General features: G+C 59.5%; 1 protein-coding gene across 1 annotated transcript; it reads right to left on the reverse strand.

Moving 5' to 3' along the window:
- Positions 1-7,526: 7,526 nt before the first annotated feature.
- Positions 7,527-59,692, reverse strand: ADAMTS14 (ADAM metallopeptidase with thrombospondin type 1 motif 14). The gene is made up of 22 exons (XM_055132363.1): positions 59,598-59,692; positions 57,002-57,408; positions 43,652-43,808; positions 39,772-39,962; positions 35,191-35,274; positions 34,499-34,646; positions 32,629-32,734; positions 31,067-31,210; positions 30,516-30,648; positions 28,877-28,990; positions 27,100-27,248; positions 26,228-26,403; positions 23,821-23,954; positions 22,811-22,934; positions 21,091-21,171; positions 18,937-19,100; positions 17,031-17,199; positions 16,474-16,606; positions 14,947-15,154; positions 13,572-13,701; positions 13,371-13,472; positions 7,527-9,170 (listed from the first exon to the last, which is right to left on the reverse strand). Exons 1-22 carry the CDS (start codon positions 59,665-59,667, stop codon positions 8,716-8,718), a joined length of 3,579 nt encoding a protein of 1,192 aa, XP_054988338.1. The 5' UTR covers positions 59,668-59,692; the 3' UTR covers positions 7,527-8,715.
- Between the last annotated feature and the right edge of the window lie 10,383 nt (positions 59,693-70,075).

Genomic DNA, 70,075 nt, shown 5'->3' on the forward strand with positions numbered 1-70,075 from the left:
CTCCACCTCTACCTTAATTTCTGTAGAAATACCCGTCTGGAGACCCTCCTAACTTCCCTTTTCTTTTGCTTTTTAATTGAATCACTGCGGGGGGGGGGGGGGCTGGAGCGATAGCACAGCGGTAGGGCATTCACCTTTTATGAGGCTGACCCAAGTTCAATTAGTCTACCCCTCTCGGAGAGCCCTGCAAGCTACCGAGAGTATTGCACCTGGCAAGCTACCCGTGGCATATTCGTTATGCCAAAAACAGTAACAATAAGTCCTACAAAGAGAGATGTTACTGGTTCCCGCTCGAACAAATCGATGAGCAACGGGATGACAGTGACAGTGACAGTGAATCACTGTGAGATAGTTACATGTTTAGGTTACAATCACACAATGATCACACACCCATCCATCTGACGTCTGTACCTATATGTTCACTGCAGCACTGTTCACAATAGCCCAAATCTGGAAACAACCCAAGTGCCCTAGAACAGATGACTGGTTAAAGAAACTAACTTCCCATTTGACCCACCCACTGCTACCACTGCAGGTGAAATGATATTTTGAAGTCTTTGAGAATGGAAGTCATAAAATTTTATTTCCTAACAAGAGATTCCCTTAAAATATGACTTTTATCAGAGTACATATTCCTGAATATCCCCCTCAGGCCTACCAAGAATTGACTCCTGTTTTCCTACCCAGTTGTGTTTTTTATCAGCCCAGAGCCCAAAATTCACACTCTCTGACTCCATGGAACATGTTCTCCAATTCTCCCCTTTCCTAGATGTCTGCCTCTCCTGTTCCCTTAGATAACCATGACCCATCCTCAAGGTCCCACCTTAGAGATCATGACCTCAGGGGGGCTCTGCAGATGTATTAGATTCCTCCAGTATTTTAGGCTATTTATTTTTTAAGTAGAAATTGTGTGCTCAGGGGTCACAGTGATGGTACAGCGGGCAGAGTGCTTGCCTCGAATGCAGCCCACCTGGGTTCAATCCTCGGCATCCCATATGGTCTCCAGACTCTACCAGGAGTGGTCCCTGAGCAGAACCAGAAATGAGGCCTGAGCACCACTGGATGTGATCCACTAATCAAACAAGCAAGAAGAAACTGTGTGCTCAGATTCTTACACCCCCACACGATCACTGGCCCTGCAGAGGCAGGAGGGACCCCATTGCTTGTCTCCTCTTGGTATTTAAAATTCCTCAATTTTGTTCTTGGTCGGACGGACTTGGTTATTTTCAGTTCTTTACATTTCGTAAAATGTTTATAACCAGTTGTTATGTTCCACTACCCCCCCATGGTTTATTAATTATAATTAAATTCACTCTGCAGAATAAAATTTCAAAAGACAGACACCTTCATAAAATCAAGTTAAAGTCCCTGAGTGTGCTATATCCCCTCATCAATTTAAAAATTCTTCCCAGGGATGTGGCTCAGGGGCTGAGCACTTGTCCTGCATGAATGAGGCCCTGATTTTGGGGGGCGGGGGTGTTGGGGTCTTGGGGGCCACATCCACAGTGCTCAGGGCTTACTCCTGGTGATTTAAACTAATTGGTAGGTTTAGCCCCAGCTTGGTTAAGATTCAGGCCTGGGCTTCATGAGGTTAGTTAGGTTTAGGGTTAGGGCTCGTGTTAAGAGTTAGGGACTGGGAGCTGGAGTGATAGCACAGCAGGTAGGGCGTTTGTCTGGCATGTGGCCCGATCCGGGTTCGATTCCCAGCATCCCATATGGTCCCCTGAGCACCACCAGGAGTTAATTCCTAGCACAGAGCCAGGAGCAACCCCTGTGCATCGCCGGGTGTGACCCAAAAAGAAAAAAAAAAAGAGTTAGGGACTGGGTTTATGTTTATGTTTGAAAGTGAGAGGTACAGGGCAAATGCTCATTGTTCAAATTAGATGATTTGTAGTTTTTCCTGGACCAACCTGATGACCACAGTGACTCAAAGAGGCTTTCTCATCATAAACACCCCTCGCATGCCCTGGCCCCCTCTTCTCAGAGTGGGGCAAGGCAAAAACACTTTCAACCCTTCTTTTCAGACAAGACAGGCTCGGGCTCCTCTAAACCCCAGACTTGAGGTTGTCTTGGACCCTCCCCCACCCCGCTGGACTCTGTGGGGCCCTACTGGTCAATGGGGGTTTCTCAGGATTCCAGCTGTGACCCAGTCCTGCTTTAAGAGGCAAAGCTTCTAGGAGAGGAAGAGACAGTGCGGCAGGGAGGGTTTGCCTTGCGTGTGGTAGCACCATCCATGGCCCCTGTACAACGTCGGGCATGATCCCTGAGCCCAGGCCGGGAGGGAGTTATGAACACTGCTGGGTTTGGCAAAAGCAAGGAACAACACTGGCCTTCTGGCTGAAATGTTCCTTGAACAAAGGTTCCTGGGGGTAGAACATTTTCAATCACAGACGCGGCCAACACCACTCCCCTCCTTGACCTCAGGTCACCGCCACTCGGAGCAGAATGTAAGGACACACCATCAAAGGCTTTGTGGGCAGGCAGGCAGGGACAGGGGGGTGGGGTGTGAGATGGGGCACATCCAGGTGCTATGTGCCAGGTCCCCAAGAGGCTGAGTGCTGGGTTAAAGCCCCACTCTGGCCGTGCCACCCTCCTGGCAAGGACTGCACTAGGACATGTGCCCCTCAGGCCCAGTTCCACCCCTTTCCCCATGAGGCTGTAGTTTGGGGCTTGGACCCACAGAACCTGCCAAGAAGTCCTGTAGGGATCCTGGGGTTCATGCCGGCATCTCCAGAAGTCCCCAAAGTGAGACTTTTTGTATGCGGTTCTAGGTCCAAATGATAGCTGGTCAAGTGGGTAATTCCCATCCCAGAGAGATGTCAGTAGCCTGAGCACATGCTTTACACACTGGGGCCCCGGGTTTGAGCACATGGGACACTGAGTGCCACCAGGAGTGACCCCTGAGAGAGGACGCCCTGCCTATCATGAGGGTGAACTCCAAACACAAAACTGAAAACACAGAAACAAGAATAAAAGGGCCATTCCCAAGCGGGAGTCCTGTGCAGAGGGCTGCAAATGGAGCTTGGACTTGAAGGTCGGGTGGCCCACCTGTGAGGCCCTGGAGGGCGTCTCTGTGCCTTCGCCTTGGGCCCCACGTATGGTAGGATTTGCAGGGTTTTTTTTGGTGGGGGGGCTTTTTGGGTCACAGGGGTTACTCCTGGCTCTGCACTCAGGAATTACTCCTGGCAGTGCTTGGGGGACCATATGAGATGCTGGGGATGGAACCTAGAACCTGGGTCTGCTGAGTGCAAGGCTAATGCCCTACCCGCTGTACTGTCGCTCAGGCCCCCCACTTATGTTAGGGACGGGCATGTCACACACTCACTGAAGGAAAGCAGGGATAGGTTGGTGAAGCCTGACTTGGGTGACGGGCCAAGGCGTGCCCCTTCCCCCCATGGCACCGCACCTCTATGTAATTTGGGTCTCCTGCACACAGACACATCCTTCTCCTCCCGCTGCTGCCTGGCAGCCATGCTCTACTTGGATCTTTCCAGAAAAGAACACTCACCCGCCTGTCGGAACAGCTCTGCTAACACACAAGGTTCCCCCCAGGTCAGCCCCCAAGTGTTCCAGCCTCAGCACCAAATTCCGGGTGGCCACTTGTCTAAGGTCACCCAGTGAATCGGTGGTGGAGCCCGTGTGGAGCCCCCAAGGCTCCAGATGTGTCCTCGGCTCTCTGTGGAGCTCACTGCAGTCCCAGGGCGAGGGGCTCCATCCTTTAGTGGCGTGAGCTATGTCCTGCCCATCGCCCACCCCACTCTTCCTGCTCTCACTCAGCCCAGCACAGCACTTCTGAGCTCCACCTTTGTCTTCCCTCTCTTCCGATTCAGAGAGAAAATGCACCACTATTATCCAATGTAGCACAGCAGTAGGGCGTTCACCTTTCACGCAGCCGACCTGTGTTCGATTCCTCCACCCCTCTCGGAGAGCCCAGTAAGCTACTGAGAGTATCGCGCCCACATGGCAGAGCCTGGCAAGCTACCCGTGGCGTATTCGATATGCCAAAAACAGTAACAATAAGTCTCACAATGAGAGCCGTTACTGGTGCCCGCTCGAGCAAATGGATGAGCAACGGGATGACAGTGACAGGAGAACTTATCCAACATAGCATTGGAAATTCGAGCCACGGAAATAAGAAAGGAAATAAAAAGTGTGCAAATTTTTTTTTTAAAGTAAAACTATCACTATTGCAGATGACATATTATAATATACTCCTAAATCCTCTACATAGAAAATCCTAAAGTCTACATTAAAAGATTATTCAAATAAACCAATATAGCATAAAATGACAGGCCATAAAAATAATACATAAAAATAGGGTGCATTTCTACATGCAAGCAACAAATTAGAAGAGAAATAAATAAAAAATATATAATTTACAATCAGATCACAAAGAACTGAGTATCAAGGAATGAACTTGATGAAAGAAGTGAAGATCTGTGGCCTCAAAATTTTAATCACTGTTGGGGCTGGAGTGATAGCACAGCGGGTAGGGCGTTTGCCTTGCACACGGTCAACCCAGGTTCGAATCCCAGCATCCCATATGGTCCCCTGAGCACCGCCAGGAGTAATTCTTGAGTGCAGAGCCAGGAGTAACCCCTGTGCATCGCCGGGTGTGACCCAAAAAAAAATTTTAATCACTGTTAAAAAATAGTAAAAGATTCAAGGATATGGGAAGATATCCCATTACCATTATTGAATTACCATTCAATAATTCAATGGTATTACTGGTTGACTTACCATTATTGAAATGTGTACCTTATTCAAAGCTTTATAGAGAGCCAATGCAGTCCCTATCAAATCCCGAAGGCATTCTTCAAGAAAAGAGAACAGATATTATCAAACTTTAAATAGAGAAAATCCTGGATCACCAAAGTTATCCTGAGATTAAAAAAAGAGTGGAGGCACCATTAAAAGTCAGAGTAACTAAAATAGTGCTGTGGTATAACCTGAATAGGCACACAGATTAATGAAATAGAACTGAGATCCCAGAATTAAGTGATGACACATGCAGACAGCTAATTTATGATAAAAGAACCAAGAACTAAAGTGAACAAAAAAGAATGCCTATTTAATAAATGGCTTTGGGAAAACCGGATATTCACATGCAAAATAATGAATCATCACTATCTTACACCATAAACAAAACTAAAAATGGCTAAACTTGGATATTAGATCTGAAACCATAAAATACTAAGGGCCAGAGGGACAGCACAGCCAGTAAGCCACTTGCCTTGAGTGCAGCCAACCTGGGCTAGATCCCCAGCACCCCTATGGTCCCCTGAGCCTGCCAGGAGTGATTCCCAAGTGCTGAGCCAGGAGTTACCCCTGAGCATTGCCAGGTGTGGCCCCAAAATAAACAAACAAAAAATGGATCAAACTAAAAATTTTCTGTTAGTAAGAAACATATATATATATATGTATATTTAAAAAGATATTCGATTTAAAGGGGAAACCATTCAAACCACTATACATCTGACAAAGTGACAATATCCAAGAAATTTTAGAAACTCACAAACTCACCAATAAGAAACCAAACCAGCCCATCAGAAAAATGAGAAGAAGAGCTGCAGAGATGATACTTAACCCAAGAGGACAGAGAGATGACCAACAGGCGCACACCAACAAATGCCCATTGCACTCGCTACTACAGGGATGCAACCACAACAAGAAGCTACCTCCCGGCGGCAAAAATGCCAACAGGCAAAAGTCAGAAATGACTGGGTGGGGAAGCCGGCCTCACATGCCGGGGGGGAAAGGCAGTTCAGATAGAGAAGGGACCACCAAGTAAAAGGTGCTTCAAGGGCCCGCTCGGGGTGGGAGATGCATTCTGAAAATAGACTAGAGACCGAACACGATGACTACTCAATACCCCTATTGCAAACCACAACACCCAAAATGAGAGAGAGAGCAAAAGGGAATGCCCTGCCACAGAAGCGGGGTGGGGTGGAGGGGATGAGGTGGTGAGGGGAAGCACCCTGGGATCATTGGTGGGCACTGGTGGAGGGATGGGTGCTGAGCATTGTATGACTGAAACGTAACCATGAAAGTTTGTAAGTCTGCACAGGGATCCATTACAAAAACTAAAAAAATAAAGATAAAAAAATGACTGGGTGAACACTTAGTGGCCAATGGTTCTTGCCTGCAGGACCCGGGTTCAATCCTCAGCACTGTGTGATCCCCAGGTACTGCTGGGGTTGTGCTGACGGCCCCCAGGAGGCCCAAGAAGCAATGCATTATTGAACTGTCCCATACCGGTTGGCTGAGTATCAGCCCCCAGACGCCCTAATCACTGCTTGAGAGACCCCCAAGTTATATGTATAAATATAATTATATGTATATATTATATATATAATTTTCAAAGGTAGAACCAAGTATCAGGGGACAAATAGGAAAAGGAACCCTCTTTCACTGTCGGTGGGAATATAAAATGGTTCAGCCTCTATTGAAATGAGCATGGAGGTTTCTCCAGAAAATTAAAAAACAGAACTACCCTAGGACCCAGCTTATGGCAATCCACTCCCAGGATTCTTCCCAAAGAACACAATGCGCTACATCCAAAACCTACAGGCTCACCAAGGGTCCCTCAGTGCTATTTCCCGAGCCAGTGCCATGCCCGGACAGATGCCTACTGTCACTGAGCAGACACAGAAAACGCGGGCTCTGTCTGCAAGGGAATATTACACAGCCATTGGAGAAGGCGAAACATGCCTTTTGTTTGTGACCAGGTATGACACTGGAGGGGGTCATGCTCAGTGAAATAAGTAACAGGAGAAAGACATTTAGCAAGTGGATCTCATGCAGACGTGAGGTACTGAGGGGCAAAAGCAAAGGGACACACGGGGCCAAATAGAAACGAAGCCTTGGATTCTGGCTGCACCCAGCACTGAGGGTTTCTGGGGAGGCGGTGGGGAGAAGAGGGACTGAAATAGGGGTGTCAGGGGGGCTTCCAATCAACTCTGGTGGGCGGGTACCGGTGCTCTGGTGCAGAGTGGCAGGGGACAGTTTGAAGAAGCGTGATACTAAACCACTAAACCATACGAGCCCCCAGCTGCCCCCAGCTGATGCCAGGCCACCTGGCCTTCCTTCAGCAAGACCCCTACGAGGGTCAGTCTAGCCAGAAATCCTCTTCCTCTTATGTGACCACCTCGAAACGGTCCATCCAGTCACCTCCCACCCCCAACCCCTGCTCATAGCTACTCCCCGACACCCACCTGCCATTTCCCTCAGACTAAGAGCCAGCACCAGCCCCCCTCCCAGAAGGGGCGCCTGCTCTGGTCTGCGCTGGGACTCTCCCTGCCCCAGCCACTCTGTGGCAAGCATCGTGGAGACCTCAGCATTGCCTCTTCACCAGGTGACAAGGCGTCTCCCTGAGTCCCCGCACCAGGAAAGTGTGAGTTTTCTAGTCTACACTTTGGTCTTTTCAGCCTCTGAAATAAATATTTTGCCATATGGCATATTTTCCTTGAGCCCCTATGCAAAATTAATGATACTATACAGAATTGTAAACCAAAAATCTCTTTTAAATTGTTTTTAAATAGGAAGGAAACCACAACACAATATTTTGGGGTTCAAAATAAAACACCAAGGACAATGTTAATAAATACGTAACAACATAAGGCACGAGAGTTGGTGGCCCTCCGTGGCGGGCTGGGCCAGCCTGTGGGAGCCCCCAGTGTGGAGCCAGCACCCAGAGGAGCAGGGCTTCAGTGAGACGGGCACCCAGGAGCAGCTCTGCACCCTCTCTTCCCTGGGTGGGGGGGCTGGCTCAGAACACCCCTCCACCCCGCCCCGAGGGAGGGAGAAACGGGAAAGCACCCCTCACCCAGCATAGTCTGGGAACCCACTGCAGGGCCCAGAGTGGGGAGTCTCGGAAACCCCCGTGGAGCCGGGCCACATCCTGAATGCTCCACATAGTGTCTAGGAAAGTTCCTTCCCAGGGCGGTCACTGAGACCCAAAGACACTGTCCCCGACCTCACAGGGCCTCAGTGTCTTACCCCCAGGCGGGGCCCCAAGGTCTAGTTCTTAATCAGGGGGCCTGTCCCAGCCCCAACCAGTGCCCCAAGCCTCTGGGTCGGCCACAGTCAGGTGGGAGGGGACCCCCACCTCCAGCGGGTGATCTTGAGCAGGGCTGAGCATTGGGGTGCAGTCTGAGAGCAGAGCAGCCCTCCGGGTCCCCTGCCCGGCCGGCCCCTATGGGTCAGCACCGGTGCCCAAAGTCACTCTTTCAGGCCTGGCCCGTGCTGGGGCCCTCCTGGCCGAGGCTGACACCCCTTCCCTGTGGTGTGCTGAGGCTGGAGGAGGGGTCCCAGGAGCACCACGTGGGACCTGTGACGGCTGAGACGGCAATGGCAGCCCCCTTGGGCCTGGACTGTGCCCCCAGCCAACCCAGCCCTCCACATCCTCTCCCCTCACTCAACCCGAGGGACCCTCAGCAGATTCCACAGCTCTGGTCAGGCTGCAGGGGGGAGGGAGGCGCGTCTGCAGAGCCTCCCTCTGAAGGCCAGATAGGCAGGAGCCCCCCAACAGCCTGGCTGCAGTGCTGGGCACCCCAACCTCCTCCCCCAAGGCCCACTCGGCAGGGGAAAGGGGTCGAAACCCCCAAGGGGCTGAGCAGGCAAATAGCCGGGAGGGAGGGTGGCAGGGGTTCCCACTGCGGGGTCTGGGGCAGCCACCCCACAGCGTAAACCTGACGTCGGGGGCGAGGGTGGGGCTCATGTCACCGGGGTGGTGGCGGGAAAGCTGGTACCCGGGTTCTCGGGGTCCTGGCCCTGGGAGGCGGGCAACGAGGACTCGGGGGTAGTCCAGAGCGGTGCCCTCGTGGGGCTGCAGGAAGTGCTCCCGGGCACAGCGGGGCCCGGCCTCTGGGTCGCGGGCGAGCTCAGGTCCAGGGCTCCTGGGAGAGGCGTGTGCGGGGGGTCGTCGGACCCCGCGGTCCCCTCGGTGCGCTCGGCGATGTCTGGCGGGGTCGTGGGTCCGGGCCGGGGGCTCCCAGCAGAGGAGAGGGCAGGCGGCGGGGTCCGGCTGGGGGTCGGGGGGCCGGGTTCGGGGTCCAGGGCCCGCCTGGCGCAGGTCTCACAGCACAGTCGGCGGTAGCCGGCGATGGAGCAGTAGCGGCCGAGCACGTCCACGCCGCAGAAGACTGACCGGTCCCCCACGCAGGGCTCGGCTGCACACACGACACACGGCGGCTGCGGGAGGGCGGCCAGCAGGGGGCGCTGCGCTCTCCTCCCACAGCGGACCCTGATGGACCGCGCACCCGGGAAGGCCCTTGCCAGCCGGGCTCCGGCTCCAACCTTCACGCCCCCGCCCCCACGCCCCCCGGGTCTCCGGCACAGAAGCCTGAGGGTCCTCCAAAGCCTCACACGGGGGCCTGCCTGCGGGAACGGCCTGGGCTTCACCAGCAGCCACCGCCCACTTCCTCCATCCCAAGAAAGCGGTTAGGAGGGGCTGGGCCCTGGGTGCTCAAATGTGCAAAGGAAGACCACCCCCGCGCCCCGCTCCAGCAGGAGGCCCCTCTCCTCCCCCACGCCGCCCAGGGCTGCAAGTGGCCCACGGGCACCGGCACACCAGTACCCCTCCCCACTCACTGCCTGGGGTGTCCTGGGCACACACAGACCATTAAAGACTCCCGCGGTCTGCCTGGACTCCGGGACTGGTGCACAGGCTTCGTATGCACGAGGCCCAGGCTAGATCCCCAGCACCATACTGTCCCCAGAGCACTGAGCAGGGAGAACCTCCCAAGCACCGCTGGAAGTTGCCCCCAAACAAACAGAGATTATATGTATGCTTCTGGGGTCACGCAGCTCTAGACACCCACAGAGGTTCTGTCACTCAAAGGCCATGAGGACTTGGGCAAGTCACTTAAATCCTCCAATCCTCAGTTTTCTGTAAAATGGAGCCGATGCTGGCATTTACCATTGAGTAAAGCACTGCCATTAAAAATAATATTTGGAGCCAGAGCGATAGCACAGCGGGTAGGGCGTTTGCCTTGCACGCGGCCGACCCAGGTTCGATCCCCGGCATCCCATATGGTCTCCCAAGCACTGCCAGGAGTAATTCCTGAGTGCAAATCCAGGAGTAACCCCTGAGTATCGCTGGGTGTGACCAAAAAGCAAAAAATAAATAAATAAATATAAAAATGAAAATAATATTTATGAAGTTCTCACCTTACTTAAAATCTCATCTAAAAATACTGTTCGTGTTCCCAGAATAACTCTGGGCAGGCCTTGCCAGACAGAGTAAAGGCAGAAACTTCGCTTTTTACTGACTGGGGCGGGGGGCACATCCGACTGCGTTGCACTCAGGGATCACTCCTGACGGGGCCCGGGGGACTGTGTGGGGTGCTGGGGATGGAACCCAGGTCAGACACATGCAATGCAAGCGCCCTATCTCTGTACTAATTCTCCATCCCCGCCTTTTACAGGTTTTGTAAGTAGGAAGGAGTGGGAAAGAGAGGAAGAGCAGCGGAGAGGGGGAAAGGCTTCACAGGGGACTAGGAGAAAGGGCGGGAAACCAGGCGAACCACCAGGTGGCGGCAGAACTCCAGGCTGACGATCAGACACACAGCGCCGGTGTCACAGCTGGTCCTCAGAGGAAGCTGGCCAGGCTATTTCATCTTTGAGCTGTGGGCTCAAAGAGGTCCAGCGATTGGCACGAGGTGCCTCAAGCAGTTACAGCTGATCTTTCCGTGACTCATCTTGCCAGTGCCTGGTCCTCAGGAAAGTGAGGAAGGCAAACGAAGACACTTGGGAAGAGGGCACAGAACAGCATGTCTGGCACCCAGCAGATGCTCAGGCAACACGTGGCCTCAGTTTGGGGCAGCACAGAAGGCATGTGCTCCAGCCCATTGAGCCACCTCCCCAGCCCTGGGTCAGGATGGACACATGGATAGACGGAAGGCATGTGCTCCAGCCCATTGAGCCATCTCCCCAGCCCTGGGTCAGGATGGACACATGGATAGACAAGGGGATGGACGCGTGGGTAATGGATGGATGGGTCAATGGTTGGATGATGGGTGTGTGATGGGTGGATGGATGGGTAAATGAGTGGCTGGATGAATGGTGGTGGGTAGATGGGTAGATGAGTGGATGGATGAATGATGGTGGATGAGTGGATGGATGAATGGTGGACAGATGGGTAGATGATTGGATGGATGAATGATGGATACATGGGGGATGAGTGGATGGATGAATGATGGATAGATGGGTGGATGAGTGGATGGATGAAAGATAGATGGGTGGATGAATGGATGAATGATGGGTGGGTGAGTGGATGAATGAATGATGGACAGATGAACGGCGGAAAGATAGATGCCCACATGGGAAGATGAAGTGGAAAGTTGGGAAGGATGGATGGGAGGCTGGGCAGGGGAATGGCTAATGAACAGAGGGTTGTGTGAGCAGGCAGACGAACAGATAGGCAGGCGGAGAGATGGAGGATCGTGGTCAGGCTCCTGATCAAGGGCAGAGAAGCTACTGTCTGTTGCTGGTGGCTTCGAGCAGGAGGGCATGGGTGAGCCCTAACTCACTCGGAAGCCTGGTGGAAACCATTCAGACCTACGGCTGCTTACCCAGTCACCTGGGACCAAATCAGACTCAGAATTCAAAACTCTGGGCATTGTGAAAGTGATATTTAGTATCACTTGTATCACTTGTCATCCCGTTGATCTTCGATTTGCTTGAGCGAGCACCAGTAACGTCTCCATTCGTCCCTGTCTTGTGCTAGTGTAGCCCAAGCAATGGTATCTGCTCGTTCCAAGGACACAAAAGAGCCTCAAACCGTTCATTCAGGGTTTTGAAGAAGAAGTCTGACCGTCTTGTTGGTGGGCAGCCACGCGGTCTTTTAACGTCCCGTAGAATCTAGTTGGTAACAGCTCTAGTCCAGTGGTCATCTCTGAATCACATTACGTGTCCGGCCCATCTGATTTTTGACACCTTGGCAAACGAGACAGCGTCTCTGATTCTTGATAGTCGATGGAGGTCAGAACTCTGGCTTCTTTCTCTCACTTGAGTGAAACATGATACTCCTAGCATAGCTCTTTCGATTCCTCTTTGGGATACCCGGGTAGGGCTCTCATCCTGTTCTCGCAGGACACAGGCAGAACACTAGATGAAAGGCAACCATGCCAGCAAGCCGGGGCCGTGACCTGAAAAAGATTCAGCACAATCCACCATATCCACACAGTGACCAAGCTCACTGAAGTTTCAAGAGAGTTCAAGATGCTGCTCTGTCTAACGTTCATCAACTTAAAGAAGGCCTTCGATTCTGTTGAGACTGAGGCGGTCATCAAAGCCCTGGCCAAACAGGGCGTTCAAAGTCAATACATCAAGATCCTCCGCAAGCTTTATTATGGATTCACCACCAGGATCTCACCATTCTACAAGGAAGTGATCATTGATGTAAAGAGAGGGGTTCGGCAGGGTGATACCATTTCACCGAAACTCTTCAGTGCCACCCTCGAGAACGTCATGCAACGACTGGAATGGGAAGGAATGGGAGTGAAGATAGACGGTCGACAACTACACCATCTCCGCTTTGTAGATGACATCGTTCTCATAACACCAAACATCAGCCAGGTGGCACGAATACTGGCCAACTTCGACCATGAGTATGGAAAGGTATGACTGCAGCTGAATCTCACCAAAACAATGTTCATGAAAAATGAAGTAGTCCCTGACGTTCCATTTGCTCCCAATGGAACGAGCATCTATGAATGCAGCAGCTATGTGTACCTGGATTGAGAACTCAACATGAGGAATGACTTGGCACCAGAACTGCGCAGGAGGAAGAGAGCAGCGTGGAACGCCTTCAAGAGCATCGAAGAAGTGGTTAAGAGGACGAAGAACCTCCAGCTCTGGGCACATCTTTTTTTTTTTGGGGGGGGGGTCACACCTGGCGATGCACAGGGGTTACTCCTGGCTCTGCACTCAGGAATTACCCCTGGCCGTGCTCAGGGGACCATATGGGATGCTGGGATTTGAACCCGGGTCGGCCGAGTGCAAGGCAAACGCCCTACCCGCTGTGCTATTTCTCCAGCCCCTGGGCACATCTTTTTGACTCCACTGTTCTTCCTGCACTAACACACGCCTCAGATATTTAGTGTACTCGTGTATAATATCCCCAGAAGCAACTGCAATATGACTAAAATGTTCATGGTGCTTCCACAGAGCAACAGGGATGTTCTCACAGCTCAGGTCAGATTCCACACAGACACCCGGGGGTTGCAGATAAGGTCATGGCGTGCCAGCATGGCACCGCCTCTGCAGGAGGAACCCAAGGGCTCGCAGTGGACTGTGAGCTGTGTCAGCTCAGGTCACGGCCCTGGCTTGTGACAACTGGCCAGTGACAGGTCGGGAAGATCACTTACCTGGTGGCATCTTGTCGGCAGGATGCAGGGCCCCAGATGGTGGCCCCTCTGGGCTCTCAAGCTCCCGGCTGTCAGCCTTCGCTGTGGCGTTCTGGACACTTCCTGTGAGTGGACAGAAGCAGCGCTCGGGTGGGGTTTCTAGAAGGTCAGGGGCAGGTCACGTGGGATCTCAGGCCCGTGCCCGCACCCCACGCCGCTCACCTGCACAGGGGGGCAGGCTGCAGATCTGGACGGTGCCTGGCCTGTCACCGTCACACTGCCCAACGCTGTTGGTGCTGGCCCGGCACACCACTTGCCGCTGCTGGATGCCCTGTCCGCAGGAGGCAGAGCACTGCCCGGGGAGCACCAGGTTGGCCATGGAGGGGGGGGCGGGAGGAGAGAGGAAGGACACGGATGCCAGGTGAAGTCAAGCGGCAGCTCAAGCTGTCTGGCGGACAAGCACAGACTCCGCTTCGCCCTCTAGTCAGGACCCCTCGCCCTCCCGCAGCTCAGGGGCCCACCCCTGGGCAGACTCCAGACCCTGCCCCACCTCGCGGGCGCGGGCATACAGCCACTCTCTGCTGACCCCTAACGTGCTGCGGGGGAGGGGCGGTGAGGCAACCACTGAGGACGTCCTGTCCCCAGGACGTAAGGAACCCAATTATGGGGGTCCACACAGACTGAAAAGGCACCCCAGGCCAGCCTGTCCTCAGCTTGGGGGGCTTGGAGACTCTATACAGCAGGGTCAGCTTCAGAGCAGCCCCCGAGGGGAGGGGTGGGGGCAGGGCGGCAGGAAATAGACAACAGACATTTTTCAAGCTTGTCCCACCAGTACACCACTATTGGGGGTGCTCCCAAACAGTGCTCCAGAGTGTGAGAACACTCCCATTGGTTCTCTGCCTGACTGTGAGGGTTGGGTAGCCCCGTGGTCAGACCCAGCAGTGCCGGTGGCCAGAGTAAGTGGCTCAGGCTGATTCCTTCCTGCTATGGAGGATTTTACCACAGGTACGGCCCATGAACGCAGGTCTCCCTAGAAGAGATTTGGGGGCCCAGTGCTCCTGTGGCTCATCTTTCTGGTGCAAATGTCACCTCCTCAGAGGAGCTCTCCCTGACCACCCCCAACCTAGATCATATCACCACTGACTCCCCATCTGGCATCGACTGTAGCCGCAAGTGCTTCTGCTACGGTTTACTTGTCTCTTATCTCCATCTCTCTGTTCCCCAACTCCCACGGACGGGAAGTTCGACCAGGACAAGAATCTGTCCTGGTCAATGGTGGCCGCGGGCATTTCCAGGACAGCAGTCAGGCCCTACTGACTGAATTCTAGAGCGTGCCATAGACGCTGACTTGTGACACAGGCCGAGCCGCCGGGCTCCTGGCTCTGCACGAAGGCTGAGGCAGAGGAGGGGAGACAGGCAGAGGCCTGGACCGGAGTCCCGGGCAGCGCACATGGACCCTGCCTGGCTGAGCTTAGAAACGCCAGGCACTCAGCCAGGCAAACTGGAAAGACCCCCCAGAAAGCCCCAAGTCCCTTGGACCCTCCTGCACCCAGACCCACTTCCTCTCTGCCCCTCCACGCCAAAGCAAAGCACTCACCTGCGACCAGGCTCCCAGGCGCCACTGCGGGGGGCAGGGCACGCGGAGGCAGGGCCGCCGGGCCTCTGGCCGCTCCCTGGGGCAGGCCTTGGCGGGCACGGCCTTGAGGGTCCCGTTGGAGAGGGGCAGCAGACACTGCACCCCCCGCGTCTGCACCCCCAGCTTGCCGCAGCTTCGGCTGCAGGGGCTCCACTCCCCCGTCACCCACCTGGAGACAGAGCAGATGTGGGGGTTGTGGAACCCGAGAGGCGCCCCAGAGGGTCACCCCACACACAGCCCTCCCCTTTCTCTCCTCTGAAGGCCAGGGCAAGCCAGGACCACTCTGAGCCTCCTCGACCCCCTCTGTCCCTCCAAATCCAACGCCTCATCACTGTGTGTGCATATGTGTGTGTGTGCATATGTGTATGTGTGTGTGCATATGTGTGTGTGCATGTGTGTGCATGGGCATGTGTGTGCATGTGTGTGTGAGTGCTGCATGTGTGTGCATGTGTGCACGTGTATATATGTATGCACACATACGTGTGTGCATGTATATGTGTGTATGTGTGTGCACACATGTGTTTGTGTGTGGTGTGTATGTGTGCATGTGTGCACATGTGTATGCACACACACGTGTGTGTGTGAGACACGTACATGCATATCAAGAAGAGGAGCTGTCCAGGTGCTTCACTGAACCACTGCCCGACTGGCCAAGGATCCTCAGGAGTGGCCCCAGGTTCCCTGAGTGCTGTTTGGGCCCCCAACCAATAAATAAAAATGAGCTCATGAGCCAAAAACCTCAAACTTCACCTGGGAAGTTTGCAGACAAGGAGACTGGCCAGAGCTCTGGGGAGATACACCGCACGGCAGGGAGGCGCTGGCCTTGCAGTCCCTGCACCCCGTATGGTCCCCCCACACACACTGCCAGGAGGGAATCCTGAGTGCAGAGCCAGGAGTAAGCCTGGCACCGCCAGGTGTGGCCCAAAACAAACAGTGAAAGGAGCCCAGCGGGGAGATCTGCCCTGGGCCCCAGGCCCGGGAGTGGCCCTCCACATGCTCTCTGGGCCAGGCAGGGCGGCGGGAGGGCTGAGGGGCTGGGGGCACAGCTGGGCACTGGGCGGCCTGGGCAGGCTCTCTCCTGGTCCCAGCGCCAGGCAGGGCAGTCGTCCTGCGGGAGCCCCTCAGGGGAGGGGTGTGCAGAGCAGGGCCGGCCTGCAGCTCTCCCCGCCCCGCCTGGGCTGAGCAGCTCAGCTCCCCACTGGCCACTGGGCACAGCCCTTCCTATGTCCTTCATCCCCTCCAACTGCCCCAGGCCAGAGAAGTCCGGTCCGGGGCTGGCCGGGCAGCACCGGGCTGCGCAGAGGACCGAGAGGAACATGGCACCCTGTGCTGGACCTGGGACAGAGCACTGAGCCTCCTCACCCCCGCGAACCCCACGGGAGAACACGGGGAGGAAGTCACAGAAGACGGGCTGGGAGAAGAGGGTGGAAACGACCCCGAATCCTCAGCAGGCAGGGCTGGGGCGGGCGGGGCCCACCGGATACTCACGAGGGCTGGGCACACGGGTGCTGGTTGCAGCGCCGGCGGATGGGCTCTGGCCGCTTCCTAATGTCACACAGAGGCCGCCGCACCATGTGGTGGTCTCGGCGACGCCGGCAGCCATATTTGGTGAACTGGACACCTGCGGGCAGGCAAGGGACCCTTTGCCTGATCCCAGAACCCTGTGCCTGATCCCGGGTCCATGTATCTGATCCTGGGCCCCTGGGCCCTGTCTTGGGGCCCCCATGTGCCTGATCTCTGCCACACTTCCCTCTGGAGAGGCAGCAGGGAGTTGCCTCGGACCCCCTGTGTCTCTGCACCCCTCCTGCCCCAGTCCAGTCTCCCCTGATCATCCTGCCACACTCGGCCTGGTGCAGCCCATCCAGTGACAACCATCTGCACAGCTGGTGACCCTTTACCTCCCCTAGAAGCACCTAATCCTGTGGCAAAGGCTTCCATCTCCCTGGATCCCTTTAGGGGAAACTGGGCACGAGTGGGGGCGGGGCATGCTGAGTCGAGACGATGCCCCCTGCAGCCCCCCGGCCACTACTCCGTCCCTCCGATACCTCCTCCGCAGGTCTTGGTGCAGGGGGCCCAGCTCTTGAGTGCCCACTCGTACGTGTCCGTCTCCTCCAGGAGCACGTTGTTGCCCCCAATAAGCGGCAGCAGGTCCTCGTGGATGACGTATTTGTAGGCCAGGCCACGGCGGGGGCCACCCTCGGTTGGGGGCAGCACCTGTGCACGGGGAGACGGAGGAGGTTGCGTGGGGCAGGGGGCAGAGCAAGGCTAGCGGGGACTGGGGGAGGGGGTCCCAGGAGGAGTGTGGGGTTGGACGCAGACCTGCAGGGGGACCAGGCCAGGGTGGCCTGGAAGGCCCCTGGGCACACACAGCGCATGCGTGCCCACCGGCCTTCCCTCCCCGCACAGGAGCTCCAAGGAGCCCGGGCGTTTCAGCTGCTGGCCCGGCCCTCACTGCACGTCTGTCTGGCCCGGAAAGGCCTGGAACCCCGACGTCGTCAGGAAAGTGGTGGCTGGGCTGCCCCTGTCTCCACACTGAGCTGGGCTTTTGTTTTGGAGGGGGACTCTCAAGCAGTGCTCAGGAGCGGGGTGGGGGAGGGGCATCAGGCTGCCAGCTCAGCTCCAGGGTCTGAGGAGATGCAGCAGCTTGGGCCCCGCGGTGCCGGGGGACACCGGAGACACCCGGAGCATATGGAACTGGACATGGAGCCCAGGAGAGCATATATGGTGCCTGGGGCTGAACCAGGGTGGCCACACGCAAAGCAAATGCCTTAGCTCCTGTCCGCGCCCCCCAGCCCCTCAGCTGCTCTCTGTCTCTCTCAGGCTCTGGGCACCATCTCAGAACTCAAGGTCACGAGGTTTATCTGTTTCCTTCCCAGGTTCTCTGATTTTAGCACTGGGTTAGGCGTCTGACCCATTCTGAGTTCATTTCTCTTTTTCTTTTCTTTTTTTTCTGATTTTTGGGTCACACCCAGCGATGCTCAGGGGTTACTCCTGGCTCTGCACTCAGGAATCACTGCTAGCAGTGCTTGGAAGGCCATATGGGATGCCGGGGATTGAACCTGGGTCGGCCGCCTGCAAGGCAAATGCCCTCCCCACTGTTCATTTCCATATGTGGTGCCAGGTGGAGTCACTTCACTCCTTTTACAGGAGCCCACCTGGGGGTCCCGACACCATTGGTTGAAGAGATCACCCTTTTCTTCAGGGACTGATCTTGGTACCTCCACTGAAAATCACTGTATCACTGTCATCCCGTTGCTCATCGATTTGCTCAAGCGGGCACCAGTAATGTCTCTATTGTGAGACTTGTTTTTACTTTTTTTTTTGCATATCGGATACACCACGGGTAGCTTGCCAGGCTCTGCCATGGGGGCGAGATACTCTCGGTAGCTTGCCGGGCTCTCCAAGAGGGGCGGAGGAATTGAACCTGGGTCAGCCGCCTGCCAGGCGAACGCCCTACGCGCTGTGCTATCGCTCCAGCCCACTGAAAATCAGTAGGCAGGAAATCCGTCGTGGGTGGGGAGAACGATGAACAGATAAACAGAGGGAGATAGAAAGCCCGGTTTGGGCTGAGCTGACATGCTGACAAGGGCAGCCTCAGACTCTGCCCTCTGCGCTGGCGAGGGCACCAAGAACAAAGCCTGCACCCGCCAGCGCCAAAGACACTGCAGCCCAGGAAATGCCCCCGCCACAGCCGGGTCAGCCACGCCTCAGGGTGCGAGGGAGCCGCTCCTGGGCAGGGCCACTCCGCATGCTGACCCGCAGGGCCTCCGCCCGCAGCTCTGGGCTGGCCTGGACCAGGAGCAGGCAGCGTGGTGTGTGGCCTGACAGGGCCTTCTTCTCTGTCCCTCGTCCTTCTCGACAGCCTGATCTGACCGAGACTCCCCGGGAGCCTGGAATTCGAGGAGCGCCAGCGCCCGTCTCAGCTGGGCACGCAGAGGGAGGGGGGCTCACCAGGACGGCAATGGCTTCCGGCAGGGGCCCGCTGGTCCTGAGGCTCTCCTGGCCGTCCCGCACCACGTACTCCCACTGTAGGCCCATGGCGATCTCGGTCCGGCCGGTGGCCTCCTTGCCCTTGGGGTTGAGGACGAAGCTTCCTGTCACCTGGTTCTTCACCGCTGGCCGGGGAGAGGGGGACACAGATTCTGTTCCCCTTCAGAAGCACCAGTCACACCTGTTCAGGCAGGCCAGGGCCGCGTAGGGGCCTCCCAGAGGCTAGTACAGATGCCCCCGACCCTGGCACACACCTACCCCCCACCCCCACTCTCACCCATCTGCACCCACAGCCTGCCCAGGAGGTGAGGAGTCTCTGGCCCAACCTCTGGAGAAGCTTCCAGAGCCCTCGGCCTCTGGGGGAGCAGGGACTGGACTCTGGAGACGGGAGTGGGGGACACCAATACCTGCGCTGGGGCGCCACGAGCAGGCCTGGGTCGGGAGGGACCCTATCAGCTCCCTCTTCTCCCCGTCCCTTCCTCCTCACCCTCGGCACAATTTCCCAGAGAGCTGACCCACGCCCCACCCACCCCCAACCTAGGCACTGGTGCAGAGGGACACAGGTGACAGAAGGCTGAGCTGGAGGAGACGGTTCGGTCCCCTGAGCAGCCTAGAAGTGACTCCTGAGCACCAAGCTTCGAGCAGCCCCTGAGCACCCCCAGGGTGGCTCCAGACCAATTCTCCATCTCCCGGGGGACTCAGAGCACACAGAGTCTGCAGCCCGCCCTGGCATGCAGCTTCCCCGCATGCCTAGGGCCAGTGCCACCGCCCAGAGCCCCCGTTAGGAAATAAGCAGGACTGCTGGCATGGGTGGATTCTCTGGGGAGTGAGTCCCGGGAGAACATGGACCATGTGGGGGTTGGTACTTGGATGACCCTAAAAGTACATGTGCATGCTTGGGGGACAGGGCTCTCCTGGCTTTGTGACCAAGGCCAAGCGCCGGTGCCAGCGGGCAGTAAGGACGTCTGCCATAGGCCGAGGCCCAGTGACGCTGCAGCCCCAGGCCCTGTGTAAGGGAAAAGTGTCCAGCCGGCTGCCATTCAGGCATGCCTGCAAGTGAGACCTCATCAGCCGTCCGCATACCACATGGTCGGCCTTGAAGGCGCACGACCTGGCAAGCTCGAGCTTATCCAAGAGCTTGTGTAGCCCTCACGCGCCAAAGCCAGAACGCTGACGTCAGCCCCAGAGACATCCGAGCCCGTCAGCAATCACTCCCCCAGCCTCAACAAGCCCCCTCTGGTCTCCCTCCTGAGTCCCGTGGGGTCTGTCTGTCCAGAGGGAGCCGCTCCTGTCCGACTGCCAGCCCGGTGAGTGAGAGCAGAGCACGGCCAGGGAGACTCGATGTCTCTCATTCCAGGAATTCCTTCATTTGAATTTTCATGGAGGGGGGGCACGCCCTCAAGTGCTCAGGGCTGACTCCTGGCTCTGCTTTCAGGGATCACCCCTGGAAAGGCCCAGGGGACACTCTGGGGTGCCAAGGATTAAACCCCAGTGAGGACAGCTGTGCGTGAGGCCAGTCCCTACTATCTCTCCCGCCCAACTTCATTTGAATCTTATTGATTTTACCCGCGTGCATAAATTCTGAGCTTGCCTTTCTTGGTTTATAGTCATGTCGTGATTTTAAGTATATAGGGTTGGCGACTAGTTTAGCAACTGCAGATTCAAGCATTGTCGGGGGGATGATTTGAAGGGGTCGTGGGGCAGACAGCCCTGGGACCTCACTGTCCCCCACCGGGTGATGGTCTGCACCTGACCAGGAGCCTGGTCAGCCCCCTGGGCATTAGAGAGGCCTGAAAGGATCTTGCGACGGGGGCTTGTCCACTCTGACAATCCCCAGGACCACGTGACTGACCCCCTGGGACCTGCTGCCCCATGCCCTCCGCGGATGCCCAACCCAGACCAGCAGTCGAAAGGTGCAGTTGTGACCGCGTTAAACAGAACACCTGGGGCAGCATCAGCGGCTTCCACCCTACAGGGACCTGCCCCGAGCACTGGAATCCAAAGGCTTCTCTGCCCTTTCTCCAGGCTGTGAAGTTCCCATGGGGAGATCCCATCCTCAGGTCCTCCCAGCCCCCCAGTCAGGGCAGGCGGGGGGACGCCCCCCTCTGCACTCACCAATATGGTGGGGGGGCTTCTCCAGAAGCTCCACCTGGATGTGCCTGGCGCCCGCCGGGATCTGCACCAGCTGGGAGGCTCCTGCCACAGAAGGACCACGGAAAAACCGTGAGCCTGATGAGCTGGCAGCCACGGCATAACCCCCGGCCCGCTGGGGCTCCAATGAGAAGCACTCACTGGGAGAGCCCGAGTCCTGGGTGCCCCTCCTGTCATCTCCCACTTTCTTAGTAAGGAGATTTTTTTCCTACATTTTTTAGATTTTGGGGGAACACCCAGCAATACTCAGGGCCTACTCCTGGCTTTGCATGCAGGAATTGCTCCTGGCCACGCTCAGAGGACCGTATGGGATGCCGGGGATAGAACATGGGTCAGCCACACGCAAGGCAAACACCCTGCCCACATACTATGTTTCAGTCCCAATCTCCCATGTTTTGGTGTGTGTGGGGGCACACCCAGTGATGCTCAGGGCTTGCTCCTGGCTCTGCACTCAGGAATTACTCCTGGGTATTGGATGCTGGGGGTCAAACCCAGGTGGGCAGCGTGCAAGGCAAACTCCCCACCCACTGTGCTACTGCTCAACCCCAACCTCCCACTTTCTTGACCCTTCTCCTATCTCCAGATTTCCTCTCTGCCCCTTTCTTCTCACACCTGAGGCTACTGCCAGACTTTAGGTGAAACAGGCTAACAAAGATTCAGCCTGGTACCCCAGGGCCCTTCACAAGAGAGGGGAGGCAGAGTCGTAACCAATCTGAAGGAAGAGTGGATCTAATTCACACTAAGGCGTAAAGGACTGATATGTGGTTCTTCTCAACAGCTGGCCTGACCACAGAGGAGGCGACAAGAACACTCAAAAGGTACCAGGAATTCAAAGCAGGAAAGAGAAAGGAGGAGGAAAAGGAGGAAGGAGGAGGAGGAAGAGGAAGGGGGAGGAGGAAGAGGAGGAGGAGGAGGAGGAAGAAGGAGAAGGAGAAGGAGGAGAAGAAGAAGGAGGAGGAGGAGGAGGAGCAGGAGGAGGAGGAGGAGCAGGAGAAGAAGGAGAAGGAGGAGGAGGAGGAGGAGCAGGAGGAGGAGGAGGAGCAGGAGAAGAAGGAGAAGGAGGAGGAGGAGGAGGAGGAGGAGGAGAAGAAGAAGAAGAAGAAGAAGAAGAAGAAGAAGAAGAAGAAGAAGAAGAAGAAGAAGAAGAAGAAGAAGAAGAAGAAGAAGAAGAGGAAGAAGAAGAAGAAGAAGAGGAAGAAGAGGAAGAAGAGGAAGAAGAAGAAGAAGAAGAAGAGGAAGAAGAGGAAGAAGAGGAAGAAGAGGAAGAAGAGGAAGAAGAGGAAGAAGAGGAAGAAGAAGAAGAAGAAGAAGAAGAAGAAGAAGAAGAAGAAGAAGAAGAAGAAGAAGAAGAAGAAGAAGAAAAGAAGGAAGAAGAGGGAGAGGAAGAGGAGGAGAAAGAGGAGGAGGAGGAGGAGGAGGAGGAGGAGGAGGAGGAGGAGGAGAGGAAAAAAGAAGGGAAAGTCACGTTCCATCAAACCCACTGGCCCCGTCACTCCTGCCGAGGGCCCGGGCGGTGGCACGGCCTCCAGTCCCTGGCAGGAAAGTGCTGGGGCTCCCGGGTGCTGTCTGTGTGCAGAGGCCCCGCCAGGGCGAGGGGGACGCAAGGGGGGGCGCTCGGGAAAGCAGGGGAGGCTTCTCCCGGCCCTGACCCGGCTCCACGCAGACGCCAAGCGCGGCCACTCACCTGCCTGCTTGGACGCCTTGCCCAGCGTCCCCTTCACACTCCTGCAGTGGGAGTTGTCGCCGCCACAGACCCCGCACTTGTCGTCTGCCTTCATGGACCCCACCTCCTTGTCACAGCCGACAGGCTAGGGCAGAGGACAGGTCAGCAGGAGGTGGCCCCAGGCCTTGCCCCCATCCCGGCTCCCTCCAGGTCCCCAGCCCCCCACGCTGGCACTGGCACGGGGGAGGACTGAGAGCTGGCCCACCGCTCGCCCCGAGAATGGGGTGTGTGCGACCTTTGCACACCTCAAGGTCACAGGGGATGCCTGAGGGGTGTCACAGGGCAGGGGAGGGGAGGCTGGCTGCCCAGGCAGGCAGAGGCATCCCCCTGAGCCACCTACCACACTCCCCTCGGGCACAGACGCTGTCGGGTCCCCCTGAGCCACCTACCACACTCCCCTCGGACACAGACGCTGTCGGGTCCCCCTGAGCCACCTACCACACTCCCCTCGGGCACAGATGCTGTAGGGGTCCCCCTGAGCTACCTACCACACCCCTCGGGCACAGATGCTGTAGGGGTCCCCCTGAGCCACCTACCACACCCCTCGGGCACAGACGCTGTAGGGGTCCCCCTGAGCCACCTACCACACTCCCCTCGGGCACAGACGCTGTCGGGTCCCCCTGAGCCACCTACCACACTCCCCTCGGGCACAGACGCTGTCGGGTCCCCCTGAGCCACCTACCACACTCCCCTCGGGCACAGACGCTGTCGGGTCCCCCTGAGCCACCTACCACACTCCCCTCGGGCACAGACGCTGTAGGGTCCCCCTAAGCTACCTACCACACCCCTCGGGCACAGACGCTGTCGGGTCCCCTGAGCCACCTACCACACTCCCCTCGGGCACAGACGCTGTCGGGTCCCCCTGAGCTACCTACCACACCCCTCGGGCACAGACGCTGTCGGGTCCCCCTGAGCCACCTACCACACTCCCCTCGGGCACAGACGCTGTCGGGTCCCCCTGAGCCACCTACCACACACTCCCCTCGGGCACAGACGCTGTAGGGGTCTCGGTAGCTGCAGCGGGTGCCGTCGTGCACCACCTGGTCCATGAAGACGATGTCCCGGGTGTCCTCTGACTGGCAGATCAGCTCACACTTCTGGGTGTCTGTGGGCCAGGGCGAGCCTGAGCCCCTGCTGGCCCCATAGACTCAGGGCCGCAGTTGGCGGGACGCGCCGTGAGCTGGGCCCTAGGTCCCTGCTCTGGCTCCGGGCTCTGTCCCAGGACCCCAGGCAGGTGACCTGAGCCTCCAGGGCCTCCAAGCCTGACTCAGTGAGTCTCGGGCTACTGCGGAGAGTCAAGTGTGAGACTCACTGCGAGCTGCCCGGGACGGGAGCCTGGACGTGCACCTCCACCCACTCTTTTCTGGTTGGAGGGGCCATGCCTGCCAATGCTCTGAGATTACTCCTGGCCTGCGCTCAGGAATTACTTTTTTTTTTTTTTGGCTTTTTGGGTCACACCTGGCGATGCACAGGGGTTGCTCCTGGCTCATGCACTCAGGAATTACTTCTGGCGGTGCTCAGGGACCATATGGGATGCTGGGATTCAAACCCGGGTTGGCCACGTGCAAGGAGAATGCCCTACCCGCTGTGCTATTGCTCCAGCCCCTCAGGAATTACTCTTGGCGGTGCGTGGGGGACCATATGGGATGCTGGGGGTCAAACCCAGGTCGGCCGCCCTAACCCGCTATACTATCACTTGGGCCCCCTTCAACCACTCTTTTTTGGGGGGGTCACACCCGAGGATGCACAGGGTTACTCCTGGTTCATGCACTCAGGAATTACTCCTGGCAGTACTCGGGGGACCTTATGGGGTGCTGGGAATCAAACATGGGTCAGCCACATACAAGGCTCCTACCCACTCTGCTATCGCTCCAGCCCTCAACCACTCTTAATGCACAAGATTTCTGGTGTGTTTTTTTGTTGTTGTTGTTAGGGAGACACAGCAGGTGGTGCTCAGGGCTCCCTCCCAGCTCTGTGCTCAGGGATCACTCTTGGCAGGGCTTGGGGGAGCATGCATGGTGCTAGGGATGGAACCGGGGTCTGCCATGTATACAGCAGGCGCCTTACGCCCTGTGCTAGGCCCGACCCACTACGCAGCTTCCAAAGCCCCGTGTGAAGATGCTCTCTGAAACCTCAGCAGCAAGAACCTGAACCAGAGGCTCAGGCATTTAGACCACACAGCCACCAGGGTGGAGAAGAACCAGGATTCCGGGGACAGGGGAGACGGCTCAGGGGTCAGACGGCTGGGGAACCTCATTATCTTCCCCACCCCCACCTCCCCACCCCCAGCACTGCCGGCCGGCCGTAGCAGCGGAAGGCAAAGGCCCGCAGCCCAGAACAGTCCTGGCCGGCTGAGGCTCATGGGAGTCGCCCCTCCCCCCCGAAACCTCACTGCCTGCGGGGTCCTGCTCTGGCCGCTCAGTGCCTGGCACAGGGACGGCGGAATATCAGCAGCGCCTCCCCACGGGCACGCCCAAGGTCTGGGTGACAGGGACGCCGGTCCGTCCCACCGCGCCCGCCAGCATTCTCCAAGGAGAACACTTCCTGCCTTTCTCAGAGAAGGGGTCGCTGGGCAGAGTGAACTTTCTGGAAGCCTCTCAGAGTGCTGGGGCAGTGCGAGGTGGGGCCGACCCCTCAGCCCTGCCTGTCCCCCACTGGGCTTCCACTCAGTGGCAAAGCCCCCGTGCAAAGTCCCAGCTTTGCCCCCACCCTCCATGCCCCCTGCCCCCACCTCCACCCCGTTCATCATCTAATGCCGTGTGGGATCTCCATTCAGGATCCAGATGGCTGGGGGTGGGGGGCGAGGGCAAAGGGGGATCTCAAGCCCAACCTGCCTGTGGCTGGGGCAGAGTGTCTGAGGCGGCCAAAGAAGCCAGCAGACAGTGGCAAGGAGCAGGTGAGGCCCCTCCCCCCCAGTGGGGGGAGCCTTACAGAAGGAAGACACGCCCCCAGGAAGGTTTCGGAGAGGTCTGTGCCCGGCAGGCTCTGCACCGCCTGACTGGGGAGCCGAGGGTCCTTCCAGGGACACCCTCAGACCAAAAGAGGAAGGCTGCAGGGAGCGGAAGTCTGGGCCTGGGGAGAGAGCAACTGGGGGAGGGGCTCAACGTGCGGCCCTCCAGCTCCAAAGACCCCGACTCAGCCTCTCGCGGCACAGAAATGCTCGAGACCAGGAAGTGCCAGCAGGCGCTCGATGGCCCCAAAACCAGGACAGCAGCGGCGCCCACTGGGGACACACAAGGTGGCACCTGGGGACGGGCCCCAGCCAGACACCTGCCGTCCACAGTGCAGAGATCGGGGCAGCTCAGACGTGCTCCCCGGCTGGGAAGGGGGTGCAGCAGGGGCCCGGGGCGGGGCGGGAGGGGCACGGGGGCCACTCACCGTCCTCGGGCTCAAAGGGCAGCCAGCGGTGCCTGGCGCCCTTGTGGACATAGTAGGAGTCGCGCTTGGCGCACTGCTGGGCCCGGAAGTCCTCGTAGGGCCCCGGACACTCGTCGCTGTTGCAGACCTGGTACTGGAACATGGGGCCCGCACACAGGCGGCCTCCGTAGGCTGGGCTGGGCAGGCAGAGGGGAGACGTGACCTTCCATGGGCCAGGCAGGGCTTCCCACAGGGTACCCCGGGCAGTACAGCCCCTCAGAGCAGCCAAGGAAGGAGCAACACAGCCCCTCACTCAGCCTAGCCAGGGGAGTGACCCACCGGGCACCTGTCCCGCACCTGAGCGTGTGTGTGTGTTTGTGTGTGTGTGTGTGTGTGTGTGTGTGTGCATGCGTGCACATGCCTATGTGTGTCTGGGTGTATCTGGGTGTATATCTTCATGTCTCTGCACGTCTGTGCATGTCTATGTGTGTCTATGTACAACTGGGTGTGTATCTTCATGTCTCTGCACGTCTGTGCATGTCTATGTGTGTCTATGTACAACTGGGTGTGTATCTGCATGTCCATGTATATCTGCATGTCTGTGCTCATCTGTGTGTATCTGTGTGTGCCTGGGTATCTGCTTGTCTGTGTGTCTCTGCATGTCTCTGCGATGTCTGTCTGTGTGTGGGGGGTGTGTATCTGCATGTTCATGTGTGTATGCAGACACACAGACGTGTACACACAGACACACAGAGACATGCCCAGACATGAGGGTACACACAAATGCACAGAACTGGGGCACCCCCCTTCAGGTGACTCTGATGTCAGCCCTCCCGAGGGGGCCCCCTCCGTCCCCACTGCCCCCGTGCCCTGCCTCCCCTTCGCCCACTCACAGAGGATTGTCGCAGCTCCGGCTGCGGGACCGCACCCCGCCCCCGCAGGAGCGAGAGCAAGACCCAAAGCTGTTCCAGGAGCTCCAGCCGCCGTCCAGGCCGTACGCCTGCTCCGGCGACTTCCAGATGCAGTGACCTTTGAAGCACCACTGGACAGGGCAAAGGGCACGGTCACCCTGGACCCAGCACTGCCCGGCTGGGCCCGGGGCCCTCCACCGGGCTTGGGGTGTCACCCACCGAAATGGGTTCTCAGAGCAGAGACGGGGGCTGGCCCGGGACCCCGCCACCCCCGGGCAGTGCGCAACCAACAGCTCCTGTCTCTCCCCGTTTCTGAGGCCCGGCCTCCACTGCTTTGGGGCTCCTCTGCCTGCTCGAGGGCCAGGAGCACTTGGGGAGGTGACACAGGCACGCAGGGAAATCAGGCTGGCCACGGACAGAACCTTGCCCTGCTCGGCTCCGGGCCTCCAAGGCAGCTCCCGGAGGCCCACGCCGTGGAAGAAGGCTCAGCTCAGCCATGGCAGCCACTCCCGCTGGCTGAGCCCCGTGGGTGCATCTGTTCAATGGGACTGTTCTAAGGACCAGCGGCCACAGCACTTCATGGGCAGGGGCACGGGAATGATGCAGGACTCACGCCAGGCTCACCCACGTCCCGTCTCCTGCGCACGAGAGGGTAAAGCACTGCCACGCCTGCATCTTTCCTAAGCGATGACTCGGTGGTTCTCAGCCAAAGGACATTTTAAAAGACCTGGGGATCATTTTTAAAGTCCACGTGCCTCCTTGGCTCCGCCCCAAACTGACCGAGTCCGTCTCGAGAAGCCGGAGCCGACCCGTGACCATCTCATAACCCTCCCCAGCAGCCCAACTGTTCTGTCACCTAACCTAGCCCACGCCCTCTCAGCCACCCCTCCTCTACAGGACTTGTTTCTTTGGGAGGGGGGTTGGGGCCACACCTGGCTGCTTAGGCCCTGAACACTCCTGTCCCATGTTCAGAAATCACTCCTGGCGATGTCTGGGGAACCGTGGGGTGCCAGGAATCGGATGTGGGTCAGCCACATGCAAAGTCTTAACCCCTACACGACCACTCTGGCTTAATGCTCCGAATAAACAGCCCAAACTGAGAGCCACGTTTGGCTGTCTGTCCAGGGCTGTGCCATGGAGCTGGACCTGTAGGGTCCCCGGAGTCTCTGGTCAGTGAGCACTGCCAGGCTTGCTCTCGGGGTCTCGGGGCCTGGGGCAGACCCTTTCTGGAAGTGAGTGGACTGAGCCTGGCATGAGCAGGGGGAAGGCACAGGCCTCCTAGAACCCACTTCTGAGTTCTTGCCTTCACTGTGACATGACCCAATCACTCAGAACAACCAGGAGTAGGAAGGGCCCCAGGCCTGGGGTCCTCGGGGCCCCAAGAAGCCCAGAGTGGCCCAAGGTCACCTCACAAAGAGGAGGGCAGGGCCAGTAGTAGGACGGGGTGGGGAGTGGGATTCAGGGCTGTTTCTGGCCACACACCGTGAGTCAGGATGAGTCATCGAAGGACAGGGAGGGTGTCTGAGCCCAGGAGACAGGGTGCTGGGGTCTCCCCTCCTGAGCCCACACTCTCCTCATCTGCAAAGCGGCAATGAGAAGCGGGGGCTGGGGACAAGGCGGGTCCCTGCAGGAAGGGGAGCAGCAGGCAGTGCAGCCTGCGTTTCCTGGCTCCAGGGCTGCAGGCTCCCCCGCTAGGGGGCTCCCGCCCACGCCCCCTGGGAAGATGGGGGCTGCCCTGGCCGGCCGGCCCCGCGGGTACCTTGCCTGGTTCGCACTCGGTGCCGTCCAGCGGGGGCCCCTTCTTGGTCTTGCAGAAGTATGGGTTGTCGGGGTGACTGCACCACAGCTGCTTACAGGGCTCAAAGGTCCGGAACTGGGGGGCAAGCGGGGTGGGGTCACCGGCTGGGCGTGCTCTGCAGCACATGCCACAGGCCGGTGATGCTGGGTGCAGATCCACACACAGGCGCGCACACACACACTCACGCACTCATACATGCACACACTCATTGACACATACACGCACATATATTTGCACATGCACACACATACATGTACACACATACACCCTTACACACTCATACATGCACACACACATGCACATATGTACCCACACTCACATACACACATGCACACACTCATACACACAGGCTCACAATCACATATACACACATACTCATACATGTACACTGTCATATTCACATATGCACATACACACATGCACACACACGCACACACTCACATGCATATGTGCACACTTACACACATGGACATACTCGCACACATGTACACACATGTACATTCACACAGAAGGACCATGCAAATACATGCATACATGCCTACCCACATAGGACACACTTATATGCACACACTCACATTCACACATGCGTATACACATGCACACAGTCACATTCACACACGTGCACACACGCACACATATGCACATACATGCACACTCAGACTTGCACACACACATGCACACGCACACACATACACCACTACCAAAGTGATCCTAGTGCCAATGGCCTCCAGAGATGTCCTGGGAAGAAGGGGCGCCGCCAGCATCCCCTCCGTGCCCTCCCTGCCAGGCCCTGCAGCAGCCGCCCCCTCACTGACTGGGGACTGGAAGGGCGGGATCTGACCGCTCCTTCCTCCTGCTGCCCCGTCCCACTGCGTGGGGACCCCTGCAACCTCCAAGTCACCCCGAAACCCTGGGGGGTCCTTTGCCTCAGCCGGCAGCACTCAGCTCATAGAGCCCATCAGAGCTGGCGCCCCTGCCCGGGCTGTCTCCCACCAGAGCAGCGGGCAGTGTCCAGCTGGGGCTGCATCCAGGGATCTGGGGCACTTGCAGGACCGAGGCCCCTTCCGAAGTGCCCAGAGAGGAAGTGCAGGAGGACTCTACTCGGTGGAAAGGCGGCCCCAAGAAGCACCCCCACCACTTGTGGTTTGTTTTGGGGGCACACCCGGCTGTGCTCAAAGCTTACTCCAGCTGTACTCGGGGGTCACTCCTGGTGGGACCGGGGGTCCAGGTGTGGTGCCAGGGATCACACCTGGGTCAATCTTACAGAACCAGTTTTGCCCAGACACGCAAGGCAGGCCCTTAACCCCGGAGCCCTCTGCGACCTAGGTCCCTTCAAAGCACCAAGAGCAGGTGACAAGTGTGCCCCGGCCGGGCGCCAGGCCTGTCCCGAGGACCACTCCCAGGAGGCCCCCTGACTCCCACCCCCACCCGCACGGCTCTGCCAGCACCCGCCATTCTGGTCTGTGCCACATGTGGGGTGGGCCGGGCGGGTGTGCTGAAGCCCCCGGTCCTGACATCGCCCCAGTGGGCTGGCGCCCACCCGCAGGCATCCCCCAGCCTGCTGGGTCAGGGGAGGGCAGGGCTCAGCGGGGTCCCTCACCGCAGAGCAGGTGTGGTACCCCGAGCCGAAATCGAAGCGGCACTGCTCGTCCATCGAGTAATCGGTGCCAGGCATCTCGGGGGGCCGAGGCCAGGAGGGCTCAAAGGGGTCATCGAGGAGGCAGTCGTAGGAGCTGCAGGGAGGGGGAGAGGTGAGTGGGGCAGAGGCAGGAAGCCCCCCCAGCCCTGCGGGGAGGACCTCGTAAGGCAGGACCCCGTTCCCACCACGGCCCGTGTCTGGTCTGGGGGGCTCGGGAGCAGATGCCCCCCACGACAGAAGGGTAGGCTACGGCCCAGTTCAAGGGCTGCCCAGGGACAAGTCGGGGTTCACCTCATGGGGGGAGAAAGTCACCCACGTGAGGGGGCATTGGCTCGGCCTCACCTGCTCCCCACCCAGTGCTCGCCGCTCCCTGTCCTCAGGCCAAACCACTGCCCCCAAGGGTGCCTCCGTGCTCCGGGGGCTGGGACGTGAGTGTGCTCCCGAGAGGGAGCGCTGCTGGGCGGGGGTGGCCGGCGTGTGACCCCTGCCCGAGGCCGAGGGGACGGACGTACGGGAGGTAGCGGCTGAGCTCCAGCCGGCTGCAGCGCGACCAGTGGAAGCGGTGGAGGGCGGCCTGCACCAAGGGCGCCATGACGCTGCCCAGGCTGGTCTCGTCGGAGCAGCCGTTGCCCTGCCCGTCGTGCTCCATGCCAAGCCTGGGGGGCGGAGGAGAGGCGGGTCCCGAGTCACGGCACAGAGCCTGCCCCGGGGGCAGCAGGGGGGGGGCCTGCCCTCCCCCAGCTCAGACAGGACCAGCGCTCTCGCTCTCGCTCTCTCTTCTCTCTCTCTCTCTCTCTCTCACTCGCTCTCTCTCGCTCTCTCTCCCTCTCTCTCTCTTCCTCTCTCTCGCTCACTCGCTCTCTCGCTCTCTCTCTCTCCTTCCTCCTCCCTTCCTCGCCCCTCACTCCCTCTCTCTCTTCCTCCTCCTCCCTCCCTCCCTCTCTCCCTCCCTCCCTCTCTCTCTCTCTCTCTCTCTCTCTCTCTCTCTCTCTCTCTCTCTCTCTCTCTCTCTCTCTCTCCCCCTCCTTTCTCCCCCCCCACCCTCTCCCCACCCGTGCGAGCACCCACCCGGCCCTCCCCGGAACCCCACTCACTCTGGTCCTGTCTTGCTCCCACGTGCCCCATCCTTCTCCATCCACACCCACATTCCAAGGCTTCTGTGGCTTCTCAAAAATTCCCTTCCTGCTTCTCAAGACCCCCTTCCAGCCTGGATCCTCCCCTCACGGGTCCGTCTGTGTCTGCATCTCGACCACCCGGCGTCAGGGGCAGAGCAGAGCTGTCTCTCCTTCAGGCCAGCGTCTGTCCTGGTGCCCCGGGAGCCAGCCACCACCTCCCGGGCTCCCGCCAGCCCCCGCGCGCCTGAGCACAGAACCCGGCACAGGGGCCAAGACCTTCTCTTCCTTTCTATTGCCTTGGGGTCGAGGGGCCCCTCCTGGCAATGCCCAGTCCAGAGGCCTCCAGACTGACCCCAGCCATGCTCAGGCGTCCATGGAGGGCCCGGCAAGCACCTTAACCCCTGCACTATCGCTCCGGCGCCTGAAGAGCTTCTCAGCAGCGTGCTGAAGCCCCGAGCTTCAGAGCTGCCAGCTCCTTCGGCAAACGGCTCTGGAGAGCTGCCCTTCCCAGTACCCAGACAGGGCCCGGCCCGCAGGAGCCCCCGCAGGTCAGGACACGCGGAGGGGCTGCCTGCACAAGCCGTAACCAGCTGGCCCGAGGCCCACGCGCGCCTGCTGCCCGCTCCTGAAGGCTGCCCCAGCATGGCGTGGGCTGTGAGGGCTGCACGGGAGGGAGGGGCAGAGGCCGCCAGGAGCAGCTGCCTGCACGAGGCGGCCCACACCCTCCTGACCCAGCTGTCCACCTTCCCCATCCCAGCTGCCCACACCCCCGTCCCACCTGTCAACACCCCCCACCCCAGCTGTCCACCCTCCTTGTCCCACCTGCCCACACTCCCCACCCCAGCTGCCCACACCCCCCGTCCCACCCGAACAGGGCTGGGCCCCCCCCATGCCCCGGAGGCCCATGGGGCGCCCCCCACAGCCACAGAACAGGTGGGGCTCAGGCCCAGCGCACTTACACGTGGCCGGTCTCGTGGGCCACCACGAAGGCTGAGGAGAAGCCGTCCTCGTGGTTGAGGGCGCAGCTCCGCAGGGGGTGGCACATGCCCGTGACGGGCGCGTACCCTGGGGGAGGAGAGAGGCAGGGTCTGTCCCCCACCACACAGCACGGCGAGTGCTCTCGGGCCCTGGAGGAGGACGCGCCCCACCAAGTCCACCTGCAGCGAGCGACCCGAGCCCCTCTGGGACTTCCTGTGCCCCCAGACAGGACGGGACAAGGCATGAGGGGCTTCCCCGCGGGCCACGACCGGGCCCACTCAGCACTCACGTAACCGCCTGCCAGGTTCCCATGGGCGGGGTGGGGCTGTTCACCACAGGGGCACAGAGAGGGGCTCCAACGCCCTCACCTCGCCCCCCCACCCATGGCCTCCCTGAGTGGGGGCCAGCAGGGCAGGGGCGCGAGTGGGGGTCTGCAGGCCGGAGGGAGAGAAGGTGCTCGGCCGAAGGGGCGCAGGGGTTGGCAGCCAGTGGGGGACTGAAGCTGAGCCTGGACAACAGATAAGAGGACTCTGGGGTCGGGAGAGGGCTGTGCATGAAACACGGGGGCTGCAGCAGGGCACCGAGGCCCTCAGAGTTGGGAACAGCGCTGGGGGTCTTGGGAGGTTGGGGCAGCCCATGGTCTGTGTTCCCTAAGAAGCTCCCATGTGCCAGGCCCAGGTTCCAAGTGAGCACAGAGTCAGGAGTAAGTCCTGAGCACAGAGTCAGGAGTAAGCCCTGCGCACAGTCAGGAGTAAGCCCTGAGCACAGTCAGGGGTATGCCCTGAGCACAGAGTCAGGAGTAAGTCCTGAGCACAGAGTCAGGAGTACGCCCTGAGCATAGTCAGGAGTAAGCCCTGAGCACAGAGTCAGGAGTAAGCCCTGCGCACAGTCAGGAGTAAGCCCTGAGCACAGTCAGGAGTACGCCCTGAGCACAGAGTCAGGAGTAAGCCCTGAGGACCACCAGGCATGACGCGCACGCGTGCGCACGCACACACACACACACACACACACACACACACACACACACCTACAGGCCTAACCCAGGGGCCCCTGGTGGTGGGGCAGCGGGGCGGGGAGCCTCCGGGGAGGCAGTGTGAGGGGAGCGGGCGCAGGGCCGAGCCATCCCTAGAGACGGTTCAGGAGGCCCAGGGGGCGTCAGGAAGGAAGTTCCTGCCGGGGCTGCCCTGGAAGTCTGCGGATGCATTGTTTGACTGCATGCTCGGACACACGCGTGCTGGGCCTGAGCATGTGTCCGTGTGTCTGCATGTGCAGAGGTCTGTTTACACGCGTGCATCTACATGCATGTCTACACACATGTGGCCTGTGTGCCTGTACTGACATGCAGCTGTGTGTGCCCGGGTTCTGTGTGTGCGTGTGCGTCTGTCCGTCCCCATGTGTGCCCGTAAGCCACCTCTAGGGCGGTATGGCTGACTCCCTTCTCCCTCGAAGCCCCCCTGCGGGGCCTGGGCCTCCAGTCTGGCTCGGGCCTGCCCCCTCTCTCCCGGGGCTCTCTCCCAGGGATGTGCTTCCACCAAGGGGCCGGGGTGGCTAGAGCCAGAACACTGGACCCTTTGAGTCCACAAGAGGCAACTGCCGGGCCCAGGGCCCCAGGCACGATGCACTCAGGACACCTGCAGCCCTGTGGGGCGCTGGATGGTCGGGCACACTGCGAGCCCGGCCAAGCAGCAGGACCCGGAGCCGGGACCCCTCTGTGCCACGGCCCCCAGAATCCATCACAAAGCGCCCCACCTCTGAGCTGGGTCCCGGCTCCAGGTCCAGCTGCCCCCTGTGCCGCCAGGAGACCCCAGACCGGCCCCTCCCCTCCCCCAACGCTCCCCATCCCTGGCCCACCTGAGGGCCCGAAGTTCTGCCGCGTGAGGAAGACCACGTGGTCGTGGTGCTCGGCGTGGCGGGGGTCCTGGCGCTGCTGGGAGTGAGCCCAGCGACACACCTGCTCCAGGCTGCGGGAGGGGTTCCCGCGCTCGATCAGGCTCAGGGACTGCGGGGGCGGGCGACAGCACACGTCAGTCGGTCAGTCGCAGCCCCCACACAGCAGCAGGCGTGACCCCCGCTCGCCTGTCAGCAGCAGGGGAGACGCGGAGGCCACGGAGAGCAGGGCACAGCTGCACGTCCCTGCACGTCCCCCACTGACGCCACTGGGTCATTCCAACCTCAGGAGGCCCAGAGGAAGGCGCAGTGGGGGCCCCGCCCCCGCCCAGGGGAGAGAAGAGACCCGTGTCAGACTGCAGAGACGGGCACCCCGGGTCTCCGTGCCATCCCTCTGCCCCTTCCCCACTGTCTCCTCAAGGAGAGGGAATTCCGGCAGAGAGGAGAGGAATTGCTGGTTTACCAGGCTGGAGGGAACCCCTAAACCGCAGTGATTAACCCCAAACGTCTCAGCCACTGAAACGTCAATTCTCACAGTCTCAAAAGAAAATTCTGGCAACAATATGTTTTCAAGATTCTGCTGGGAGCCCATCTGAAGCTGTGTTCTCTTTGGGGACACCGTCTGCCCCCACAGCCAGCAGCCTGGCGGGGCTTACCTGTCGGTAGCCCACCATGATCAGGCGGACCAGGGCGATGTTGATATGGGCCCCCAGGGACTCGTCGTGGTAAATCTCATCTACCTGCAAGGAAAAGCAGACATAATTTGTTTTATTATTATTATTTTACTTGTGGGGAGGACACACCGGGCGCTGCTCAGGGCCTACTCCTGGCTCTGTGCTCAGGGACCCCTCTAGGTGTTCAGGGGACTTTGCAAGGTGTCACGGACCAGCGGGGTGGGCCTGGTGCAAGGCACGCTCCCGTCTCTCGACGGCAGGAGTGTGACTCTGAGAGGAGGCAGATGTCCTGACTCAGCCCTGGGCTGGGCTCCTGGCACATTACCCTATTCTGGCCCCCCTGGAGCTGCAGGACTTAGGGAATGCCAGACTGAGCTGCAGGACTGAGCACTGGGTTCAGAGCACTGGGCTCATGCTGGGTCTCTTAGGCCTCGTGAACATCTCATGCCAACTCAGCACATGGGCGCAATGCTTAGCCCCAGGGATACCATGAGTCAGCCCTGTGTTCACCGTCCTCGCTTCCATGAATAGAGGAAGCAGCCTGCACCCCTCAGGGGCTGCTGCCCCCCCAAATGCATGAGAGCCCTGCAGGGAGGGGCCTGGAGGGCTGCTCCCGCACCCACGGACCGTTTTCCAGCCCGCCAGGATGAGCCAGGCTGCGGCTGCCAAAGCCACACCCACTCCCTTGCCTGGTACTCCAGCTGGCACCTGGTCTGAAAGAAAGGACGCAGGCTGGACAACACAGCATCCAGCCTTTGCAGGCCCATGTACAGCGCCCTCTATGGGATACCTGGGTGCAGAGCCCTCTGTGAGACCCAGGTGCAGCACCCTCTAGGGGAGACTCACGTGCAGTGCCCACTGTGGGAGACCCAAACACAGCGCCCTCTATGGGAGACCCAGGAGCAGCACACTCTATAAGAAGTTTGTTTGGGGGGGACTCTGAGGGCCCTAAAAGCAATGGCAAGTTTTCTTTTTTGGGGGGGAGAAGGGAGAGAACCCAGAGGGAGGAGGAGGACACTGGCGAGGAGGGTTCACAGTCCCCAGTAGGAAAGGCCTGGAAAGGTCACAGTCCATCCCCAAGAAGGTGCTGAATACGCGTCTCATTTGCAGCCTCACCCGACACCTCTCTCTGTCTCTGTCTCTGTCTCTGTCTCTCTCTCTCCTCCCCCTTCTCCCCCCTGTACTCCCCGCCCCCACCAGGCCATCCAGTCCAGGAAAAGTGGATCAGAAATGGCCTCAGGCAAACAAGCAAAAGATTTTCAAGACTCCCTGTGGGAGTTCGAGGTTCCCAGCCCTGGCACAAAGGGCCTGGTGCTCTCTGGCCGGGGAGTCAGGCCACACCTGCTTTCTCCGGTGGCACCCACAGGCTTGTGGCACTAGCTTCTCTGTCGCTTACTGGGACCCCCAGCAGTGTTCAGAAGGCAGCCCTTATTAACAGGGATCCCCACCAGGGACCACCCGTGGCTCACACTTGGCTGTGGTTTAATTAACACAAACAGCAGCCCCAGCCCCAGTGTGTTGGTACAGCTGGTACGTCGAGCAGCCAGGTTCTGGTGCGACACTTACCATAGGCACACACAAATATACGGGTTTCTTGGGGGGTGAGTACTTAGGCCCGCGCGCGCACACACACACACACACACACACACACACACACACGCACACACACACACACTACATATACTTTTCCTGAAGCTATTTCAAAGGTCCTGGTCAGTGTGAGGACCCACGCAGAGTCACAGAGCTAGTATAAAGCTTGTTTTATACTGGAGACGTTTGAGACTCAACAGAAGCAGGAGAAGCACTCTTGGAGTCTTCCTTATCTGGCACAACAGCAACCTCTGGGAGCCGAGGCTGCCACCGGGCCCCCCCCAGGGGGATTTAAAAAAGAAAGATCGTGTGTTCCAGCATAAACAAATGCTCTCACCAACTTCTGGTCTCCACTTTGCTCTCCTGACAGCCCTCGTGCCTTACCTAGAGACCTCTCTGCCCTTCCACAGAAAGCTGCTGTCTCCTCCCTTGCCCAGCACGCCTGACCCCGCCCTCGCCCCAGAAGGAGACACTCAGAGGCTGCTCGCTGCCTAGCTCTCTCAGTGGTCCCTGGGAGCTGAACAAAGCGCGAAGCAAAGCTGCTTCCTCCAGTGCACCTGGGCTCATCACAGCACCCTCGGGCGTGCAGCCCCACACCCCTGCAGAGGCTGCGGGAGAGGCTCTGTCTGGCGCCCACAGCCGCCTCAGACCCCAGCCCTCCGCCGTCATTGACTCACGGCCGCCACGCCTGAGTCCGGCTTCCAGTAAAGAAGGTCATGTGTGTCACAGGCCCATGGCCCGGGGTTGCTCTAGTATGATTCTAGAGATTTCTACAGTCATTTGCAAATGTCTCTGGGGTCCTAAAGGCAGAGACCACCCCTTCTGCTCCCTCTGAGCCCCCACGGCTGCCCCAGAAGCTCGTCTGACTGCTTGCTGGGAACAATCGGCTGAACTCGCCCGCACACAGCCGTGCTCTGCACAGTGGGCCCAGCCCGGCCTCAGCGTCAGCACACGCAGAAAGGGCAGCAGGAAGGGCAGCACATGAAGAAAGGTCAGCAGGCAGGAAGGCCAGTGTGTGAAGAAAGGTCAGCACGTGCAGGAAGGCCAGAGCAAGCAGGAAGGTCAGTGCATGCAGGAAGGTCAGTGTGTGCAGGAAGGTCAGGTGTGCAGGAAGGTCAGCACGTGCAAGAAGGTCAGTGTGTACAGGAAGGTCAACGTGTGCAGGAAGTTCAGCACATGCAAGAAGTTCAGCACACGCAGGAAGGTCAATGTGTATAGAAAGGTCATCACATGCAGGAAGGTCAGCACGTGCAGGAAGGTCAGCATGTGCAGGAAGGTCAGTGTGTGCAGGAAGGTCAGTATAAAGGTCAGCAAGAAGGTCAGCGCATGTAGGAAGGCCACTGACCCACACAGGCCCATTCACCCAGGGATTGCAGGGGTGACCCGGAATGCGGGGGGCGGGGGGATTCTACCCCTTAGCTGCAGAGCGGTGTCATCACCAGCCATAGGTGTGCCTGGGTGAGGCGGCTGGCCTCTAGCCGCAGGCTCCAGGATAAGCCCTCCACTCAGCCGAGTCGCCAAACTCCCTGCCACCATGAAATGGAGCTTTCTACTTGAGACCCAGGTCAGGCTGCAAAGCCGGAGAATAAGAATGGAGAGACGGCCATGGGAGGGCACACGCCTTGCACATGAGCAAACCCACGTTGATCCCCAGCACAGAGTCCCCCAAGCCCTGCCAGGAGTGACCCTGACGGCACAGGCCGGAGGAGTCAGCTCCAAACACTGCCAGGGCTAGGCGCAGGTTCTACCTAAATCCAATGCCGCCAAGAACACTGTAGATTCTGACCACAATGCCTGATTCTTGTCTTAAAGACAGGTAAATACTGCTTCCCCCGCAAAAGCTTTCCACCTCACATTCATTCCAAAACTCCCACTTCCTCCTGGGACTCCCTGAGGAGTGGGCGATCATTCTTGCCCGGGCTCCTGCTGCAGTGAAGATTAAGACTGCTACCGTACACCCGTTTTTTATTTCTGAGAGTATAGAATGACGCGAGCGCAGAGGCGGTGAGTGTGCAGAGGCCCAGGTCAGCAGAGAGCCCCCGCCCCACTGCACTCCACCCCCAGCTGCTACTAGAGCTACCGGCCAACCCCAGCGGCAGCAAAGACCAAATGGCATCTAAATAAAACCGTATGTTCTTAATCGGCATTTCCTCCGCCTTGGAAGGTCCGCTCCTGACAGTGAGCCCCTGAACTCAACACGGGCCTTTTCTCATTAAGCCAGGATGGAAACGCCCGGCACAGAGAGACGCCTTGTTATTGTATTCCATGTACACCCGTCCCGAGAGCATCGGCAGGGTGGGGGAAGGACTCATCAGAACTCCGTGTTGGCTTAGTCCCCCAGAGCCCCTCGAGACAATGTGGAGGGAAGGTGACAGGGACTGGTGTTGGAATACGTCTGTAACAGATCATCACGGACAACTCTGTGAATCACGGTTTGAATAAAGTGGGAGGAAACATCTCCCAGCCCGATGGGCCGGAGCAACAGTACAGCAGATAGGGTCCTTGCCTTGCACACGGCCAACCCGGGTTCGATCCCTGGCACTGTTCCCGAGCACTGCCAGGAGAATCCCTGGGCGCAGAGCCAGGAGTAAGCCCTGAGCACTGCTAGATGTGGCCAAAGAGCAAAACTCCCAGGCTGAGATTGGGCATCTTCTCCCCGTGAAGGATCTCAGAGACGCCCTCCGACTCCAAGGCCAGGTCCTGAGCCACACCTGATTTGGCCTTCGAACAGGCCCAAGCCCCTGACCCCATCCAAGGCCAACGGCCTACCAGGGGCAGGTCCCAGTGACCCTCGAGCAGGTCAGTGCAGGCGTGTCCAGCTGAGGTCAGGCGTCAAGCCCGCCAACCCTGTCACAGCCCGCCCGGGGCTGCCCACTGCCCTGCTGCTCCCCATGCCCAGCCAGGAAACACTGTCCCCGAAAGACCTGTCCCCAGTCACCCCACGTGACCCTGCCCAGCACGCGGGGCACTCACGATGCTCATGAGGGTGAGGACGTAGTTCTGCACGTGCTCCCTGCCGTGGAAACGCACCACCGAATCGTCCACCACCAGCAGCACCTCGATGCTGTAGCTGCCCGGCCTGGCGTGCCGCCGCCTCCGCTCCACGTCGCCCAGCTGCGCCCCCACCAGGCCCAGGAGATTGGGGAGATCGCCCAGGCCGAAGGCTGGAAGAAGGACAGGGAGAGACCACGGTCAGACCCTCAGGAGCCCAGCGCTGCCCACTGGGCTACCCCACCATCCCAAGCTGCCCTCTCGCTGCCCCTGAAGCCAAGGCAGAGGGGGTGTGGCTCCTTCCTGCCAGCTGGGCACCAGGCAGCACGAAGGCTCCAGGCAGTGAGCAGCGGGGCAACGAGACGGTGCAGGGCGGAAAGTTCCGTTAGTTTCCGCTGCGCCCCATCTGAGCTCCGGCCCCACACACATCACAGGCGTGTGACATGGGGGTGAAACACCCTTCACCTCTGGCCGCACTGAGCTCCAGGAATGTAAAAGGTGGTGGTGGGGGGGGCATGCCAGCCCGTTCATAAGGGAAGGCAGGGGCCAGAGTGGCAGCTCAGTGGGCAAGGCAGACTCGGGTTCAATCCCCAGCACCAATCACGGGCTCCGAGCTCCGAGCCAGGAGGGAGCTCTCGGCACCGCTGGGTGTGGCCGCCTAAAGCAGACAGAGATCGTAAGAAAGTAAGGAGAACAATCATGGTGTGGGTGTGGCGGAGGAGCCCCCGGAATTAGCCCCACGCGCCGGAGTCCTCCCAGTCACAGGCCCAGCCGCAAAGTTCGCCCTCACAGCTCTGGAGTCTGACAACAAGCAAAATGTTTATGTAAGTGGCGTCTATTTGCTTGCATTGTGTAATCCATGTGGTGTTGTGTTTTTTTCTGGAAAGGGCAGAAAGCAACTATTTTAGGTTTTGTGAGTCGTAGGCCCAGCCTCACCTACCCAACCCAGCTGCAAAAGCATAAAAATAACCATATAAAAAAAAAAGCTAACAAGGGCAACTCTGTGGCAGTAAAATTGTATTCACCCAAAGGAGCAGAGGGCCCTCTTGGCCCACCAACCTTACTCTGCTGACTGGCCCATTCTACAGACAGACAGACTGAGGCTCACAGCAGCTTCTCCAGGTCTCTCTGAATCGAGACTGTCCGTGAAGCACCCTCAGTGCCACATAGACCAGTCATGCTTCAAGCAATCCCGGGTTGTCTATACCACTGGTTTTCAACGGCTGGGCCACTGGCCAGCGCCTGGCCACAGAAATTCCCCACTGGTCCGTGCAGGCTGCTGCCGCTTAGCACAGCAAACCTGGATGAGATTCTGATTTTGCTCTGCGAGGGTTTTAAATCCACACGCAAAATTCATTGTGAGCTTTAACTCTCCCATTGCGAGTGTGCAACAGTTGCAGACCCTACCTGAAACCCTAGCATGGAGGGCAAGTGACCACGGCCCCCCGGGGCCGGAGGGGAAGTCAGGGAGCAGGATAGGAAGCGGGGGTCTTGGCAGAAGCTTCTCGCCTGCCCCTGTCTGCTGTCTTGCTATTTGTACCACCGACTTGCAAGAACTGGGACATTTACCCTGAGCGACGCCCTCCGGGGGTGGGCCAGCAACTGGTCAGGGGCCACCTCTACAGCCCCTGCATGTCTCGGGGGCGGGGTGTGTGGTCTGGGCTTATCCCGTGAAGGGGAACCCAAGCCCTTGAGCGAGAGGGTCAGAAGGATAGAAATCCACTGTGGCACTGACCCCAGGAGGCTCGTCCCTGGAAACCCATGTCGGGGACGAGCGGTGGAAGCTGGGGTGGGGGGCTCTAGCGGGGGCCCCACAGACGCACCTGCACAGGCAAAACCATCATGAGAGGGACACGGGGACAGGCTCCGCTTGCAGGGGACACCCAGGGGTGAATCAATGGGTACCCAGCAAGGTGCCTGAGCCTCTGGGCCTCCGTGGACACGGGCGCTTTAGGAAACAAGACCCGAGACCCTCGGGGCCTGGGGCGACGGTTCCTTCCCCTCGGCGAGCCGTGCTCTCATGCAGAATGAAGGAACGCCAGGTTGCAGAAACGTCGGGCCCCGAACTCACGGGGGTGTCGGGGAGCAGAGAAGGGCAGCAGAGCCTGCGGAGTGGGGCCGGGCCACTGCGCTCATCACAGCCCTGCCCGTCCCCACACAGAGAGGATGTCACACAGCACCCGGGCCCCGAGCCCCAGCGTCAGAGCCACCGGCAGCCCAGTCAGCTCTGCAGCTGGTCTGTGAGGGAGGGTCCCAGAGGCTCCCAGACTCACCCCAGACCCCAGGTTCCTGACAGAGCCCAGAGGGAAGCCCACGCCGGCCACCCCCTCTCAGCACACCTACAGGGGCCCATCCAGATCTTTCTGTGGAAGCAGGCAGGGGGCTGGCGGCCAGCCTGCAGGCATCAGCCCCCCCGGAGAGAGGTCAAGCTCCCCATCCTCTATACCACCAACCCTCGGGACGTGGTGACCCTCCGCCCGGGAAGAGGCAGCAGGCAGCGGGTACGGGCAGCTTCCAGGGGCCACCCGAGGAGCCTCGGAAGAACATAACATGGCCAGCTGCTCTGAACACAGCTAACACAGGAGCCCAGCACAGGGCAGCTGGAGAGCCAGAACCGCACACACGGTGTGTGCCCAGGGCACTGAAAACACGAGGGAAGACTGTATGCCACGTTTGAAAGCCGCATTATCAGGAGAGCAGGGGACGGGGACGGCTGTCCATCAGCCGTGTCCATCAGCGCACCGAGGGCGCACAGAGGCTGGTGTTCTGCTGCCGGGGCGGGGAGCACGGGCTCACACGCTCACAGGCTGCGTGTACGATGCGGTCCCCAAAGCAGCTCTGTCCGTGTGTGAGACGGCCCCATAGAGAGAGCACGGGAGGGAGGTCAGAGCTGCAGGAAAACGGGACTGATCATGGACTGGGGACTTGAGGCCAGGCCACACCTGGCAGTGCTCAGGGATCACTCCTGGCAGGACCCAGAAGAGCATATGTGCCGTGGGAATGGAACCAGGAACCAGGTTAGGCAAGTGCCTGAACCCCTGGACTATCTCTCCCACCCATCAATGAATTTTTTTTCTTAATGGTGGAAATGGAATGTGCTGGAATTAGTGATAGTTGTGCAACACTGCAGATACGGGTGGGGTGGGGGTGGAATGCCTGAATTGCGAATGTTAAGTGGCTTAAAGGATGAATTCTTTTTTTTTTTTCTTTTTTTGGTTTTTGGGTCACACCCGGCAATGCACAGGGGTTACTCCTGGCTCTTCACTCAGGAATTACCCCTGGCGGTGCTCAGGGGACCATATGGGATGCTGGGATTAGAACCCGGGTCGGCCGCGTGCAAGGCAAACGCCCTACCCGCTGTGCTATCGCTCCAGCCCCTTAAAGGATGAATTCTGATCTCAATTTTAAAAATGAAAAGTAGCAGCAGCAGCTCTACGCGTGTCTGGCAGACTCGGCCTCCAGGAGAGAAGCCGGAGCCGCGGTTCCCTCTCAGGCGGGAGACGCAGGCCGCAGGCTGAGGAAGGAAACAGTGGCCCGGGAGTCCGGCTGCAGCCAGGATTCTCACGGCAGGACTCGGGTTGGCCTGAGGGCCGGGGCCAGGGCATCTTCTGCTTCCCGTGGCCACTCGAGCACTGAGCAGCCCGTTACTCAGGCTCTGCGCTAGGCGGCAGACCCTCTCTGAGGCTCTCGGGAGGGGAGGGGAGACAAGACAACTGCAAAGCAGTGCAGAGACCTTGGAGCCCAGGCCAGTCCGGGGGGCTCCAAGGCTCCAGCCCTAAAGCCCTCTGGGCTTCTCTGCGGTAGGGGAGTCTGACGGGGCCCTCTTCCTGACGAGATCCCGCAGGAGGCGCTCGCGGCCTACCTTCATTGTGCAGGTCCCTGTGCAGCTCTGCCCACTCGCGCGGGCCCGCAGCCCTGCGGTACACCACGTGCGTCCTCCCGCCGGCCTCCGAGGCCTGCTGCCCACGCTCCAGGGGCTCGATGAAGTAGTCAGTGCTGTTCGTGCGGATGAGGCCCGCCTGCCCCGGACACAGAGGGCAGAGAAGAGGGAAGGGCAGAGCATTAGTCCACGGGAACAGGGCGCCTCTGCGTCTAGACACGAACAAGCACACACACACCTGGGCGTGCACACACATGGGGCAGGAGTCACACACACACACCGACACACATGTGTGCACACACCCAGATATACACATACTCAGGTACACACATGAGCACACACCCAGGTATACACACATCCAGGTGCATACACCCAAGTATACACACAGGTGCACATGTGTGCAAACAAGGCACACACACCAACACACATGTGCATGCACCAGGTACACACACAACACACACAGGTATATACACACCCATGTGCACCTCACCCAAGTATATACACAGGTACACATGCGTACACACAAGGCACATACACCAACACACATGTGCACACACCCACGTATACACCTACCCAGGTACACACATGTGTGCACACACCCCAGGCATGCACCCACATACTCAGAATCATCTTATGCACACACACACACACCCTATGGCACACACATACCCTGACATGCACACACACCCCAGATGTACTCACACAGACCTGCCTCACACATGTGCACACATATACAAGGGCACATGTGTTGCACACTGGGTGCTGATGAGCACACATACATGTACACACTGAGCAATCAGGTGGCTTGTCCCAGGGATCATCACAGGACAAGGTCAGGGCTTCCTTAGGGAACCACTGTCAGGACACTCTGAATTATCTGTGGAAGGCCCAGTGTGTTCATTAAAAATGTCACCTTCAGGCTTTCCCTTGCACACCTGTCCCCTCGCTCACTCTCCTTGATCTCACTGTGGGGTGCCCAGGGCAAGGAGGGACCCACAAACAGTCTAGCCGTGGCCTCTGTACGGCTGTCTGAACCCAGGGGCTGGAAACAGAGGGTGGTGGAGCGACCACCACCTAGGGTGAGGGAGGCTGCCCAGGATACACGGGTCCATCGGTGTCCTGCAGGGGGCAGAGACCCAACAGGAAGCCCCCTGGCCAAATTAGAGTGTGCTGAGTCCTGGAGACAGGGCGCAGAGCAGGCCAGGAGGGAGGGACACGGGCCCTCCTCACCCCTGCATGGAAACCAGATTCTCCTTTCTTGGTTGCAGACCCGGGCGGCCTCAGGCTCCTCCTAGTTTGAGTGGAACCCCCACAGGCAGAGGACCTGTGACAGCTGCTCGGGAAGAAAAAGGCCACCGCAGACACTCTCAGGGCACGCAGAGAGCACGGCACAGAGGCACCAAGCGCAGGTTGCAGCTGGGGCCGCCGGGCCTACCCACTGCCTCCGGACACGGCTGCCGGGCCAGGGTCTCCTTCCCGAAGGCACTGGGCTCTGCCATCACCTCCCGGCCAAGCCGCACACACACCCACCTCGCCTCTCTTCCTGAACCCACGGCTGATGCCCACGGGAACTGCTCCTGCCCCTTCCAGCCCCGCTGTCCTGGCAAAGCAGGCGCCCCCACTGCTGACCCCGGGGCTCCACCTCAGAGACAGACTGAGCCGTCAAAACCACACAGAGCGTCCCTCTCCAATGGGTGCTGGCGAGACGGCGCAGCTGTTAAGGCTAAGGCCGAGCCCAGTCTGATTCCCAGCTCTGCCTCGGGTCCTCTGAGCCCCACCAGGAGAGACCCTGAGCACAGAGCCAGGAGCAAGCCCTGAGCCCCGCCAGGAGTAAATTCTGAGCACAGAGCAGGAGTAAGCCCTGAGCTCGGCTACATGTGGCCCCAAACCAAAAATAACACAGAGGCCTCCATCCCCACCCACTTAGCCTGCCGGGACCCACCCCGAGATGCGACCTGTGGGATTAAGGTTCAAGCCTCTTGGTAGCTGGACCCCAGCCAGGCGCCCGGGGACCTGGGCAGAAGGGCCTAGCGACTGTCTTTGTCCTCTCCACCACCATGTCCAGGCTTGCCAGGTGGTTTCTGGCCCTGCTGGGGGCCCCTCGCCGAGAGCCTCCCCCTGAAAGGGAGTGGGCGTCAGTCACAGATCAGGTCCACCCTGAGGCTCCTGGTTCCCCGTCCTGCCCTGCCAAGAAGCCGGGCAGCCCCGGGCAGACAGACTGGCTCTCCGCCTCCCAGCCATGTCTCGCCCATCTCTTACTCCGTGGATGCTTACATTTCTGAAATGTGGTGGCTAATTTTACAGCATTAAAATCAAATCAGACTTCTATACAAGAAGCCCAAAGAGAGGGGTGAGGGGAAAAGGTGCCAGAAATTAAATGCCAGCCATACCTGGTTGCCAATTTGGAGGAAAAGAGAAAGAAGGAAAACATACTCAAAAGGTTCTTCGTACATAATAAAGTAAGCAACTGGAGATGGTCCTCAGGGGGCCAGAAATGGCACCGGCGCTCGGGCTGTTTCCCAGTGGACTCTCCGCTGAGGGCCTGCTGGCCTCCGACAGACGAAAACACCCGATTCTCTGGGGGGCAGGGGTGAGGGTCTCCTAGCAGTACTCAGGGGCATGCCCTCCCCCACCCCCGCACTTCTCAGTCAGGCCATGCAAGGTGCTGTTCAGGTCCACAGCCCAGGGCCCTCGGGGCTATACCAGCAGCGCCTGGGGGTCTGCAGAACCACCCCACGGCTTTCAGGGGCCTCTCAGACCACCCCGAGCAGAGCACAGGGGCCTCTTCATGCCAGGGGTCCCACCCAGGCAAGGCCCTTGCAAGGTGGTTACCCTAACCCGTCCCATCTTCCCAGCCCCGGCACGCCCAGGTCTGGGGTGCCTTTCCTGGGAGGTTCACGGATGACGGGAGGATGTGTCTGAATTTCCCAAAGTGTCCACCAATCAGGTGACCAGCAAGGTGACTCCTCTGTGACAGCTTCATCTGGAACCAGGCTGGGCCACGGGAGGCCTCCCAGTCCTGACGGCCGGCAGGGAAGCCCCGAGGAGAGTCCAGGGTTCCAGGGTGCCTGGGAGGTGCGTGCGGCTCCATAACCAGCCCGTGGCCACCCCAGGCCACCACTGAGCAAGTCCACATCCACGGAAACTTTAGTGAGTGATGCAGAGCCTGTGTGTGCGCGGACAGGGCTATTCTACACACCGGGTGATAAAACGGGAGCAAGAGCACAGGAGACCACGTAAGGCCATGTCAGATCTCGCAGAGGCCACGGAAGAGATGGCCAGGCCCACTCTCCAGCTCTCCTCCCGGGCCGGGCCCTCGGCCCTCGCTGGAGGACTCACGTCTCCATCCCATCTCCTCTTCCAGGTCGGCCCACGTGGGGTCTCCCCGAGAAGAATCGAGCAGACTGCCTCCGCCCTCTCCCCGCCCCTCCCTTCGAGAGCACCTTCTGGCACCAAACTTGCTCTGGAAACCCCATTACTAGACGCCACTGCCAGCTCCACTGTCTCTGGTTCTAGGCCTCCAGCAAGCTCAGACAAACCACTTCACTGGAGGGAAGGGAAGGCACAGAGGGTGGGTGGCGAGCACAGCCCAGACCACAGCCCAAGAACCAGCCAAGCCAGCACCTGCCTCCGTCCTGCGCCTCCTCCAGCCATGCTCCTTGGACCCCCCGTGCTAAGACCTCCCGAATGGTGGGCATCCATCCGGTTCATTGTGGGCCTGCCCACCGGACCCCACTGTGCCGGCCTGGCCACTGGGAGCCTCGGTAAGGCCTCCAGGCGCAGCCCACCCTGGCCCACTGCCAGCACCCTCTGACTCCTGCACGTTTCGCCGCCTCGGGTGGAAATGCCTCCCGTCCTCCGCCAAAATCCTCTCAGTCTCGGCCTCGTGCCCCGCTCCTGCTCTCCCAGAGGTGCCTCTGCCCCGGTTGAAGGTCCAGACCGCGCCACGTGGTGCACACATGGACGCACTTGGCCTCTCTGGGTTTCCTTGTGTCCCCCTTACTCCCCTGGTCTCACTGAGGCCCACGGAACGGAATGTTCCACCCAACCAAAGCTGCAGGGGCCAGAGCCTCTGGTGGCTTCTTCCCAGGCCATCCATGGTGCCTGGGCCCAGAGCCATCCCAGTCCCCCACTCCTGCCGGGACGGATCTCCCCGACAGTCTGATTCTCCTCCCTCGACACACACTTACGTCGGTCTCAAGGATATGCTGTAGGCCCCGCTCCAGGCCGGGGAGACAGGAGGGGGCCCAGCCTCCGCCCTGCCCGTAAGGCGCTCACCTCGAGGGACACCAAGAAGGCAACACAACTCCATCGTCAGAAGACAAATAGTCCAGCTCAAAAATGGGGATAGGATCCCAGTGACCGTTTGTCCACGGAAGAGAAACGAATGGCCTGGAAGCACAGGAGGGCTGCTGGCGTCGCTCCCCGGGAGGGAGACCCAGGCTGGACACCCAGAGCTGCCTTCATACGCGGCAGCATGGTGGCATTAAAACAATCAGATAATCAAAGTATCCACAAGGTGGGCCCAGAGTGATAGCACAGTGGTAGGGGACTTGCCCTTCACACAGCCAACCCGGGTTCAATCCCCTGCATCTGGTATGCTCCCCTGAGCAGAGCCAGGTGTGGCCCAAAAAGAAAAATAAAGAAAAGTTTCAACAAGGATTCAAAGAAACTAGAACCCATAAGCACAGGTGCGTAAAACAGTACAAACCTCTTGGAAAACAATCTAGCAGCTCCTCAACAGGTAAAAGTGATACCACGTGACCCAGCATTTCCACTGCAGACCCAAGAGAAACCAAACTTACATCCAAACAATCCTGCATCAATGGATAATCGGAAACTGTCCATATGGCCATCGACAGGTGCACAGATAAACCAAACATGGTCTGTCTGCACAACGGACATAATTCATTCTTCCCACTGTAATTCTGATGTTCTTCTAGCATAGAAAAGAAAAAAGCAACAGGATCGAGGTCCCCAAACAAACTATAGTGGGAATAAAACTTTAAAACTCTGTGTTTGGTGCTGGAATGATAGCACAGCGGGTAGGGCATTTGCCTTGCACGCAGCCCACCCAGGTTCGATTCCCAGCATCTTATATGGTCCCCCGAGCTCCGCCAGGAGTAATTCCTGAGTTCATGAGCCAGGAGTGACCCCTGTGCATTGCCGGGTGTGACCCAAAAAGAAAAAAAATAATTAAAAACGCTGTGTTTAAGTGACACTCATGGCTAGATTATGATTTCTTGTCCCACGAACATTCAAATGAAGGAAATCTACAGACAGACATACACATACAAAAGCAGAAGTTGAGGTCCGGGCTGGAGCAATAGTAGAGCAGGTAGGGCATTTGCCTTGCACGTGGCCGACCCAGGTTCGATTCCCAGCATCCCATATGGTCCCCTGAGCACCTCCAGGAGTAAACCTGAGTGCAGAGCCAGGAGTAACCCCTGTGCATTGCTGGGTGTGACCCAAAAAGAAAAAAAAAGCTGAGGTCATAGATTAGGACACTGCCAGCTAAGTGGCATAAGGATTGCCATTGAAAGAGTGAGAATGTTCCAGAATTGATAATAAGTGCACATGATAGCAAGCACACCTCCCTGTGCATCTAATAAAAACCCACTAGCTGTACACTTTTAAAAGGTGGGTGACAGGGGCCAAAGTGATAGTACAGTGGGGAGGCCTTGCATATGGCAACCCAGGTTCAGTCCCCAGCATCCCCCAGCCCACCAGAAGTGATCCCTGAGTGCAGAGCCAGGAGTAAGCCCTAAGCACTGCCAGGTGGACCTAAAAACAGATTTTGGAAAGGGTCAATTGCATAGTAGGTGAACTGACTCTTAATAAAGCTGGTTTAGGGGCTGGAGTGATAGCACAGCGGGTAGGGCGTTTGCCTTGCACGCGGTCAACCCGGGTTCGAATCCCAGCATCCCATATGGTCCCCTGAGCACTGCCAGGGGTAATTCCTGAGTGCAGAGCCAGGAGTAACCCCTGTGCATCGCCAGGTGTGACCCAAAAAGCAAAAAAAAAAAAAAAAAAAAAAAGCTGGTTTAAAAAGCAGGCACAGGGACCTGAGAGAGAGGTCAGTGCTTGTCTTGCCTGAAATTGACCCCAGTTCAATCCCCAGCACCACAAATGGTCCTCCAACCCTCCCAGAGTGATTCATGAGCACAGAGCCAGGAGTAACCCCTGAGCACTGCCAGGTGTGGCCCAAACACAAAAGGAAAGGATGAAGGAAGGAAAAAAGGGAGGGAGGGAGGATGGGAGGGAGGGAGGGAGGGAGGGAGGGAGGGAGGGAGGGAGGGAGGAAGGAAGGAAGGAAGGAAGGAAGGAAGGAAGGAAGGAAGGAAGGAAGGAAGGAAGGAAGGAAGGGAGGGAGGGAGGGAGGGAAGGAGTGAGGGAGGGAGAGAGGGAGGGAGGGAGGGAGGGAGGGAGGGAGAGAGGGAGGCGGGCAGACACAGGCCCCTGGGATGTGGCCCTGTACGGGGCGCCCACCTGCAGGCTGGACACCCACAGTTGGGATCCTATCATCGAGTGGATCTTGGCCCCACCTTGTGATTTCCAGCCCCCCGCAACTGTGCAAGGCCCCCCCCCCCCCCGTGAGCAGCACAGGCAGGCGTGTGGCCCCCGGCCACGGCAGACCCCAGAGACCACGAAGAGCAACACGCAGGGGGCAGTGTGGGGCAGACACACTGGGGGGAGGGAGCGGCGCACAGGCATGGGCGCCCAGGCGCCCAGATGACACGTGTGCAGGCTGGCGACAGGCGCAGAGCAGGAAGGACACGCACATGAGGCGCACGGGCGCCACGCTCCCCTCGAGCATGAGTCAGCACGGCTGGGACAGAAGCCCGGGGCGCCCGAGATCCACCTAATTCAAACCTGATGCGGGTGCTCGGCCGCAGGCGCTGCTGGAGCCGGCAGAGCCCGGCCAGGCGCGGGCAGACACTGGCTCGGGCACAGCGACGGAGCCAGGAACCACCAGGCCTGTCCTCGACGGGCACACCTGGCTGTGTCCCCCGAGGCAGCATCAGTGCTCCGGGCACGGCTGAGGCTCGGAGGAAGCACACAGAAGCAAGCACCTCCACCGGCCGGACGTTCGCGTCTGGGGTGGCCACGGGGCGCCCAGACCAGGGTCCTGACCTCTGCAGGTGAGAGGCGACCTCCACGTGCAGCAGGAGGCCTCCTCAGGCTCCAAGAGAACCTCAGCAGGGGCACCGACCCTGCAGCAGGAGGCCTCCAGCTCCGTCCCCAGCTCCATCCCGAGCGGGGCCTGCGGGCAGGTTGGCGAGCCCCCGCAGCACAACAATGGGCAAGCTCCGTGCACCGTTGCCTGGAGTGTGCAAACACTGCAACTAAAGTGTGTGACCCCCCACCCTCCAACACACACACACAGACACACAGAGACACAGACACAGACACACACACACACACACCTGGTCGTCTCCACCGCCCACGGGGAAGGCCAGCGACCTCAGGGATGCAGCAGGGAGTGGGAACAGGGAGACTGAAAGTGGCAATCACTGGGTCTGATGCTCTCCGTCTGTGTGGCATGGGTGAGTTTAACATCCCTGGGATTGTCACAGTGCCCGTCTTATGGGCCGATGAGAGAGAGAGAGAGAGAAGGAGAGAGTGAGAGAAGGAGAGAGGGAGAGGAGAGAGGGAGAGAGGGGGAGAGGGAGAGGGGGAGAGAGAGGGAGTGGGAGGGAGAGAGAGAGAGGAGAGAGGGAGAGGAGGAGAGAGAGAAAGAGAGAGGGAGAGAGGGAGAGAAGGAGAGAGGGAGAGAAGGAGAGAGGGAGAGAAGGAGAGAGGGAGAGGAGAGAGGGAGAGAGGGGGAGAGGGAGAGGGGGAGAGAGAGGGAGTGGGAGGGAGAGAGAGAGAGGAGAGAGGGAGAGGAGGAGAGAGGGAGAGAAGGGGAGAGAGAGGGAGTGGGAGGGAGAGAGAGAGAGAAAGAGAGAGGGAGAGAGGGAGAGAAGGAGAGAGGGAGAGAAGGAGAGAGGGAGAGAGAGGGAGTGGGAGGGAGAGAGAGAGAAAGAGAGGAGAGAGGGAGAGAGGGGGGGAGAGAGAGCACCTAGAGTGATTCCATCTGAGCCAGGAGTAGCCTCAACACTGCCATGTGGCTCAAAACCAAAGGAAAAACAAAGTGCGTGCAGGACCCCCGTGGCTCAGGGAGCGGGCCGGGAGTCTGAGGGGCTGGGAGGAGTGTTCTGGGGCCTCCACGGGAAGCATCTTGAACTCCTGGATTTGCCGTGACCTGGCTTTGACCTGCCCCATGCAGTGCCTGTAACTGAGATAAATCCCCCAAGAAAGAGAAACTAGAGCACTGGCCTGCGGGAGCACGGGCAGAGGGGGGGGTCTCAGCATGCCCACTGGGGGCACGGCCCAGGACAGAAGCAGGAGCCAAGCTGCTTCCATCTCTCTCCTCTGGGAAATGTAGTTTTAAAATAGCCATAACGACACGAGGGCCGGAGCGAAAGCACCGCGGGCAAGGTGCTTGCCTTGCTGGCAGTCAACCCGGATTTGTTCCCCGGCAGCCCTGGGGGTCCCCCAGCACCACCCAGAGTGATCTCTGAGCACAGAGCCGGGAGCACCACTGGGTGTTGCCCTAGAATCAAATAAAAACAATCGAATGAAAGTCACCGTGACTGCAGGGATTGCTTGCTGCTAGGAGCGGGCTGAGTTCTCAGAGGGGGTTACAGGTCAGTCGGAAGTGCCCAAGGCTTAAAGGAGCGTTAGGCTGTGGGCATCACCCCCAGGGTCACGCCTGCCCTGACAGAGCCCTGAGTCCTCCCTTGGCGCTCCCTCCTGGCAATGAAGCACCCGAGCCCGCCCCGCCCCTCCCTCGAGCAAACAGTCTGGTGACAGCTCTTGAGGAACGAGTGCCCCCAGCCAGCGCCGCCCCCACCCCGGCTCCTCCTGAAGCAAGAAGCCAGGCTGACAGCAGTCCCCAGCTTCCACTCACCCGGGGGACTCCCCCACGCCCTGCCCCCACCTCAGCCCGCCCAGCTCGGGTCTGTGTCCTGGCAGCGGCCACTGGGGCACCAGGAGACAGGAAGTGGCCCACACGTGCCAGGACGCGCCAGGCGGCCCCCTCCAAAGGGCTCTGCAGCTGCGGGAAGCTGGGTGGCAGCTCCAGGCCAAGGACAGGGCAGCCCCCCGCCCCCCGCCCGCTCGGGGCCAGCTCTGAGGCCTCTCCCTGGAGCCAGCCCTGGGCGCAGACGCTCCATTTCTGTACATGATCTTATTCAACCCTTGGAACAGCCCCATAATGGTTGCTCTTCATTCCTCCCTAATGATGAGGCATCGAAGCACAAAGAGACGGAGTGACTTAGTCCCGGCCACAGGGCACATCTCAACCACACTGAAGAGACACCCGCCCCCACCCCACCCCCCATTTCACCGCGAAGCACTACGAAGCACGCCTGTCTGCCTTTCTCCAGCCCTGGCACTTCCGGTACGTTTGATTGAAATACTATCCACACCCCATACAAGCCACCCGCTGTAGCACAGAACGCACCGTTTCAGCATACGCACAGTTATGCAACCACCACAATTTTGGGTGGGGAGATTTCTGTCTCTGTTTTTGTTTGGGGGCCACACCCCAGCCATGCTCAGGGATCACTCGTGGCAGGCTCAGGGGACCATGTGGGAGGCTGAGAATCGAACCCAGGCCAGTGCCCAACCTGCTGGACTATCACTCCAGCCCCTCTACCACAATTTTAGAAGATTCCGTCATCCCAGTCAAGAAATTCAGACACTCGGACCACCATCTCCTGCTGCTCCATCTCACCCAGGTCCCTGTGTAAGCCCCGGGGTGGAGGCTCAGAGGGCAGCGGTGACTGTCCCCACTGTGGGCAGCAGAGACCGGCCCTCTGCCCGCCCAGCTCCTTCCCTTTGTTGCTGGACAGGGTCTACTCAGTGTGACCCATTCAATGGGCACTTTTTTGTGTGTTGGGGGAGAAGAGTCACACCAGCGATGCTCAGGGATCTCTCCTGGCTCTGCACTCAGGAATTACTCCTAACGGTGTTTGGAGGACCATGTGGGATGTCGGGGATCGAACCTGGGTCAGCCACATGCAAGGCAAGCCACCTACCCACTGTACTATCAGTCCAGCCCCCCCCCACACCACAAATGCACTCGGGGTCCTCTGGGGGACCTGGGGGTTCGGGCACTTGCCTTGCATGCAGTCAACCTCAGTTCAATCGCTGGCACCACACACAGGTCCCTGAGCCCCACTAGCTGCAGTCCAAGAGTTCTGAGGCACCACCTTGGTGGTCCTAGTACCCCCGATCCTCGGGGCCTAAGCACCACTGCACCCCCCCAACACACTGAACTGCCAGCCTAGTTTTCGAGGCACCCCTCAAAAAACATATAATTTTTTTTTTTGTTTGGGCCACACCCAGCTGTACTCAGGGGTTGCTCCTGGCTCTGTGCTCCTCGATCACTCCTGGCAGGGCCCAGGGAACTGTGGGGGCAGTTGGGGATGGAACCCGGGCCGGCCACATGCGAGACAAGCACCCTCCCCACTGCACTAGCACTCCAGCCCCTATAACTCACCTTTTGAATGTTCTCTTGGGCTAGGGAGATGGTTCAACGGGCCTGTGGACACGCTCTACCTGCAGAAGCCCTGGATTCAGTTCCCGATACTGCACGGGTCCCCAGGGACCATAGGGAGTGGTCAGAGAGCAAGTGGTCTGTGTGGCACCACAGGAGCCACAGGCTCAGCCTCAGGCTGCCTGTGATGGGTTAGAGGTCTTCCTGTTCCTCAGGAGATCTGAAACCTAGGGCATCTAGGCGGACTCCTCGGAGGAGGTGGCATTGGCTCAAGACTGTACAGAGACTACAAACTCGATAGGAAGATATCTGTCCTCTGGCCAGCAAGAACAACTGACCCGGGTGATCGTGGAGTGTCGGCACTTGTCCCTGCGTCATCCAACAGCCAGTGACCGGGACTCACCGGCCAGCTGCTGAGCAAGCTCAATGCTGGGGAGGGCCACGGTCCGAGGGGCAGGGCCTGCCGTTGCACGGAGCTCGCGGCCCACGGGCTTGGTGGCTCTGGATGGCACAACTCGTCTCTAACCCAGCCAGGCCGCCGGCTCGCACCCGCGCACTGCCTCTGTCTGCACGACTGCATCCCTGGCGGACGCCTGACGTCACTTGGGATTTGCAGATACGATTTGTGGTCGCAGCACAGCTCCAGCCAGCGGCTGCCCAGAACCACGGAGCCCAGGCAGGTTGGCAGCCCCGGGCTCGGCCTGGCCGCAGGACAGACTCCCACCTCTCCGGCTGGCTGTGAATCCTGGGTTTCTCAGAGGCAGTGCCCCGGAGCCCATGGACTCCAGCTGACCCCACGCACAGTGCTCTAGCCTGAGGATGACCACTGCTGAGGTGCGGGGGGGGGGGGACCCCTGTCAGGTAAGAGGCGGCAGCTGCTCTGCTGAGCGGCAGAGAATCTCTGCAAACCAGTAGCTGAAATCCACTGGCCTTGTTCTGGCCAAGCTTGTGCCGGAACTGGGTATTTCACTGCTTCAATAGGGCAAGAGTTGATCTTCAGGAGTCGAGACATTTACCACCCGCCCCGACACACACAGACATGCTCACACACACACACACACACACACACACGCACGCACGCACACGTACACACATGCACACACACAAACACATGCATGCACACACACGCACACACATGCATGCACGCACATGCACACACATGCATGCATGCACGCATGCACACGCACACACGCATGCACACGCACAGACACGCACACACGCACGTACACGCACACACATGCACACACACGCAAACACATGCACGCACGCACACGCACGCACACACACACGCACGCACACACATGAACGCACACACACATGCACACACACACGCACACACACAGATGGTACAGAGGCATAAACAGTCCTTAGGGCAGGCATTCAGTATACCTGTGCTTATCATAGTTCCATAACGGGATGATCAGGTAAAAGATTCTATAAAGCTCTGCCAAGCCCCTGGCCTGGGTCAAGGCATCCAGAACCTGCAGAAGGCCTCATTCAGGGACAGGAAACAGACGCCCCCTGCCCTGCTTGGGTGCAGACCCCTCTTTTCTCATTCTCCCAGCCCCAAGCCAGTTGTCCCCTCCCTCCTGACAGCGAGGGGCAGAGGCCGAGCAGTTCACTCTGGGGTCCATCCGCTCATCCTGGATATTGCTGGTGAGGACCCCAAAAGAGCAGCAGTGAGGGCCTGGGGCAGCCAGCAGGCTCCTGCCACAAGGGGGACATGTCCAGGAGGAGGAGGAGGAGGAGGAGGAAGAGGAGCAGGAGGGGGAGGAGGAGAGCCTGCATGCACTGACTGAGAGGAAGGAGGAGAAGCCATGGGCTGGGCATGGCTCAGAGGGCTGAGGGCTTATCTTGCATGCAGGAGGCCTGGACCATCCCAGCACTGTCGACCCTGGGGCAGCACCAGCACAGACACCAGCGCACAGGGCAAAAGAAGTCCTGGAGAAGAGGGAGGGGGGAGAGAGGGAGGAAGGGAGGGAGGAAAGGAGAAGGAGAAGGGAAGGAGGGAGGGATAGAAGAAAGGGAGGAAGGAAGGAAGGAAGGAAGGAAGGAAGGAAGGAAGGAAGGGAGGGAGGGAGGGAGGGAGGGAGGGAGGGAGGGAGGGAGGGAGGGAGGGAGGGAGGGAGGGAGGAAGGAAGGAAGGAAGGAAGGAAGGAAGGAAGGAAGGAGAGAGGGAGGAAGGAAGGAGAGAGGGAGGAAGGAAGGAGAGAGGGACGCAGGAGTAGAGGGAAAGGGAGGGAGGGAGAGGAGGAGGAAAGGGACGGGGAGAGAGAGGGAGGAAGGGATGGAGGGAGGTCACCATGGCCCTCTAGTTTGTGGCACAGCGTGTCCCAGCTCTGTGGGTGCGGAAAGGGGCACACACGGAACACGAGCATTTCAACAGGCACCAATGAATGAATGAACCTCCGCTTCACACAGCAGGGAAGAAGCAGAGAGGACCCGTGGACCACACCTCATCCCTGGCCAGCCAGGAGCACAGCCAGAACTGCACCCGCCACCCCCCCCCACTGCCCCATCACCCCTCGCCCTGCTTATGCCTGGGCTGAGCGCCCCCCGGGAGGTCAGCTCTGCTCCCCGTGCATAACTGGCCAGTGACGGAACCACCGAGAGAAGGTGCCAAGGGACCCAGCCGCCTCACAGCTGGCAGAGGGGCGCCTATGGCAGGCGCGCAGGCCCGACTTGGCCCAGCCGCTCGCCCTGCCCACAGGAATCCCGAGGGGGGGAAGGCAGATCAGCCTGGCTGAGGACGTGGGTCGGGGGGGCTTGAGGAGCCTGTCCCTTACCAGCCCGTCACAGTTGCTGATGGCGACAGCTGCCCCCGGCATCCCCGTGATGCCGCCGGTGTAGACGCACTCCTGCCGCAAAGGCTGCCGGAACAGCTCCCGAAAATCCTCCTGCCACTCCACCGAGGCACCAGGTACCACCAGCCGCTGGTTGGGGCTCACGCGCAGGTGCAGCTGCTCCCCAAAAACCGTCACATTGAAGAACAGAGGGAAGCGCCCCCCATGGCCGGGCTGGAGGGGGCTGCGGGCCACTCGGAGGCGGCCGGTGCGGGCCAGGGTTGCTGGGGACCCCGCAGAGCCCGTGGCCGGCCTGGACACCACGTGGGAGAGGAAGCGTCCCCGGGAGTCGGTGCTGCAGGGCACCGTGGTGCCATAGTCTTCGGGGAGCTGCTGGGAGAGGCGCGACTCTGTGGGGATGAGCGAGAGGGGGTCAGGTTAGGCTGGGGCCAGGGGAGAAGTCAGACACCTGCAGCACAAAAGCGATCCTCGGCCCCGCCTCAGGCAGCTCAAACCCCCGCCATGACCTTCCATCCTGGGTTTCCTGAGACCCTCACTCTGCACGGGGCAAACGGAGCTCAGGGACTGTGGGCATCGGTTGTTCCCTGGCCAACAGGGGCTCCCGTTCCACTGAGCAGAAGATGCTGAACAACTCTGGGGCGGGAGCGGCAGGACAGCAGGCAGGCCACTTGCCTTGCACACGGCCGATCCAGGTTCCATCCCCACCACGCCATCCGGTCCTGAGCCCCCTGGGAGTGATCCCTGAGGTCGGAGCCAGGAGTAAGCCCTGAGCACCACTGAGTGTGGCCCAAACATCAAAAAATGAAAACGAAAAGACAAAAAGAAAAAAAAAAAGACTCTAGGACTGGAGGCGGCCACGGGTAAGGCACTTGTCTTGGGCGAGGCTGACGCCGGTCTGATGTGGCCCCATCCTGACACCGCATATGGTCCCCTGAGCATCACCAGCATCGAGCCCAGGGTACCGCCAAGTGTGGCCTCCAAGCACCCTGCCCTCCCCCCAAATCCTGCCGTCTTGGAAGCACCAAGCCGGGGAGCCCTGGGTTCCCCGAAAGCCCCGCGGGGCAGCGGCAAGAGTCCAGAGCTGCCCCACCCCACACCCCCTGGCAGCTTGGGGAAGGGCCCTCCCGACCCAGCTCCAGACACAGCTGGCAAAACAAACACACCTAGAAACCCGGCAGGGGTGGGGGGGGGGCGGCGGGCGTGTCCCGGGCAGGGGCAGGGCGGGAGGCAGGTCGCTGCCTCTCCAAACTTAGGAAACGGGAAGCAGCACCGTGGCTGCAGAGCTCTGCACCCCAGCCAGGTAAATATAGAGCCTCAAAAACAAAAGGAGCCACGGGCCGTGGGGGCGGGGAGTGCAAACCGGCCCACTCAGACCCACTGCAGCGCCAGTGAGGTCAGGGCCGCACGGTCCAGGCGGCGGGCCAGCAGCCGGGCTTCACACAGCATTCCCGGAGCCTAGCCAGGCCGTGCAGGAATGACAGAGCCCGGCTCCCAGGGCTGACTCCAGGGTGCGCTGAGTTACGAGACACGCCGTGTCCACACGGGGCTGGGCTGGCCCCCACCCCCCGCCTCCCCTGGTAAAAGCCCGAGTAGGCCGTGTGCTCAGATGCCAGTGCCCTGGGCAGGAGGGCAGCAGGGGCCCTGGCCCCCTCTCCGGGCCCACCCTGCAGAAGGCAGATCCTGGAGCCTGGGGAGCAGAGTCCACTTTCCACAGGAGACGCGAGCGCAGCACGGATGGACCAGCAGACGCCTGCTGGAAAGAACGAGGTCCCCCACCCCCAATCACCCTGGGCCGGGCACCCCGCTTCACAGTGAGGTGGAGGAGTCAGGGGAGTGTGGCTGCTCCCAGCTCCCTGCACTGTGCCCCCAGCACCTGCGAGAGAAGGGAGGGGAAGGGAGACAGACAGATGGACGGACAAGAGAGAAGACAGACAGATGGAAGGACAAGAGGGAAGACAGGGGAGAGAGACAGACAAACAGATGGACGGACAGACAGATGGACAAGAGGGAAGACGGGGAGAGACAGACAGAGGGACGGACGGACAGACAGACAAGAGGGAAGACAGGGGAGAGACAGACAGACAGACAGGAGGACAGACAGGTACAGACAAACTGACGAGAGAAGGAAGACAGGGGAGAGAGACAGAGGGATGGACAGCCAGGGACAGACAGACAAATGGATGAGAGGGAAGACGGTGGAGAGAGACAGATGGATGGAAGACAAACGGATAGGCAGAGGGGTGGACAGACAAACGGACGAGCGGGAATACAGGGGAGAGAGACAGATGGACCGATGCGCGGGAAGGGGAAGAGAGAGGGGAGAGAGGAGAAAGAAAGAGAGAGAGAGAGAGAGAGAGAGAGAGAGAGACGGACGGGCAGATGGACGGACAGAGGGACGGACAGACGAGGGACTGGCGGGAGAGAGAGAGGGGAGAGAGACGGACAGACGGACTGACAGACAAGGGACGCGCCGGAGGCGGGAAGCGGAGGCCCGCGGCCCGCCTGCGTCCGTGCGGGAGGGGGTGCGTGGCGGGGCGTCCCGCGCGTCCCGGCCGGCCCCGCCGCCCCCCGCACACACCTGGGGTGGGGCCGCGCGCGCCCCGGGCCAGCAGCAGGCAGCACAGCAGCAGCGCGCCGGGCCGGGCCATGGGGCCGCGGGGCCGGGGCCGCGCCGAGCTGCCCTGGCGCCAGCAGCTCCCGGAGGCCGACTGCAGGGAGCCGGGCCGGCGGGGCGGGCCGGGGGTGGGCACACGGGCCGGGCGGGGCGGGCCGGGGGCGCAGCGCGCAGGGGCGGGGCGCGGGGCCGGGGCGCGCCGCAGCCTCGTGCGGAGCGGCCCGCTCGGAAGTGCCACGCGGAGCGCCGCGGGCTTTCCGGGCCCCCTCGCTCCCTGCGCCCCCACCCCACCCCCGAGGACACGGTCGCTCCCCTCTTCCATAGCGGGCCGGGTGCCCACAGATCACCGCCAGTGGCCCCCTGGGTCCAAGAACAGGGCTGAGCAAGGATTTCTCGGTGGACACCTGCGCTGCCCACAGCCGCGGTTCCTCCTCCCTGTGGCACCTACAGCGCAGGGTAGGAGTGCAACTGGGTTGAACCACCTGGCACCCACAGGACGTGCCACGGGGGCGGAGGGGGGGTGGCGGAGGCCACAGCCAAGCTTCTAAAGTGAGTGCAGTGACCACGGGGGTTCTAGAGTGGCTGAGTCCAGGCCGCTTCCCTCTCTAAGCGGGTTCCTGACCACTGCCCATCAAACTGTGCTCAAGCTTACCGGAGGTGCAAATGGGAAGAAGAGGGCTTTTGGCTTTTTCATGCGTTTAAAAACTGGAATAAAGAATCTTTGAATGCAGTGCCCAGCTTCGGGTTTGAGTCCAGACGTCTTCTTGTGTGGCTTTTCTTAATGGGAGACTGAGATATGACTGGAAATTCTCTCTGATCAGACTCTATCTCTAGGGACTCCTGGGTCCCCTCTCCTCTCCGCATGCTGGACTGGATGGGCCGAGAGCCGGGCCCCGGGAGCCAACACTTCAGTGCTCTGTGCAATGAATGAAATGACTCAAGGAGGGCCTGGGAGGACAGAGCACGCGAGAGCGGACGTCACATATCCCAGGTCACGGGTGCGTGCGCAGCAGGGCTGGACAAGCAGATGGTAGAATCCAGCGGGAAGCAGGAGAGATAACGTTAGCGGCAAGGGACTCCCCCAGGCTGAACTTGGCGACAGGCGCCTCATTCCCCTCTTTGGGCTGCACTCCCCCGTCTGAGGCCCGGAGGGGAAGCCAGGATGCACAGGACACCAAGTCCTGCACGAAGGCAGAGGGTCCTCGGCCGCATGCTGGCAACTTAGAAGCGGTCCCAGCAGACAGGGCTGTGCTAGTGGGAGGGGGATGGAGTCACTCCTCTCCCCCCCCCCCCCGTCTGGTCCTTTAAGATGTGTTAAATCAGGAGCCAGACTGTGGGTTTTGTGTGGGAGCTTGGAACAGAGACTGTCTCCATTCTGCGTCCCAGGGAGCTCAGAATAAAACAGCCTTGGCTTCCGGAGGGGCCGGGGCCCAGCCGAACAATGCTTTGCATCTGTGAGATCCCTGGGGTCCATCCCAGCACCACCCCCCTCAAGCCCCCCTCCAAAATAAATAATAATAAATGGCCTCTCTTCCCAGTCTCATGTACCCAGGTGCAGAGTGAGGAGGCTTACGGGGATGCAGGGACAACTTCCCCACAGCTTAACCATCCCAGATAAGCCAGCCGAGGAACGTCAGGGGTGCCTGCCCCCCTCCCCACCCACTACAGACTCCACCTCATTCTCCCTGCGGGTAGGCTTGGCGAGTCAGGAGGGACAGATTCCAGCTAGGACCCCCGCAGCCTGACTCATGAACTGTAGGCTGGGACCTTCCCCGGAGTCAGGCTTGGCAGACACGGAGAGCCCAAGCTCACCCTGGCTGGCTCCCCTGCCCCCTTCCCCGAGGCTACAATGGTTGCTTTTGTTGGCAAGTGTTTCCCCCGTCCAAGCCCTTTTCTACTGAGGAAGCTTTGTTAGGGAGAGGGGACGTGGTGGGAGTCTGGCCCAGTGTCTGAGCCGGAAGGTGGAGGGGAACAGCAGCTGGGTGGCCCCGGCTGCATGACGGGAGCAGAGGGGGAAGCTGAGAAACCCCAGCAGGCAGCAGCTGGGGCCTGCAGGGAAGGCAGACTCTCCGCAGGGGTTTCTGAGACGAGCAACTCCCAGTGAGCGCACATCTCCTTACGCCCTTGCTCCTTTGGTCCGAAGCCCTCACCGGAGAGAGGAACGCAGACAGCAAGCAACTGGGCGACAGGACAGGTGCACAGGAAAGCAAACCAGAGAAACAGAGACATGTACGCGGGGCACCCCTCGGGGGCAGGGGCATGCTCTGGAAGGAGAGGGGGTTGGGAAGAGTTGCACGGGGTGAGTGGGGTGAGGAAGTGCTCCTGATGGGTGCACTGGCTTGAACCCAGACCTGGAAGCTGGACTGGCCTGCCCAGGAGGAAGGCCCCGCGCAGGCGCATTCAAGCCCCAGAGAGCTGGCTGGCTGGGCTCTGAGGCCGTCTCCATTCTCACACGCCTGACTCATCTTACCAGCGAGGAAGCAGAAGTCTAGGGAGGAAAAGGCACGCAGCCACAGCCACTGGGCATGAGGCCAGCGTCCCTGGCTTCCGGCCCTGCGCCCAGCTCCCCCACTCAGCCCCTCCCCAGGCACCCTCTCTCCCTCCCTTGCTCCACCTTCTGGGCGAGGGGGTGGTTGGAAGGAATCAGGGTACCCTCCCACGTGTGGGTGTGAGACCAGGGAGGCCTGGGGCTGCAGGGCTGATCCAGTGTCAGAGCTCAGAGAGGGGCCGGAGTTACAGTGCAGCAGGGAGGGCATCTGCCTGGCATGCAGCCAACCTAGATTCGATCCCAAACCAGAGAGAGAGAGAGAGAGAGAGATGGGGGGGAAGAGAGAGAGATGGGGGAAGAGAGAGAGAGGTGGGGGAAGAGAGAGAGAGAGAAAGATGGGGAAGAGAGAAAGAGAGATGGGGGAAGAGAGAGAGAGATGGGGGAAGAGAGAGAGAGAGAGCACTCAGGGGGCCCACAGGAGGTGGTCACTGGCTGAGAATCAGGTGTCTGCACTGAGCACATCCATTTGCCCGAAACACACAGCACCCCTTCTGTTCCTGAGGTGCCATGCCCTTCCAGTCTTGGAGGTGAGCAGGGTGGCTCCCAACAGTGCCCTGGGGACCCAGATGCCACTTCCAGTGGCTCTTGGAGGTTCAATGCAGGGGCTGAGGACGTGGTGCCGCTCGGGCCCCGAAGTGCTCTGGGGTCTTTAGGCCCACACACGGCAGTGCTGAGGGCGTCCGAGTCCAGCCCTGGCAGTGCTCAGAGATGACACGCCCACACCCCGCAATGCTCGGGGCCCCCATGGAGCTGGAGACTAGATGGGGATTGGGCACACATAAAGCCTGCCCTGAGTCCCTGTCCTGTCCTGGGCCCCATCTCCCCGTCCTAGTAACAGAAGTTGGTGTTGTTGCGATGACCAGGGGGCGGGGTGCCCCACACACGCTCAGTTGCCCTGCTCACCCCAGAGTCCCACACGCCAGCAGGACTGCACACGCATGCACGCTCGCGCGCGCACACACACACGCACACATATGCACGCGCATGCGCGTCCGCACCAGAAATCGCTCTTCACCATGGAACTGGGACCCGAAACAACAGTGCCCCAGGACTGGGCTCAGCACACGCTGAGGTGCTTGCAAGGCCGTGCTTTGCCCCTGAGCCTGCCCAGCCCCAGGGACGGAGAGCAGCTGCGCTGTGACCTGCTCAGGGCAGGAGCAAGAGAAGTGGCCCTGGCGAGCCCAGAGCCGTGGGGCCAGAGTCTCCGGGTCTCCCCCAGGCTGTGGAGTCCCCTCGGAAGGGCCTCCTCAGGGCAGCTGCTTCCTTCTGTGCCGAAGGCCCCACAGTCCTGGCTACAAGCGGCCAGAGTTTGTGCTGGTCAACCACCTCCAAGTCCAATGCATTCCGAGTACTTGAAAACACCCTCTGAGCACATCAGCTACACTCCTCTACTATAACACTCCAGAAGGTTCTGCTGGGACAAAGCTCAGACTCCCTGCCTTACCTAGAAGCCCCTCCGTAGGCTGCCACTGATTCTCCCGCCTTGTTCCTATGTGTATCCCACTCACTGACCTCAGGACCTTGACACAGACTATCCCTCTGTCCTGGATGTTCTGTCCTCCCTCACCACCAGTCGGTCCCTGCTCACCCTGGTTCAGCCTCCCCGTCATTCTGATGGACGTGGAGGCCTGCCCTGACCTCCCAACTAGGGCGACCGCCCCTGCTGTTCTTCTATCTCCACACACTTCCTCCTGTGGAGAGGAGCCAGATTCTGTGAGATTCCTGATTAACCTCTGCTTCTCCCCGGGACAGGGGCCTGGCCTGAATTTTCTTTTCCTCATTTCATCCCCTGCCCTGTGTTTGGCACTTAGTAGATCCTCAACAAATGTTACACTAACAAATAATTATTTGATTATTCGTTTGGATGGGAGTTGGAGAAGGCTCGGTCCACGGAAAGTGTGGGCAGAGAAGCATTTCCCAGTGTCGCTGTTCCAGGGAAAATCCTGAGACGCTTACTCGACGCACCGATGCCCCCATCGACCTGGTCGCCGAGCACCCCAGTCGGCCTGAGCTGGGGGGTGAGGAGCTGCCTTCTGGCCCCAAGACTTGCAATGCTACAAAAATGCCAAATCAATCACAGCTGCCACTGTTGGCCAGGCAAAGCTTCCGTTCCCACAGTTGGTTGCCTTTCCTTCTCCTTGACACAGCCAGGTGGGGGGGGGGGGCACTCGAGTCCCACTCCAGCCCACAGCACCCGGGCAGCCCTGGGGCTCATACTGGACTCTGCCCGACTCACCCCTGAGCGCCATCTCGCCCATTTGTTTTCCTTCATGATATTTAAAAAACATTCTTGGGGCTGGAGTGATAGCACAGCAGGTAGGGCGTTTGCCTTGCATGCGGCCAACCTGGGTTTGATTCCCAGCATCCCATATGGTCCCCTGAGCACAGCCATGGGTAATTCCTGAGTGCATGAGCCAGGAGTAACCCCTGTGCATTGCCAGGTGAGAACCAAAAAGAAAAAAAAATAACGTGTTCTTTGTAAGATCCGTACAGTAAAGTGCCATCGGCTCCTTTTAGGAGGGGCAAGTCGAGGCCCAAGAGCAGAGGTGACCGGCACTCTCACTTCCCAGTGTCCTGGCTGTGGTCAGACCATCACAGCACCATCACTCTTGACTTCTCTTCACTCATCATCAGGCCCTGGGGTGACCTCAGGGGCCTCTTCCGCCATTCCAGCCAGCCTTCTGAGGTGCACTAGCCGGCCGTGCTAAAGCAGGGTCCCACACTAGTGTATCCTGGGTGTTTGCCGCTGACCATAACTCCTCAGGCCTCATCCCAGCTCCCCCAAGCAGCAACTCAACCGTCCCTGGGCTCCCAGCCCGCTCCAGCCTAAGAATCACCCCAAAGCAAAACCTGGAGAGCAGAGTTTGATGAGGACTCAGCACAAATTCTGCTGTCCACTGAAGGCCCCTGGGACCTGCTCTGTCCACAGCTGCTGCCTCGCTCCCCCACCGTACCCCCAGCCTCCAGCCCGGACTCCCGACTCTGTGCTCAGGCTTAGGCGGAGCGCCCGAAGATACATCTGTGCCCGTCCACACTCCCCTCTCCTTCCCCCTGCATTCACACTGAGACGTGGGTCCGTATCTAACAAGGAGTCCGGGAGAGGCTTCGGGGCTCGGTTACCCACAGGGATTTGTCATGCATTCCGGAACAGCTGGTACCCTGAGAGCTGCTGAACCGCGAGAGCAGGTGGAAATAAAGTGGGCCCTGCCCTGTGGGGGTGGTGTGCGGTGGAGGGGGTGCCGGGGCCTCCTTATCATTCAGAGGGTGAGTGCCAGAAAGACCACCTGTCCTTGGGGAGAGATCCCGCCCCTTTCTCAACTGAAACTGTAGTCCGATGATTGCAACATCAGCACTCTCTGAGCCAAAGTCCACGGGGCTCCTGCCCCACCGTTTCCAGAGAAGGGGACCAGGAACCGGGAACTTCTCACCGCACTTCCTGGGGCCCTCTGGGTGGATAGCTGGATTCCAGAGATCTGATAAAGAATGCTGTTCCACCAACCTTTGCCCTGACCCACTGTCCTTTCAATGCGGGGCGGAGGTAGGAGGGCACGGGCACCCTCTGACAAAGAAGGACCAGGTCTCCATTCTGTTCTCTTGCATCTGTTGGGTCACATGTAGCACTGTAGCACTGTAGTCCCATTGTTCATCGATTTGCTCAAGCGGGCACCAGTAACGTCTCCATTGTGAGACGTGTTACTGTTTTTGGCATATCGAATACGCCACGGGTAGCTTGCCAGACTCTGCTGAGCAGGCAGGATACTCTCGGTAGCTTGCCGGGCTCTCCGAGAGGGATGGATGGATCGAACCCGGGTTGACTGCATGCAAGGCAATTTGCCCTCCCCGCCATCGCTCCAGTCCAGGATCACATGTAGGCAAAGACAAATAGCTAAGCTTTGTTCCTTGCCCTGTGGCGGGCCCGATCATCTCAGCCCAGAAGCCCAGTTCCCTCCTCTCTCTACTCTGCCTCTCTGGGTGGGTCCACTCAGGCTCCAGTTTGTCCCCTCTTGGCCCCAAGTGCCCTCATTCGCATCAGGCACCCCGTGTTTACCAGACGCGGTGGAGATCAGAGGCAATGGAAAGGGAGTTCACTCTTGCCCCACTTTGAGCAGATTTTCAAGCATGAACAAAAGGAAGAGAGAAGAGCAGAAAACACTCCACCCATTTCCCCATAACCCACTTTCAAGCTTCAGCACATTGACCATCTGGTTCACTTTAGTGCCCCCCCACCCCGCCCCATACTTGGTTATTGTAAAAAGCCTCAGACATCATCTCCCACTTTGCGGCAGTAGTGACTAGATGCCAGCTTCTTTATGAGACCCATTGCTAGGAAGCACACGCGAAGGACGGATAGGTTATAAAACATAGACACTACTACCGTGCAGGAACTGCAGTGTGGGGTGCAGTGTAGAAGCAGCTAGTGTGGGGCTGCAGTGTAGAAGCTGCAGTGTGGGGCTGCAGTGCGGGGCTGCAGTGTGGGGGTGCAGTGTCGAAGCTGCAGTGGGGGCTGCAGTGTGGAGGCTGCATTGCGGGGGCTGCAGTGTGGGGCTGCAGTGCGGGGCTGCAGTGTGGGGGTGCAGTGCGGGGCTGCAGTGGGGGCTGCAGTGTGGAGGCTGCATTGCGGGGGCTGCAGTGTGGGGCTGCAGTGCGGGGCTGCAGTGGGGGCTGCAGTGTGGAGGCTGCATTGCGGGGGCTGCAGTGTGGGGCTGCAGTGCGGGGCTGCAGTGTGGGGGTGCAGTGTCGAAGCTGCAGTGGGGGCTGCAGTGTGGAGGCTGCATTGTGGGGGCTGCAGTGTGGGGGTGCAGTGTGGGGGCTGCAGTGTCGAAGCTGCAGTGGGGGCTGCAGCGTGGGGGCTGCCGCCCAGGCTCTGGCTGGCAGGACCGTGCTTGTGCCTCAGCCCCCAGAGCACCTGCCCCCCCCAGGGTGCGTGCATCGGGCTGGAGTGAAAGGGCCCCTGAGGAAGAGCCTGTCTGCAGAGCGGTGCAATAAGGATGTTTGTGGGCCCACGTGTGGTGCTGGCGGCTGCAGCTAGGGCTGACTCAGCCCCGCCGGGCAGTGGGATATTCTGAGCATGACCCAGCCAGGGATATCTGCTCCTCCCCTTAGGGCCCAATGCCAAGATAAAACAGATTTTACTATCTTTTCTCAGATTTTCCTATCTTACGTCTTTTAAAGCAGAGGCTGAGGTCTGGGCGGGGGGGCGGGTTAGGCAGCCGAGAGAGGTTACGCTGCCGGAAGTGACAGAACTGGGACTTGGAGTCGACTCTCAGAGCCCAGATCCCTGCTCCCCACATGCTATCTGCAGCCGTCACCCTCTCCCAACGCTTCCTGGGGCTCCTCACAGCGCCCAGGTTGGAACTGAGCGGGCAGCTGGCAGCAGACTCCGGGCCACCAGTGGAGTCCTGTGCCCACGTCTTGGGGCCCAAGTGAGAAGGCAGAAGACTCTCAGCCACCAGAGAAGGCCGAGCGCAGGGAGGTGAGTGGAGCTTGATCGGCAACAGCTCGCCCAGCAGCTGACGGTGACACACACAATGGTCACTCTTAGTCACCCGCCCACCACACACACTTCTGCTCCCTTTATAATAAGTCCCGGCAGCTGGGGCCAGCTGGAGCCCCGCATCGCCTCGCTCTCGCCCTCCACAGAGCTCCAGGGCCAGACCTCTGGCCAGGCTCCAGCTCAATTAGCCACGTCAGAGCTGGGAAGTGTGTGGAGAGGGAGGAGGGTCAGACATTCCTCCCCAGGGTGGGCTCCCCACTGGATGGCTACTTAGGGCCAGGGAGGCTGGGCGGCGGGGAGTGGGGCACGGAGCACGGCGGGAGGACAGGGTCACAGAGAGAGCAACGCGCCCGGAGAGTGAAAGCATCCCGTGGGGGCACAGATCCGGAGTAAGCTAAAAAGGGACCCTGATTGCAGGTTAGAAGGGGCAAAACCAGGTCTCCCATGCCTGGTGCCTCCCTGAGCCCCGCCAGCTGGCCTGGAGGAAGTGTCCTCCCACTCAGAAGGGACCAGCCGGCTGCTGGGTCCAAATAGGGGCCCAGCCTGCAGTGCAGCCGAGAGATGGGTGCCCTGGGGGGCAGCCACACCCCACGAGCCAGCCAGCTGCCTTTCTCCGGAGCACAGGAAGGCCGGGGCTGCCTCTACCCGCCCCTGGGGCCTGGCCTTGGCTCCATGCCCGTCACAGTGCAAGTGGGCCTGTCCAAAGGGCTGGAACACTCTGTGCATGCTGGAGCTCGGGGTCTGAGTCCTGTGACTGCATGATTCCCCCCCCCCACACACACACACACAGCACCAACAGGAGTGACTCCTGAGCACTGAGCTAGGAGTAGGCACTGAGCACTGCCAGGTGCACCCCCCCATCAAAAGCACAAATGGGGGCACCAGAGTCACATGGATGTGTCCACACTGACAACCATCCAACGCTGTGGCCGACCCCTGCTCTGAGTCCAGCTGGGAGCTGGGATCAGATGGCATCCTCCGGGAGCTATCGGTTTTGGGGACCCCCCAGCCCTCCTCCTGCTGTGACTGCAGGAGCATGAACAACCACCCCACAGACATGGGAGCCGCTGCCACCTCCGACACGCACCCCACAAGCTCGCCAACAGGAAGGCTCCTTCCAGTCCCTTGGGTGGGAGTGCCCATCTCTTGGGTCCCCGAGCTCCCACCCCCACTAACATGGCGACTTGACCCTCCCCCCCTTCCAGGAAGCCAGGGTCTCCCCACACCATCCTCAAACCAGGAGACTGGGTGGGGGATGGGCCATTTCCCAGCAGATTGCGCCCCCCCCCCCCAGACACACGAGCGTGTGGCAGCTCAGAGCCACAGCCAGGCTGCAGACGCTGAAGGACGCTGTGGCCACGTGTGCTTGTGCCAGCACCAAGGAGCCCAAATCTGGGAAATTCCTGTCTCCCCAGGGGCCTGCGGATAAGCCCGTCCCTGCCTGCAGGGTGGACAGCAAGCGTCCCTCTGGTCCTGGGACCCGGCTTTGTCCTCCTGGCTCTTGGCGAAGCACCGTTTCCTGTGACTTTTTAGTGTGTTCTTGGTCTCCCTTCCCTGGGGCTGGAGACCTTCTCCACCTGCCTGTATGCCCCAGCAGGGTGCGTCCAGAGGGGGTTCGTGGCCACGTTTCACGACTGCATGGCGCCCTCTTCTGGCACAGAATAAAAGGCCTTTGAGCCACAGCCACTGTTTCCCTCTCTGATCTGGGTCCACCCTCCTGGCTCGGCTTGTGGGTTTGGATTCTGCTCCCCTTCTTCTCTGCTGGGTGTGGGGACTCTGCTCGAAAAAGGCTGCTTGGCTGCTAAGTCTCACCGTGGCATGGGGATATCCCACAGGTTACTGCGAGGATTAATTGACCTCATAATTATAAAACACTCTCCAGTGTGCCTGGCAGAGAGCAAGCGTTAAACCTGAGATTGTTTTAACCATCATCGTTCGTACCTACCTACGTGTACTCTTCATACTGTCTCTGTTCCTAAACACAGGCTGTTTCCTCGATGGGGCTCTCTCTCTCTCTCTCTCTCTCTCTCTCTCTCTCTCTCTCTCTCTCTCTCTCTCTCTCTCTCCCTCCCTCCCTCCCTCTCTCTCTCTCTCTCTCTCTCTCTCTCTCTCTCTCTCTCTCTCTCTCTCTCTCTCTCTCATGCTTCCGCTGCTATTCACATCCCTGAATCCCTGAGCCCTCTGCCACCTGCTCCCCCTTCAACAGCACCCGGTATTCCTTCAGGCAACATCAGTGAGTCAATGCAAAACTGCTGCTCCATGTCACTACGACCCCTCATTTTCAAACCATGTCCCTCCCACCACCACCACCACCACCACCACCACCACCACCACCACCACCACCACCACCACCCCCAGTAAGATTTGTTGTTCCTGGCTCTGCACTCAGGAATCACTGAT

The sequence above is a fragment of the Sorex araneus genome, chromosome 3 (genome assembly GCF_027595985.1).
Source record: "Sorex araneus isolate mSorAra2 chromosome 3, mSorAra2.pri, whole genome shotgun sequence".
Classification (NCBI taxonomy): domain Eukaryota; kingdom Metazoa; phylum Chordata; class Mammalia; order Eulipotyphla; family Soricidae; genus Sorex; species Sorex araneus.

Excerpts from the sequence above, each read along its gene's own strand:
- ADAMTS14 (XM_055132363.1), bottom strand. The coding sequence starts at position 59,667 with ATGGCCCGGCCCGGCGCGCTGCTGCTGTGCTGCCTGCTGCTGGCCCGG. Across the intron at positions 17,200-18,936 it reads CGGAAGCCATTGCCGTCCTG|GTGCTGCCCCCAACCGAGGG; the intron begins GTGAGCCCCCCT and ends CCCCGTGCACAG. Across the intron at positions 13,702-14,946 it reads GCCTGGGAGCCTGGTCGCAG|TGCTCTGCCTCCTGCGGACA; the intron begins GTGAGTGCTTTG and ends CTCCCCGGGCAG.